Consider the following 61078-nt stretch of genomic DNA (forward strand, 5'->3'; position numbering starts at 1 on the left):
AAGGTTTTTTACCCTGACTTAAACTAAAAAAAAAGACTAAAAAAAGGCTCAAGTTGCTTTGTGTCTTAAGGAGTGTACTACATATCACACGAATTTTATTAAATGTTTGTTGAATGAGCCAGTACTATAAGTGTTTCACTCTTCCACTTTCATAGACTAAAACATAGACATATGACTTTGCTAACTGACTATCTGCAAAAGCAAAGACAGCCTTATGGGAAAAGTAATCACTGAGAGCGAGAGAAATTTTTGCGAAAGCTTTGCTTTCTCTGCGGCATAAAAGATTGTTGCACTTTTGAGATCCAATTTTGCTTGCTGGCTGTATGCGTTGTCACAAGTAGTGCCTCAGTCCTTCGACCAATAGGGTATCTCTCATGATATCTATGCCTTCGCAGCATAGTAAGAAAAGTTTAATGTCATAAGGCTATGAGGCTATATGTATATCGATATTCATGCTGCTCATAAATATACAAATCTGTCTGTGTGCAATTCAACATGATTTTATCTCAGCGTTACAAAAATCTCGCCAAACTTTTAATACCCTGCTCCAGTGTAAATCACACGTAAATCAACAACAGCCGCAGCAGCAGAAGCTCATCATAAAACTCATTTGGTTCAGCCAACCCCTTCAACTCCCTCCCTTACCGAAAAAGCACTTGGCCGAAACGGAGAGAGATTGCCAGAGCAATGCCAAAATGCTCATTTCGTTGTCCTTTTTCGTCTGTTTCCGTTCCATGACCACAAAAATGCCTTTTACACACACAACCACACACACACAGAGAGACGAATGGAACCCAAATTAAGTACAACAAATGAGTTTGTAGGCCAATGCGGGAGTACAGGACGACGTATCGAGGCATTTACGCGTATGTGTGGGGGGCTACGGGGTATATGGGCTGTCCCGGTCAATCCCAGATCCCAATGCCAGAGCAAACAAGGCAGGCAAAATAAATTTCCGTAATTGATGTTGCTAATTTGTCATTTTCCATGGCCATATCTCAGGCACATTTACAGGTGGTCCTGAGCCCCCCGTTGAGTGATATGTCTGTCCTGTCCTGTCCTGGCCCATGCTCCAAAGCTCACCAACTAGGCAAGGATCAGGGAGCTACTCTCTGGGTAGAGCAGCCAAACAAATTTGTTACGCCCGATGAAATTTTTGATTCTAAAGCCGAGACACGCGCCACAAAAGCAGAGCATGTGCAAAAGGAGAGCGTTGAAATTTAATCGCATGCGCCAAATTAAACATCAAGAAAAAAATATGAAAAAATAAAGTATTGAAAAAGGCAAGTTAATTTATTTTTTGAAGCCAAGTCGAAGCTGAGGATACCCTTGAATGTTGATTAGTTCAATAATTAAATCTGGAAATTTACAGATAAATCAATTTAAACTAGTTCTAGAAAATGAAATTGGTAAAATAATACAAAATAATGGTACAGATTTTTATATTTATATATAAATTATATACAAATATTAACTATTATGAAAATTTATGTAATCCAAAAATCAATCTGTCCAATATAGTTTATGAATAATAATGTTCAAAATTATCAACATTTTCATTATTAACTTTTCTAAAATAAAACTAAAACGCCATTGAATTAAATAAATGAACAGATATAAACGAAACTTTAATTAATAACTTTATTATTGTCTATGGAAATATATAAATTATCTATATGTAAATATTATTCAATATATATGTATGTATTTCTCGCAACGAAATAGATCATAACAGAGTCGTCGCTGACTTGCATCTGCAGAAAAGTTATCAAGGCGCAGCATGAAATTTCATGAGTAAATTTTCCTCGTAACTTTTTTCGCCCCTTCCCTTTTACTTTTCGGGACTGCTTGAGTGTTGAGCCTTGGCTGGGACAGCCCAAGGGAAGCGGAAATGTGGTGGCACAATTAAAAGCCACGCCTCTACACCAAAAAACCCCGAAAACTTATTGGGCGAAGAAGGACGAGGAAAAGGGTTCTGTTCCTCTAGTTCGCTGACGTTGGGTGTAATTAATTCGCTCTTCTCAAACATTTTACGCACTGTTTGCTTGCCTTTTGTCTTTGGTGTAAGCACTCGCAGAGATCCTCATCCACGCTGACAACTTTAAGTCGAAAGTGGCCCGAAAAGAACTTCGGGCCGAAGAGAGCTCGAGCGCAACTCAATCAGCGAAAACTTAATGCCAAAGCAGCCAGAGATTCGCCCACAAAGTTATCTTGGCCTGCTCTGAATTATTGAGGAAAGTCCCGCCCAAACAAAGCATAAATAAACTAATTTAAGTTTTCTCTTTTGGCCGCCAGAAACACCAGAAATGAGTCTCGTTCTCGTTCTCTGTCTCTCTTTATGTCAGCTTTTTAAAGCACACTCGGCAGAGCCGAGAGTCCTGAGTTCCGAGTCCAAGCCGCGACTCGGCCAATTTGGCACGCAAAACAGATTTCTATGCGCTCCCCGTGAAGCACATCTTCATCATCATACTCTGAAGAACCAGCAACGAATTCCTGATTCTAACATAAATGTAAATATGATATATATATGATATGGATATCAACATTTTGGCAAGTCCGGTTTTTGTTTTCGTGCTTCTCTGGTGTATGCTGTCGGGGTGACGGGGCAACGTCAACGTCAACGCATTAGTGCGGCCAAGTCAAGACTCGGTTCAAAGTTCAACATTCCATCCGAGCGTAGGATTCTCGATGGCCTTCCTGGTCTGTCCGGCAAAAATTTGCATATTTGCGGTTGCGGTGTCCGCAACGCATGTGAAATGTTTTTCCTTTTCCACTTTTCTCCTCGGCTTTCTCCTCCTTCGCCCTTTTTCCGGGCTCGCTCTCACGTTTCTTTCGTGCGTGTGTGTGTTAGTGTGAAATTTAACGCCACTTTTTGCCGCATTTTTGGCCTCGGCTACTCCTCCACTCTTCTTCCATAATAGACTCTGCATAGAAAATGAGACCAGTAATTTGATGGCACCACATTGTAGCCAAATATAGGCAACCTGTGGTGGGTCGTGGTTCGGGTCCGGCTGGACAGGATGGGACACTCCCTCTACCAGCTACATCTATATCAAAGTAGGGGGGAGGAGAGGGTTTGTGTGGCTAACATTCGTGTGGCCAAATTTTTAGATAACATATCAAGGATGTTTGCTGGGGTCCACATAGTTCATGACTTTGTTTGTGGCCAGATCCAAACAAAGAGACATGCAACCGTGACAGAGAATCTGATGGCTCTTGGACTGTGGAAACTTTTGACAATAAATTTCTTACCAAGTTGAGTTCAGTGTTCTCTGTTTCGGTCTTAATTTCAACACCAACTTCTCTTAAATGCGATATATTTTCAAATATATAAAAGTATTAGGTACGCCCGAACGTGGATGCTAAACATAGCAAGAACACCTTTGATATTTGATCGATAATTATCGATTAATTTTAATTCTTTATTGATAGATCTTTATTGATCGAATCGGTTGTAAATATATTTTTTCTCTGTGACTGTCAATTACGTAAGGGCGTGTTTGTCTCCGTTCCAATTGTCGTTGTTTGTTTCATTTATTTCGTGATTGTGTTACACGTAATTGCGACTTGCTCACATCCACATTTTCGTAGTATTGTTGGATTCGTTCGTCTGTTCTTTCTACTTTACTATTTCTTACGAACTAACAAATTGAACAAATTGATATTCCTACTGATGGAAATAGGAATGCAAACCGTTCACAGTCCCAGTTACAATAAAAAACTTTACAATTGTGTGCGTATTAAAATGCATACACACCGAAATTTCGTCGTTTGATTTGACACAATAATACTTTTGAACATATTTTGTAGAAATATAATCTTGCTTTTTAAATCGGCATAACCAATATTAAGGGATTTTTAGCTACGACTGGCTTAAACAGAAGATAGAAGCTTTGCACGAGCAGCATCACAAGACCAATACCATCGCCAAGTAAACTTTCACCTGCAATTTCCACCCACCTTCCAGCCTCCCCCTGCCTAGCCAGTCCACGCACTTACACAGAGTTCGCGCTCAATCAACCCTGTCTTGAGCCCACTTAACACGCCCGCACCTCTTGCACTCGCACTAGCAACACTCGCTTTGATTTATTTGCCACTCCCCCGCGTCAGAGCAAGCGAGCACGCCATCCTCCCACCCTGCTCGACAATTGGCTTTGCGGCTACTTTGGGCCTACACTACCATGTAATTCCATGAGTGGGTGTGCTCTTCGGTGTGTTTCCCTTTGTGTGTGTGTGTTTGCACGTGTCAACAGTTTGGCAAAATGTCCAACGCTGCGTATACGCAATGTGCCGGGAGTTTCTTGTATGTATTTAAGCCTAAATTATTAACCGAAAGGCAGGAGCCGCAATGCCCATGCCCCTGCCCCGTCCCTCGTTCAAGCACAAACAATATTGCTTTCCCATAAACGAGCACTTGCAACTAACACAGACACATGCACAGGAAATACAAATACAAACAGGGAACACACACCCAGTCACACTCTCATAAAAGCAAAATGGGTCGCAGCAGCAATTTCATGAGTCATTTAACCGAGTTGTGCGATGCGATGTGAGCGAGAGAGCAACTGAAAAGAAATGAGAAAATGAGAAGCGTCACAAGAAGGATCGATGAATGTTTCGGGGGCTGGTTCCTATAGTCGTATGGCACATGATTATGTTTATGAAACCCTGTCTCTGTATGTCCTCGTGTGTGTATGTGTGTTATTGGACATTCATGCTGTTGAAGTGCGCACAAAAACATAAACACAAAATCGAAACGGAAAAGCAGAGATATCTTTGAAGGGGCGAAGAATGATGTACCCTTGAATATCGCTCGGTGCCAAGAAAGCTATCTATCGATAATGGTAATTGTCAAGGAGATACTCGTATAAACGTACTTTAAAAAGTTTCCAAACCTCCATTTTGTATCAAACATCCGGTCAAGCCGTAATACCCGTCTCGAAGGGTGTACAAAAATAAAAACTTGCAACGGATGCGAATGGCCAGTGTCGGACGGACCCCCTCCATGCCTTAGCCTTTACAAAAATGAGCAAAAATGTGCGTGTGTGTGTGGCTCTCCGTGCCAGTCTGTGCTCATAAATACAAACAAGAGACCGGACCGAAGAGCATACGGGGGAAAACGGAAACACGCAACATTCACATCCGCATTTGCCTTTAATCTGAACCGCATTTTGACATGGCTGCTGAATCCAGATCGAGCCAGATACAGCGGGGATGCCAGGACTGACCCAAAAGTGCGGAAATTAAAACATATGTATTTATAGCACACACATGGGCTCTCGTATCTCGTATCTCTCCATCTAACTACAACAGGGAAGAGTACCAACAGATGAAGAACAAGAACACTTTGCCTCGAGCTTAAAACTGACCCCTATTTCGGGGGAAAAACCTTTATGCTCACAACAATTGCAACAGCCGCAGCAGCAACAACTGTGACCACAAAATGTGTATCTATAGGGGAGTGTTGGAAGTAAAATGCAAGCAATTATAAGTGTTTGCTGATATTAATTGCATGCCACCAACTGATAACGAAAGTAGGCAGCGGAAAAGAGGGAAAATACACATGAAATATTAATTAAAGCAAGAAAACATGAGCTAAGTGATACAAGAATTAATCATTCACTCTTCAAAATAGACTTCATTTGGATTTTGACAACATCTTAGACATTTTCCTTTAATGTTTGGCAAATTCTTTGGCATTATTTTATTCAAAAATATTTGTACAAATAGTCTTTCTATCTATTTGTGCAAACTATTGATCGTTTCAAAATATTTCGTAAGCATTTCATTGAGCAATTCTGGTTTTCAGATATTTAGTTGATATTTCTAATCATTTTGTTAAATTATTCCGTTTCTCTTTATTTGTAAGGAATATTCCAAATATTTAAAATGGAGTGCTCGAACTTCATTTAACATACGTATTTGTTTGGAAGTTTTTAATATTTTCTCTCCTCGCAATATTCCATATATAGCTATTTTTAAACATTTTCTTCCCCTTAAATTTTGTATTCGAGAGTAGTCGAACTTCATCAATGTTTGGCAACAAAATGTGGATTCCCTGCTCAACTACAACTTTTTACTTTAGTATGGTAGAGCTAGTCCTGCTCCTCCTACAGGACGACATCCGGCTCCACCCCTGAAGAGGCTAAAACTTTTCATTCCCAAAAAAAAAACGAACAGAAAAGAACTAACGAAACGATTGCATTTGGACTAGGCCACACAAGAGGAGCCCAGGATAAGGCCCAAGTGCTGGTCAAGTTGAGACCGCTTTATTCCTCTCTTGGCCATTTTGTTGTTGGTTGCAATAATCCGATCCGCTTTGCCCCAGGACCCAACCAAAAGGAGATGCAGCACCAGCTGGTGCTCGATGGCTAGAGCTAAGTGCTTGTAAAATTACTGTTTGTGGATTCAACTGGAAATTAATTTGCAGTAAGAGGTAGAGTTATTAAAAAAAGTATGAAAGACAGACTGAAGACTGAAAGACATTCGTAGTTGTGATTAAAAGAAGACCTGAGTGAGTCAGCAAAAGCAATCAAAAAATGAATTAAAGAAATATTTGTTGTTGAAAAACATGCAAACACTTTGAAAAGTTTATAATATGCTTCAATTCTCAAAAGCACATATTTTAAATGTTGTCAAATGTTTTATATTTTAGTTGCATATATGATCATAGTTAAAAAATGTAAATCTTTTAGGACATCTAGAAAACATGTATTTCTTTCACTCCGAAGAGGTTACCCAAGCCAAAATCTAGTTCGCTAGAAGTCATACAGGTCAATAGATTTTCCTGACCCTTCTTTTCGCCACAAACGAACCTCAACCACCCTCGCATTGCTATCCACTTAAGCCGCATTGCGGCTAATCCGAAAAAACAGCTTACCGTATTAAGTATACGACGTGAGGGCCAACGACCGCTCCGCTGCGAATACCAAAGCAAACCGAGCGTATTCCGTTCATTGTGTTGTGTGTGTGTGTGTTTTTCTTTTTCTTCCTGCTCTATAATTTCATTTTAATATGGGAAGAAATTTCTCTCTGGCTGTTGGCTACCCTTTTTTCTCTGGCCTGACTCCGAGTTCTGGTAAAAGTTTTAATTTAATTATAGTTCCATTTGTGGGTACTGCACATATGCGGGATGGCAAGAGAATCGGGGGAGGGGTTTTCGAACAGACACGCATAAGACTTTGCGGATTATGGGCGGTAATAAATGTCGGTACACACGTAAGCAACTGAGCAAGCCTTTGTATTTGTTCAACCATACATACATATGTACATATGAATACCCATACGATCCGCACACACAGAGCGGCACTTAAACCAATAGAGTTGAACGTTGCAGTTTTCATGCTGCAATAGGAGACCCAGCATAGTCCAAAGTTTCCTCCTCTTATATATACAAACCTACATATGTACATATACATATGTATATATATATGTATATGCACTCTTTTTCAATGCTGATTATCTTTGGACTGCTCAGCTGGGCGAAAAATCTAATAAAATATTTTTTGGGTGAGGGTGGATTGTGTTTTGCCGGACTTGGTAGATGGTAATCGGAGTGGGAAAAGCCACCAGCTTGGCCTTAATTAAGCAATGGCCTGGCCTGAATCAATATGCTGAGTGATGGCTTTTAAAATAAATTCTCGTATGCACATATATATTTATGGCAAATTAAAGAAACCACACGACCGACTCGTCCTTGCTCTATTTATTAACGCACGGTTTTCCCGGTCTCCTTGTCACTGATTTATCACAAGTGGCTGCTGTAACAATTCAATAACTTTTCGGCCAAAAAAAGCCGCAAAGAACTGAGTATCCTAAAGAGAAACGAACACACTCAGAGAGAAAGAGAGAGATAGAGAAAAGGGGAGAGTGGTCCCAAAATGTATTACGGCCATAAACTGCAGCAGCATCGGCAGCAGGCAACACCCATCGGCAGGGAACAACAAGAGTTTACACACATCCCCTGTGTGGCAGCTGTTTTTTTGGGGCTGGGGCTGGGACCAATTGACCGACTGACTGATGACGGGGCCTTTCAGTGAGGACCCACACTCTTGACGCTTTTTGTTGGCTGATATTTGCATATGGATTTTGTGGGTGAACTATGGAGAGCCGCTGTATATAAAATGGATATGGTTACGTCACCTTGGCATCAAATACATAAATTTCAAGCTTAGTGAGTGATTTCTATGATCTCCTTGGAATGTCCCTTTCCATTTACTTACGGTAATCAAACTACAACCGTATTTCCATGAATGTGATGTTTCATTTTGTCCCTAAATTTTCCATCTTTCTCTTTTTTTATTCAAAAATATAGACTCGTAATGGTTACATTATATGATATAACATTGATCCATCATTTTTATTATCATCGGATCCGTTCAGAACCATTAAAATACCATTCTAGCCAATATAGGTGGAGTTTCAGTAATATGATCTAGTAACCATCCTTGAATGGCATTTCTTATATTCCCACTCCATTATTAACTGATTTCTCCTCTAAAGCTGCTGCCTGCTGTCAATTGAATTGCCGCAAAACGGTTTGATTGATGCCACGATTAATTGTTTGAGCTGCTAAAGTAAATTAGCTTCAATCCGAACACACCACACCACACCACACCACATCCATCCCATTTAGAAACCACATTTAGTTGTTCCGACTAGCGTATAGGTCGCACATTGCGCAACAGCCATAAACAGCCTATTAACACCTAGAGTACCATAGAACTGGCGCATTATATGTACTCCCCCATCTACTTACCCTCCTCACATCCATCCCAAACGAACCATATAAATATGTACGCAGAGCAACCCGAAACTATCTCATTCCATTCCGCCATCCAATTGCAATTTGCTGCTGCAGCACTCTAGAGTGCCAAATTACATATGGAAATGTATAGAGAGCAGGTTGAGAGCAGGTCGAGCAGCAGGAGAGGTTTTAAGGGGGGGAAAACTCATGCATAAAGGAGAGGGAATTATATAGCCTGGACATAATATATGAAACATTATGATGCCGCTTGTACTCGACACGACAGCAGCAGCAGCAGGAAAACTTTCGCCAACATAAAACAATAAAAGTTTTTCGCTTATTGCCCACTTGTCCTTGAGTGGTTTTGCATGAAGTCCGACCGACCCACTGTCCCCGGCCCAATATCACCATGGAATATCGCACTGAATATCCGTGCAGCCCTCCTTCAGTTCTCTTCCTTGCATTCAGCGTGAAACTTTTCGTCAATAAAATATATGTACCTTCCAGTGTCCATTAGAACTGACTGGCGGCCGATTTCTGAGAGGAAGGAAGGTTTGGAGGTGGATTGGAGGCCTTATGTATTGATTTTCCATCAGCGTGCGCTCAACTATTTGACTATGTGCTAATATATATTAAAAAATGAAAACGGCAACGTAAGTGCGCCAAAAGTATCGTAATGGGACAAAACAGCATAGCAGGATAGAGTAATCGCAGAACAGAGGTCTACGTATATACAGGGAAATCTACATCATGTTAGTCAAGTAAGTGTGTGTGTAATGTGCTGCAAGGTTTGGCATTCATTATGCCTCCCAGTGGGCAGGCATACACGTCGTATGATTAATCTCATTTCATTATGTTATCGCTTATGTTACATCTTCTAGGCAGCTCTCTGGCTCTCTCCTTCTCACTCACTTACTGTGTGGTGTGTTTGGTCCTTTGTCCAGGCATGAAAAATGGTTCCTGCCTTTGTTTTCCAAGCATTTAGCTGCTGGCCAGCCAGGATTCGCTTCACTTTCAGTCTTACTTTTACTTACCCGTAATTTATTACCTTTTTGTTTGCCCCATTTTCCCACTCTAACCAGTAAAACAGCTCAATTAACAGTTGACATAATATGCTTTAGTTTTCTTTTAGTTTTATTTTTTTTCAGTTTTTTTTCCTTCCTTTCGATTCTTTGTTTTTTGCACATTTTAAATTCTTACACTTTTAAAAGATTTCTTTTTAGGTTTCTGTCGTTTTCGTTTTTCGGTTTATCGTATTTGCTCATATTTAATTGAAAGTTACTTTCAAATTTTACTTTTGTTTAGCTTTAATAACATTGTTAATTCGAGTTTTTTTTCTTTCTTCCGTGTGTTAAATAATCTATTTTCTTTAATTTATATATATATATATATTTATTTATATATATATGTATATAATTTTTTATATAATAGTTTTATAAATACACATTTACATATACAATATTACTTCAGTTTTATGCGTTCTATTAGTTTTCTGTTTTTTTCTATTTTCGTTAAATGTTTTTCCTTATTTTTTGTTTGCTTAGAATTTAAGTATCTTAAGAATTTGTCACTTTTCCAAATGCTCGAGGCATATGGGAATTTCAAAGAGAGAAAGACCAGAGTGATGGAGAAAACACCTTAGATATTCCGCATTGGGTGGGCGTGTGTTTGATGCTTGATAATCAACTGTTTGACAGAATTTTTGCAATAAATATCGAATGGCCATAAAACGCCTCATCAAACACAATGGGAATTCTAATTTGAATTCGTTTTTATGTATACAGAATTTTCTCGCTTGAAATTTCATCTGAATAGATATTGAATGTGTATTTGCAGTGTCGATATTTTACATGGTAATTGGAAAAAAGCTTATGGAAAATACATATGTCGGGCTGGGTTTTGGTTTTGGTTTTGGATTTTTCGATTGGATGCCTCTGATTACTCCTGCTGGATTTCAATAGCTTTCTGTTTTCTGTTTCTGTTTTATTTTATTTACTGCTTAGCTTGATTAATGAAACTTTTCCTTTTTTCTTTTGTTTTTCACTTTAATTTCTATCAATAGTTTTTAGTTTTTTTTATATCTGTAACTCTTTGTTAATGTGCCTTGCATTCGCTTAACACTGAAATGGATTTTATTTCGTTTACGCCTATTTGATTTTTGATTAGTTTTATGTGTGCTCGATGGCAAAGATTCATGGAATGATAGAAACTAGACTGACAAAAGCGCAGAATTTTAGAAATACACAAAAAATACAAAAAAAGAAAAGTGAAAACACTCGAACAAATTAAAGGAAATTCCCTTTAGAAGATAGCTTGAAAATACCTTTTACTCATAGCATTTTTTTGTATATATTTAAACATTGTCCCTTTCTGTTTGAGATGGTTTTATTTAACACTTGTCTAATTTTCGCATTTATTAACAACAAATAAATTTATGAAATGTGCAACAAATTTCCATCTATGCCGATTGTATCCTATACTCAAACCGTTCCTGTCTTACGTGTCTTCTCCTCTGCACTTTGGTTAATACTCGTACTTAATTATGCTTATTAAATTTTTACATTACACAAAACACAACTGAAAAAAACTTATTCGAGGGTTACTCTTTATGTATTTCATGACTTAGTCTCTAACCATTCAGATGCATTATCAGCCAAAAGAACAAACACTCTCCTTCTCTCGTTTCGCATTAACTTGTAGCTAAATTTCCCTCCCTCTAGGTTCGAATTTCCTTTTATATTTTACAGTTTTTGCCACGTGTATTGCTAGTGTTTATTTTATTTTTTTTCCTTTTGGTTTATGTTGTATTTGAAGTTGAATCTTTTCATATTTTTTCCTTTTTTGGTTGAACATTTATCTGTCTATTAGGACTTGACCAAATGCAAATGAGAGTTTTCGCCTTGCCTTCGAAGGAAACAGTCACAAAATGGCAGTCGAGAAGCGTTTACAGTGGGGAAAATCGTTTTTCTTTTTGGGGGTTTCTTTTCTTTTTCTGTTTTTTGTCTGGTTTTGTTCTATAAAAGTTTCATAGTTGTCGAAAGGAGAGTATCATCGTCAATTGAAAAAGCGACTCTAGGTATGCTATGCAGCCTATATACACAATTTCCAATCAAAGGTTTAGTTAACCGAAAACGTAGACAGCTTCATTGTATGATACAAAGTCGTACATAGAAAAAAAGGCGACAACTTGGCTTGATTTTCGTATTATCATTCATATTTTGTGCTAAATATTACGTATACGTCGCTGATTCATAGAAAAACCCAATAGCCACTAGATTTATGTATATTCATATAAGATACGTTATAGTTATTATAGTTACAGTGTGTCTAGGGTGTAGAGCTGTTGGTTTAGCGTGGAGCGGGTCGAGGGATCGCTCACCTTATGTCCGCCTCAAAGACCTGCCTTAACGTGTCCGTCTCCAGTGCCGTCTTCCTTGATTGTAGTCTCAGTTCATGTTGTGGCAGGGGCTGCTCCTCTTGCGGTTGCCACCAGCACCATGGTCTGCGGCCCTGCCAATGCCAGCAGCAACAGCAGCAGCAGCAGCAGCAGAGACTCAGAATGCACTCGAGGAGCTGTCGTATGCCACCAATCCCACAAACGGACACACTGCCGGCTGGGCCACGCTTTGGCCGACGATAGGCGGAGGCGACACGAGCTGCCGAAGCGAGGAGCGTGTGGAGCGTCCGACAAGCGCCCAGGTGCAGAAGCACACACACAGGTACACACAGAGATAGCGAGTGAGCGAGTGGCGAGGATGCGCTGGTGCCGCGTGCTGCATTGCTGCTGGGAACTCCCCTGGAAACGGAATGAGAAACACCTGTTTAATTTACATCTTTATTGCTGCTCTCATACTCAGACATTGGGCGAAACTGAAAGCGATTAAGAAACGAAAATTGTGTGCAGGTATAAGTGTGTATAGAGTACAGAGTGGGTGTCCTTGTAAACGTGGAATTTTCATTAAAACGTAAAGCGAATTAACATCGCATTCGTATGTATACCATATATGTATAATCCCCTCCAACACTAACCGGATTACCAGCTCCAACAGAGAGCGGCTTTCCTGTGGCAGGGCGACCCCAAAAAGCTGTCAAACAATCAAACTGCACAGATAAACCGAAAACAAAAAACAGAAAACAATGCCAAGATTGTCATACAATAAGTTGCACAAGCCAAAACACCAGAACACCAGAACACCAGAACGACAGCACAACAGGCCCACAAACAAAACTAACAAAAAGGATTCTCCCGTTACAGCCAACGAACAACTTCTGTCACTGAAACCATTGACTGTTTACAACTTATCAACAGCAAAAGCCAGGGAGAGACAACTGCAGCTGGGGGTCATGGTTGATGGCTGGGGAAGGGTGAGCCCTCGTACACAGGTAATGAAAGGCGACTCCGCTGCGGTGCAAAGTAACGTAAACAAGGCTTACCAGGATTCGACTTCCTTTTGCAAAAATAATGCACAACCACCTCTATCTTGCAAATACATAATCCCCTTTAGAGCTCTCCTGAAGAGCGCTCAAATTCAGAAATACTTGATTTAATTTTAGAAATATTTTTTATAACTCCAATATTTATCATTTTAGCGACTATTTTTTGAAGGCTGTGGTTTTAAATTCCAAAAGGTATGTAAGCTATCTTTGGTATAGCCATACAACACAAGTCTATACATTTCATTTATTTATTTTTTAAATTTAAATTTTCCATAAACTTCCTGACACATTTCGCATCCATTAGAGCTCGTTAAAAGTCACCAGGACCTTTTCGGGGGTACATTGCAGCTGTCTGGGATGGAAATGAAAGTCTCGGCTGGCACTTTAAGGCCACTATCCTTTGGGGTCCCAACTGAAAGTGAACCCGACAAAGCTCCTGACCCCATTGATGGTGATGTCGATGTCGATGCTGATGCGGCAAGCCAAACAAAAACACAATTCCCGGGCTTCGTATTGTCCCCATGTCTCCCTTTCGCTCTTACTTTCTCCCTCTGTTTGCGTGGGGGAGGGAGGAAAACAGGTAACAATAAACAATAAAAAGCAAAGTAATGCTAAAAGTGAAGCAGAAAGAAATGGGAAGCTCCAGTAGCACAAGGAGGAGCTCCATAGGAGAAGAGCCAGTGAAAAAGTTTTGCATTGCAACACGGTGACAAAAACAAGAACAGCACAAAGAACCGAAACTTTACATACCCTGGCGAAACCATATAAGATAGTATTATTTTTTGTCATATATGTATATATATTAATTTGTATATTGCTTAAGATAAAGCTACCATATGCAACGCTATAAAATTAACAATTAAAGCATTCATGACTTTTGAGGTCACAGATGTGTTGCAAGCATCTGTGCAAAATCATAATACCCTCCTTTTGCAAGAATATACAAATACTAACAGCCAACAACAATGCTGACGGCCTTATAATAATAATAATACTAACAAACAAAACAAACTGTAGCGACAAAGAACAATGGCGAAAGTAGCAGAGCGACAGAACAGGACTACTACCAGAACATCAGAGATCTGAACAGAACAGAACTGAACAAGAAACAAAACATAATAATAATCAGAAACAAGTGTGCCAAAGCAGTTAACGGAAACAACGCGCATTGCATGCACAATATGGCGCCAGGGATGAGTACCCCTCTCGTGCTCATACAACTTGGGGTGGAGATGTGTGTGTGTGTGTGTGTGTGTGGGTGTTTGGTAGTGTGCTTTGGCGTCTTTTCCGAGCAAAAGACAACACCGTGTGACATTATCTAGCAGACACGGTTGCTGCGACAACGACGACAACTTGACATTAGTGAAAGTCGCACAGGAAGTGGAAGTGAGCCAAACTGTGCTCTCGTCCTAGACAGTCACCAAGGGACGGGTGGGGCACCGGGGAAGAGTGTAACATAAACATAATTTTCATGTGGCACGCGTGCCAGATACTCGTACTGCATGTGGGGGCCAGGACCCCAAAAGTTTGGCCCGGGAGTTGAGTAAATTTAAATACTCTTTTTGTTTGTTTTGGCTGCAAAGAAGCAGATTTACATTTTTTTATTTTTCAAAAAGTTACACAAAGTTTTGAAGAAAGGGATAGAAAATAAGGGAGGAAGAGTGCTCTCCCCTAAGCTTGAATTTTTTTTAGTCAATTGGTGATTGCTGTAAGGATTTATTATGAAATACTTACGAGCTTACTAAAGAATAGGATATTGAATAAAGTACGAGTGTCAAAGATACAAATATGATTGAACCTATTACCCAATTGTTTCCACACTCTCCTACGCTATGTCAATACTATAAAAATAACCTTATGGATAACTTATCCCTTTTCAACACTATGACTATCTCAATCTCATATCCTTTCGAGTTACACGAAAAAGTTCGTATACTTTACAGAGAAGAGTGTAGCCTTCGCATCCCAAAACTTTAGCCCCCACGGCTACGTTTGTTCTGCAAATGATGATGGCAGGCGGAGTGGTTTCCTGTAGAGAGGGAAGATGGGTATACAAAAAAAAAATGAAGGGGTCGGGGCGCATAATCATTACACCGCTGGAGAGGGAAACGGGTGGGCGACAGCGGGAAGCTGTCTTTCCATTCCGTATAATTTCCACGTGCCACTTTTAGCAGTTTTCACTTAGCTGAGCTCATCTGGTTTTCGTTGAATATTCGTGGAAATATTGAAATAGACACCCCGGCAGCATCCCCATCCGAATACATGGCTGTGCTATCCACTAATCAATATTTGTTCATTGGTTGCCAATCGATTCCTCCTTGGGGGTGGCCAAAACACGCTCTCTTAGCTGCCTTTGTTGGTGTTTTCACTTAGTGTGTCTTTCAATTTAAACAACACTTTGTTGGATAGTTATTGTCACCTCTTTCGTGCTTACTTACTCTTCAGCTTTCCCCTATCTCTTGTCTATTTTTTCTAGTGTTTTTTTTCTGGCCTGGTTCTCCTGCTTTTGTGTCAGTTCTCGGGGTGCCCCGTGGAGCTTCAACAGCTGCAATTTCTATGGCTGCCTTTGGGCAGATTTCTACCATTGATATGCTGACTCAGGCTCGGGCGAAAGCATTAGCCTGTTCTAAGGGGATTGCGATCTATTTTCTAGGTCTTAGACACAAATCCTCTGGCATCTTTCAGTCTCTAGTTGGTAGTGTGGGAATAGCTAAGTAGTTCTTACTTTCGTATGCATTTCTTTGTTGATTATTTAACCCACTATTACAGGTGTGCATTGAGTGATGTTCTTCCTCGTATCTACATATATTTAAATGGGTTCAAAATACACGTAACTAACATTATGTCCTAAGGTAACTGTTACTCATCTGCAGCCTCACTCCATCCTTTGAAGCTCTCCTAAGTAAACTTAAATGCCTCTTCAGCACTGCTTCAGATTATCTTTCAAACACAAAAGCCTTGAAGTATTCTTTGTTACAAAATCACACTTCATAAAAGTCAGTTTATAATAGTTTTCGCCAAAGGCGATAGTGGCTTGTGGTACTTAACCTCAAAGTAAAGTAACTTAAAGTACTTAACCCCAAAAATGTATTGTAGCTACAATGAGCTACAACATAAGACTTTAAGTAAACTCAGTAAATGTTTCAATTTCTAATGGAAAGCCTGGCAGCTTTACGATATATAAAATAATTGAAAGTTGCAAAGTAATGTTACAATAAAATTGTGAGCATATCAATATTAATGGGAAAAGTTTAAGTGAAACGCTTTTAGTTGATTTATGATGAGTTTAATGATGCAACAATAAAGGAAAACACCCCAACTGTAAATCGGTTTCCGATGTTTAAGTGCTGATACAAATTAAAACGAATTTAATTGCAGTACCTGTTAGAATAAGTTGATAAATTTATTTCATAATTTTTATTATACAATTTATAATCCTAACGATCCCTGGTACTAGGATTGAATATTTGACAGTTGATTTAATGCAAAAATTATTGATTGCATATGTACATATATAATCCCTATCCACTAGACCATCACCTAATTGTTACCTACGATGATTAGAAGCAACTTTCGTTCAAAGTTATCCTTAATTCCTGCAGAAATGAACTTTGAGTACCTTTGATAAGTTTATTATACACCATTTTATTCTCTACTCTAATCCCTCTTTCACTCTTTCTTTTGCAGTTCAGTTTCGTCTCCCTACGACTATCTGTTGCCTTCCCATTACTCGTATTGTCTACCCCGGGTCAGGCCAAAAGCTATGGTGTAACCCATTACCATTCTCATTGTCTCATTCACATTTTTGTGCATTTTCAAATTCCGGGTCTATCCCTTTCGTCCACCATTGTTTTATTCGGATCCTGTGTATGGGTGGTCCTATTTCTCTTGGGTTGTGGTTGTGTTGTCGTTTATTTTACTTACCATTGAGCACATGTACCGTGACGCTGCGGGGCTTTGCGTTTGATGGATTACACTGATAATGCCCCGAGTCCGACGGACGCGCCGATTTAATCAAGAGAAATGATGTGGTCGTCTCGCCCTTATTGGTCACCACCGAAACGCCGCCGCGCGGCGAATCGTAGTTGATAATCTGCGGATGAGAATGGAAATCCAGCGACAAATTAGCAAAAGTCATAAAAGATATTCCACAAATTTGCTTGGGGAAAAAACTTGAATTCCTTTTTCTGCGCTATAAACATTTTCTAAGCCATAAAACAGAATCAAGATTACGCATACGCACTGTTGCACACTTGGCAAATTAAAATAAATAAAATAGAGTGGAGACGGGAGACAAGATAAGAAAGAGGAGCAGGAAATATGCAAAGTAAGGGAAGAATGATTGCAAATAAAACCGAAACAAAACAATAAAATTAAATCTGTTTTGGGGCACAAAGAAAGTAGAAAAAGAGAGAGAGAGAAAAATCTCCGGCACTAATGGCAATATTTTTCCCTTTCTTCGTCGTCAACTCGCTCTATAGAAAAGGCATAACAATGGCGACGACCGTCAACCCTTAGAGCACAGCCCCTATTTCACCCTCTTCCCTCTCTGGGGCCATACTGCGAATTCCCAATACAATAAGCCAAAAGCCCAGGCATGAAGTGTGAGGAAAACACACCTAAAGTGGAAAACTAAAACGTGGCTCAGAGACGGAACAAAACCAAAATCCATTTAAAACCCAAACCAAAAACCCTTTTCAAGCCCCCGTCCACCCGTCCATTTACCCGTCTGGTTCCCTTCCTAAATGGCATTACCTAATAAAAAAATAAAAAATAAGAGCGAAAGGAAAGTTTTGGCCCGGCAAAGCTAATTTAAAAGTTACTAAATTGAACACTAAAGGGTTCTCTGTCAGACTTTCCCTGGGCAGGGCTCGGTCTCGGGCCAAAGGGGAAGCGATAATGATACCCCAAAGTAATTGCATGTCCTCCCCGAAAAATGGAGGCAAAGGTAAAGGACTTCAACTCACTGCATTATTGTGATTCCAGAAGATATAAGCCGGCGGCTCCGGTGAGTTGAGTATGACACAGGTGAGATTTATAGTCGATCCACTCTCTATATACAGGTCGGGGGCGCCGATTATTTCCGTCGAGGGTTCTGAAAGAAAAATACGAGAAAATGTGAAAACCAAAGGTAGAATAAATCAGTAAAAATAATTAAACAAAGCGCATTTCCATTTCGAATCTACTAGCTGTGGAATAAAATAACAATTAGCTGGGAAGGAATTTCCTTTTGGTGGGCACTTGAACCGAGAGAGAGGTGTGAGAATTTCAAAAGATTCTCGCTTACCCTCATTGAAATATGCTTCTCTCTCTCAGCTCCCCGTTTTTCCTCATATTGTGAGGGTGAAATGATTTCCATCCTTTGAAATGAAGCAATTGAAGTGCCAGCAAAACGAAATGGAAATGGAAATATTTTGCTTTTACACTTATTTCAACTGTTATTTAACTCAACGATAATTAAATGGGAAAAGTTCCAGAGGAGAGCGGAAACCCCTCCTCTGTGGAAGGTTATAAATTAAATTCGCCTTGAGTTCCGTCTTGAGATTTCTTGAAGCTGCTTCTATGGATACTTTATCGTAATTTATACGAGTGCAAATATTAATTTATTTGATTAGTGAAATAATTGAGAGGTTTTGGCTGAGAAGAGATATAACAATGACCACTTATGCTCTCCCTTCAGATCTTTCATTTTTTTTTTTTACACTGAAAAAAACTTACCAACAACATTCAGGTGAATGTAGTGACTCATGTGCGGTGTGGTTGATACCTGGCACTCGTAGATGCCAGAATCACGATGCTGCGGATATTTGATTTGTAGCATCCAGTCTTCGGTTTGCGGCTGGTGTATGGCCCGAAAGCGCTGATCCGACGTGTACGTGTACCGGCCCACTGTCAGCAAGTGTATGTCCCGATGTCGCACCCAGGACACCTGAAGCAGCATCTACACAGAGGCGACAGAGAGAAAGGGAATAACATTTCATTTGTGGAGAGCCGAGATTCTGGGGCACAAACAGTTTAAAAAGTCAATTTCATACGCAACCACTGGAGTCCAAGGGGTTTCCAGGGGATGCGTCAGAGGCAGCAGCCTTTTGTGTCAGACACACGTGTAAAATGCAAATTTATTTCGAAATATTTTATATGATTTTTTACCCAATTTTTCTTTATGCCTCGTGTTGTTGTTTGGCAAAAGGAAAAAAAAAACTTTGACATGAGAGTGTGGAGGGAGGGGCGTCTTAGGCAGCTCACCCTCATCAGGCCGACAAATTGAAGCTGGAATACGACTCAGACATACACTCATATATGTATTTTGCATGTCTGTATGTATTTGGCAACCACCTGCTGTTTAATGCTCAACTTTCCTTGCCCCGGCCACAGCCCGAGAAGGGGGCGAAACATTTTTAAGTGACGCTGATTTAGGGGTTGCCTGAGGTCCTGGCAGGCCTTCAGGCATTGGTGCTGAAAGGACTGGTGGGAGTGCATGCGGGAGTGGTAGGAGTGCTGGAAGACACGGCCGACTGTGTTGCGTGTCATACGTCAGCTGTGAGCATTTTCAATTTCAATGACAACAGCTTAGTAACATCCTGCCTAACGATGAACGACGACGACGACGAGCACGACGACTACGACTTTGGCAAAGTTAATGGACAAGAAACACAGCGGCGTACCAGACGGCGGGCCGAAGGTTGCAGGATGAGCGATGGCTTAGGGGGGCTAAGGCGGGGGCCTAGGACCAGGTGTTAGTTAGCAGACACAAAGGTAAGCTTTGGCAGCTGCTTAAGCAAAAGTTCCATGTAATTAACACCAAAAGTCCCAAAGTATAAAGCATAAGAAGGAGGAAGCCCCAGAAAGACAGCCTCCATCTTGAAAAACCAACCGCAAACATTTTCCCTTTAGTCCCTCCGTTCATACCATTCCCCACTTTTTATGGCCATTAAGCTTGTTTACAGTATCGTAAAATTGTCTGCCATATCAATATATTTCCATATTTTTTTATTTATTTTTTTTTTTGGCTTGCGAAAACAAACATCAAAATCTGAAAAGATTTCTTTTTTACAGCTCAATTTGGCAGGCGAGAAAAGGGACATATATTATGGCAAAACACAGCCCTAAAGGCTTGGAAGTAAAAAGTAATACAATTTAGAGGGATTTCAATCTAGAGAAAACTAATGAAAATAGAAGGAAAATGAACTAACAGAAGAATGGCATCATTCGAAAGGAGTACATAACTGCAGAAGAAGTTAATTTATATACCAAATAGCTATACCAAATATTGTCACTATCCTAAAAAGTAGATTCAATTCAGAATCGTTTTTCGAGCCACGTGCTAACATTGAATAATAAAACTGATGAGAGCCCTGATGCTGTAAAGCTCCATCGACATCTCATTTTAAATCTCTCCCTTGTTTCCTTTAGAATCATAAAGAAAATTCTGAAATTTTCGAGGTGTAGCTCTACCAAACACAAACCTCTCTCCTGAGCGAAGCGCAAATGAAAAACGTCATTAATAATGTAGAGACCATCAGCATCCGTTCGCTGTTTATCATTATGGACGGTGTGAAGGAAAGCACACCCACACACACACACACACAAGCGTAATCGTAAGACAGAAGGATTTTCCTTTTTTTCTTTTCCTTCGCTCGCATTTCTCTGCTCCTCGGCTCCTCCCAGACCAGCTTAACGCTCACTCAGGTGCTGCCAAATCTCAGCAGCAATGATGTATTACTCCAGGTGGGGATGACTGTGAGGTTAGAAGGGAATGGGGAGACACGGGAAAATTACGGAAGAGGGTGGGGCAGTGGGCGGGACATTGGGGTTGTGGCTCGGTTCTGGCTCGCCGCAGCACAGAAAGCTAATTAGATTTTAAGCTGCCAACCCAAGCAAATGAATATATTTCATTTTACAGGTTACTTTATATCTTTTTTTTTGCAGTTGAGCGCTGAGGGCGGAGAATGCAATGAATATTTTGGTAAGCTGTCTGCCGGATATAATTTTCATGTTTTTACTGGGTAAAAACGTATAGAATTTAGAAAGGTATATTAGAAATAAAGGATAAAGGTAGAAGATAATGGAGAAGATTGTAAAAGCAAGCAAATCGCATAAGCTATAAAACTCCTTGATCTCTCTCCTTTGATTCTGGCTGCCTTCCTATCACTCCTTTCCACCTCATGACAGGAGGCATGAATCTGAATATGTGTAAAGTCCTGGCGAACTCTGAACAATTTAAACAATTTTCTATCAATTAACCCTTCCATTGGGTTGAATGGAGAGCGAGAGATCGATGAAGTTATCCCATTTAACACATCTAATGAAGTTATCTGCCCGCACATCCTCATGCGAAAAGTTTTACATTGTCCTACCTCAAGGTGGAAAGTCCTGTCCTCTTTCTGCCTGCCTCCAGTAGGAACCAAGGGTTTCCTTCGCCCTTTCCCCGTTTTCTACAATTTAATAATCACGCAAATTAGTTTTCGAAACCGCAAACTCAAACCGGCCGAAACCCAAAGCTAATCACTGCCTGCCAGCGCTCGGAGCACAGAGAGTAGCAGGTCCTGGCATGTCCCGGCATGTCCCGGCGGGACATGTAACATATTATTATCGGAAAAACGGGCAGAGACCTGCTCCGGCTCAGGCCGACGCCGCCGGAAGTGACGGAAGCCGAATGACTACGGCCACGGCCCAGCTCCACCCAAAACGGAGAAACCCAAAACAAAACGAAAGCATTTTCGTGGGCTTTTCCCCTCATTTGAATAGTTTTTCCTTCTGCAGCGACGGCCCAGGTGGATGAAGCCCCGTGGCCGGAAGTGCTGCGGTGTTGCGGTGGGTCCTAGAGAGATTGTGTGTTTGTGAAATGTTTGCGGCATTTCCTTCCGCACACGACGAAAGTTGAATAAAGTAAAATCTGTTTCCTGTTTGGGTATAATTAATCATTTTGTTCTTTGGCGAGCGGAACAATTAGCCACCAACCATGCACCCCCTGTCGGCCCTAGCCAGCATGTGGGCGCAGTCAACGTGCTAATTAGTCGCCTCCCCCCGAAAAACAAAAAAAAAAGAGAATACTCATAGGGAAACCCTGCTTTACAAATAGCATTTTGATGGCACTGGCAAAGGAATTACATGATAATTACAATATAAAACCGTCAGCTCATGCCCACAAATTACATCACTTGAAAAATACGGCCAGGCAACACACACCCAAGGGAAGATGGGATTACAATTTCAAGTACAGTGGTACTTAATGTAGATACTATCCCTCAGACGTGTAGATTCTTATACGGCAGGGAAGTTACAGGTATGAATGAAATAAATAACTAGCTTCAAACAGTCTTATGTGTGGATACAGATCGGTATCTCCAAATTTAACACATTTCAATGGTACAGGACTTTTACCAGCGAAGCTTGTTTTTGCCTTTACAAAAGTAATGACATTCGAATGATAAATAATAATAAAAGCAATTAAATAAAAATAATGATAAATAATGGCGGAAACCGCAGGTGAAAAAGCAGAATCTGAGAACAAAGGTTTATTCGGTAACCGGAATGAAGGTTATTCTTGACAGCATTTCATTCGCTGATTACAAACAATTCAAGCAGGAACTGATGTATCTTCCCAAATCAGTTCTCCTCTAGTAATAAATCTTTTGGGGACTGACGAATATAACCAGATTGATGCAAAAGATACTGCACGAGGGGTATACCATTTACATTATTTACCGATCCCTTACATACTATAATAGTCGTATGAATATATACTCAAAAGGGTACACATTTCCACTCTAAATTCTAGTAATAATTGATATCATGCATAGCTATAATGCCAACCATTTAGTGAGGTTCTGGAGCTTACCGTTTTGTTGCCCAGATTCTTGACGCGGCAGTTCAAATAGGCCGTCTTGCCCAGCAGGGCGGTGACATTCTTGGAGACGGCCTTGTCGAAGTAGGGTCCCGCATTGCGTGCCTCCTCCATCAGGTCGATGCTGTTGCGATGGATGCCGGATGCGGATGCGGCTCCCGATTGTGAGGCAATTGTGTTGATGCTGCTGCTGCTGGCCTTGTGCAAGCTACTGCTAGGAATGCCAGTGATGGTGGTGGAGCTTGAGCCAGATCCAGAGCTGGAGCTAGAGCTGGGCGCTTTGCTGGCATCGGTTGTCATTGAGCTGGACTCGGAGGCTGGTGAGAAGCCTGCTCCTCCTCCAGCTGCATGGCCATTTTTGTTATTTCCGTTCGCATTGTTGCTATTGCTGCTCATGCTTCCGCTTCCGGCGACACCATTGGGACCTCCTGGCGACTGGGAGGCCTCTCCCACGCCAGCTGCTCCTGCTCCACCATTCGGAATGGCATTATTACTGCTGCTCATATCCTTCGATTTGTTTGAGTCACGCTGTGCGGCAAACACTGCAATGGGAAGGAGGGACAGGAAGCAGATTTAGAAAATGTTTTTTTCAATTTCGCTTCAGAGAGCCCTTCCCCAGAAAACTGTGCCATAAAGTCCTTCAATCGACTCTATCGGCTTACGCTTAGTGCCGACAAAAAAGTTGATCCCCATACGCAAAACCCGAATTGGAAACCTTGTAACTCGTTTTGGCCAAACTTTTAATATGACTCCACCTCTGGCCACCTATTGTGGCAACCATTTAGGTAATTAGCGAATTACGCACACACAAACACTGAGGCACAACTTTTTTTATGGTTGAAACTTTTTTTGTTTTTTTTTTGTTGCTGCGCAGGTAAATCCTGAACTTTTTGTTCTGTTCTCCCTCTATTTTTTGGGGGGCTTGTTTGCAATTTTTCGTTTATCAAATTTTCATGTTTTCCCGCTAACATGTACGAGTATATGGAAGAGAATTCGCCCTCTGGTCCGGGGAGTGTTACATGTAGGTTGTTGTCGTAGTTACGAGCAATTTTTATCCGGCATTTATCCATCACTTAGCTACGACGACGCCACAGCGTCTGGCCCAAAAACTAAGCTCCCCTCTCCATGTAGTACACCCCAGAAATCCACACACAGAGATCCATACACCCATATGTCGGTCTTTAGACATTCGAGTATATATGTATGTATATTCGGATGTTTATATGTATACGTATATCTGGAGGCACTTGATACGCTTATTACGTCGCAGCTAACGTCTTTTTATGACACTCTCTCTCCCAGAGCTCTCCCTGGCTACTGGCAATTTTTATAGAGCCAAAGCCAAGTGAAGCCAAGGCTAACCAGTGACTGGCTAGCGACTTTATTAGATTAAACATGTTGTGCACGTCGTCGCATCGGGGAAGAGAAGATATCAACCAGCATCCCAGAGGAGGTGATGCCATCCAGTGACTCAGTCACTGCGATTCGGGGCAGTCACTCACAACAGCTAAAGATGTGATTTTACTTTGTCTTTATAAGTCATTAATGGAAAACAGATTTAATTTTTTCCAGTTGGGAGTAACAAATAGAAGATTATATCCTCATTTTATATTAAAATCAGTTATTTCCTGCTTGAAAATGTGATGGGACTTAGAGGTATAGAAGGTTGGACTCTTTCCAAAAAAAAAATAGTCAAGAAACGCAAGATCTAGCATTTGCATCTTGATTTTTAATGCTTTGTTTCTTATGTTTTTCTTGCCTAAGAAAATCCTGTAAGCACAAATCTCTTAGTTCACAAACTTCTGGTCACGAAATGCGAGCATTTCTCTCATCTCTAGCACACACACACACGCACATGTTATCTGTCTCCCTCCAGTGTCTATTCCCCTCACTCTGTCTCTATCTGTCTAACTCCGGAATCCCCCTCTTGGTTTACTGCCCAAACTATTAGCTGAGCATCAGCTTTGGCCCCGTTGGCCATGTTACAACCAGATAAGTCGCATATCCTTCATCATCTTCCTCTTCTTGAGCTCCCTCCGATGGTAGTAACATTCCCAACCCCTCAATTTCCTTCCTCTTTCCCCACTGGTATTTAAGCAAACTGCTATTGACAGGCCAAGCGTCTGCAGTCGGGCTGCTTGGATACTGGATGCTGGGTGCTACTTTCTGCCTTCAATTGGCAAGACCCAAACAATGTTGCTAATAACTCGACTCCACCAAAGCCCCGTATAAGGGAATAAGAAGAGGTCGTCTCTGGGAACACCCAGAATGATAATAAATAAAACGCCTCCGGCTAGAAATTAAAATAAATTGACTGCCTGGGACCAAAGACCGCAACGTCAACTGTTGGCTGTTTTGGCTGTTGGCTGTTGGCTGCCACACATAAATTAGACCACGAACGAGAAATATTTCTTATTTTTATTTTGTCTCTCTCTCTCAGTATTTTTGGCTTAAAAGCGCCCTGCAGAAATCGCAAAGTCATGTACCAAAGGTCGCAGCACCGGAGAGTCGGCGAGTCGGTGAGTCGGAGAGAGGGTCGTTTGCCGTGTCCGTGCTCATGTCTCGTGTCCGGGTCTGTTACGTCGACGTCGTCAACGTCAGCAACTTGAACACAAGTAGACCGCAGGGCATGTTCCTGTTGCTCATCTCAGCCTCGTCCTATTCCTCGTCCTCGCCTCCGTCTTTGGCTTGTTCTTGTCCTACTCAGGGTACGAGTACGGGTCCGGAGTCGAGGCTCTTACGTCCTGTGGTTTGCTGGCATTTTTACGCCCGCACAGTTATTATTAACATTCCAGGGGTGGGTTCTGGGCCTGTTGCGGTTGTTGTTGTCAGAAACATTTGAAATGTCAAAACTTTTAACTCCGATGTGTTTGTGTGTGTATGTGTGCGTGCGTGTGCGTGTCCGTATCTGTCTTCTAAGGTGAACTTCTCTTTTCGTGGAAAACAAACCATAACAACAACAAAATATATGATCGCAGTTACGTTTAAATTTTTGAATTCACTTAAAAAATTCAAACTCATCCTCTACTATCCCCAGTCATAGCCATGCCCTTCCATTACATTCCGCGTGACAGTCACAAGTCTCAAAGAACTTGATGTTTAAATATTTAAAGGTTTCCATTTGTCAGTTGGCCCTCCGGCCATGTCCGACTCTAACTTCAACTCCAACTCCGATTCTGTGTTCTCGGTATCTCCAAAGGTGTTCTCAGTATCGAATTGAGCATTCCTCGGGCCATCAGTTCCTTGTTTTTCTTTTATTTGAACGGTGCTTGTGCTCAAAATTATATTAAAAATTTCTTGGAATTCGCCAACAGTAATTTGAGTAGGAAATCAATACTGTTCGAGGAGCAGCTTAGAGGGCCTTGGAGTGTCTTGAATGACCGCGGGATAAGTTGGAATTATTCAAGGACAACAATTGATGAACTTCAAAATTAAAAATAAGATTAAATATCGTCTGGTAAACCTTCAATTTCAGCTTAACCTTCCTGGAATTCTTTATTTAATAAGAAATACCTAATCTATTAGGACCGGCAACGCAAGCCGCAATCTCTCTCAATTTTGATCATTTTCAATTTCAAAATATGTATCAAAAGTAAAAAGATTTTTATCTGAAGAAAACTATAATACTAGTACTATGAGAATATCCTCTGATTAATTAAGAATCTTGTCTATCTCTTTAGTATTAAATCTTCATTCGATGTATAATCGTTTACTGGCCTCAAGGAATACCTAATGCCCTCATTAGTTAGATAATGATATTATCGTGAACTGGAACTGGAATTGATTTCGCCTTCAGAAAATTTGGTGATTTAATTTGAATATACGAATGGGGGCCAGGACTGGCAATCGCATGTTCTTTATCTATGGATCTAGTGCACTATGCCCTCGACTGGCCGATTCATTAGGCCCTAATGATGATTTACCTCTTTCTCGCTCCTCAATACCCCGCCTGGGGCACCGATTTGGCCCAGAGGCAGGCTGGGCTCTCGTCATTAAGGCAGAGCACGGCATATGAAAAATGAAACTTAAATAAAAGCCCAACCGCACACACCGACACTCACACATATTGGCGGTTCAGGGCTCACACCCATTCAATCAGGACCTGGCACATGCCCGTCGCCTGGGAGTTTCCTCCGGGCCACACTGGGCCTGGGCCAAAACATTGATTTCCCAAGACTTTTCAGGCACACAAAATTAATTACCTAACCTAAAAACGCAGCCCAGAAGGCAGGCAAAACACCGAACAGCAACCGGGAAAACGGAAAACGGAAAAACAGGGCACACGAAAGAATGAAAATTATGTAAGCCAGGACCAGACAAGCACAAAATTGCCGAGCGATTCTCCCCCCATCTCATCTCTACCTCTCTCTCTCTCTCTCTGTTCTTTTCTCTTCTCGGCCTCTCGATGCTGATAGATTTTCCCTCTCGACTTTTTCTAGATGGTGTGTCCTGCTGCCGGTTCTGCTTCTGGTTCTGGTTCGGGGCCGGAATGGTTTGCTTTGATTTGGTTTGGTTTTTCTGCTGACTCATTTGGGCATGACAACGACAACAAAATGAATGATATCGAAAATCGAAATCAATAAATGAAATTGGTCAAATCAATTTGGCAACAATTGCTATTTCGTGAATGGGCACCAGGCACCCAGAAAGAAACTGGAGCACAAAATTTGATTAAAGTTTTCCCCGATTTTCCTCCGCGAATGGTAATGGAAAATGCGCTTCGCTTGCATGTGCAGAAAGAAAAAACTACGATTGCGAGTACCTACTTGTGAAATTAAGAATGGAAAAAAGCCCAATTTGAGTGCGAAATTGTTGTTATTCAATAAAGTTTTTATGAAGATTATTTCTGCTCGCAGTATGTATGTAGTACACTCATATTTTGGGCTAATTTAATAATAGTAAACATACGACTATAATTGTATTTTAATTCAGACAGTTAAGTAAAGTAATTACCTATTCATTTATTAAAATATTTTAAAAATAAAATAATGCTGTGAGCCGCGGCATAGGGTAGCTGTTTGCCATTCGCAAAAAGACTAATTTATTTCTTGGTTAATGCGGAGAGGGGGATTTTGGTAGAATAGGCATGGCAGACCGCGATCTCTCTCAATTTTGCATGCCCTTGTCATGAGAAATGGGAAAAACATAGATAGATAGAAAGCTCGCAACCACAACTGCAAGTTATGTATTTTCTAATGTTAAGTCTTGCACTCTGTTTATACTCTACTATGTACCTAATGGCCTATTTGATTAGAGTTTTTAAATATTTTATCTGTTTCCATACCGCTAGTCTGCACACAACTCGCCTCTGCTTTCGACAAAATATATTCTTATAAAATATTATATATGTATATTTCAAATATTTTAGTTCAAAAAGTGAGTTTCTGATAAAAAGTTTTTCTTGTAATCGAAATGCCATAAGTTCATAAGCTGACCCAATCTAAATTCAACCAAAAATGCTCTACGAATTTCGTTCAGTGTATTTTCCTCACCTCCATTTCCAGATATCAGAGCGATGATAAGAAAGAGCATGCTGAGCATTATCAGTGCCCTTTGACGGCCTCTGCAGTCCACGTAGAGTCTCTTGGTGTTGCTGCTGCTGCTTTTGTTGTTGTTGGTGGAGATGTTGCTGATGAGTGGATTGGTGTTGCCTCTGCCACTGCCACTGCCGCAACCACTGACCCTGACTGTGATGCTGCTATTGCAGGTGCCTGGCCAAAGCCTGGTGCAATCTGTGCTGATTTCTGGTGGGTCCGAGTGCTGTTGATCTCGCTCTGGTCGTTGTCTCCTGGCTGTGGATGTGGCAAGTGTATCCGCTCTTGCTGTTGCAGATGTTGCCGTTTCTCGTTGCTTTAAATTCGTTCGTTGCTCCTCCTTCTGCTGTTCCTGCTCCTGCTGCTGGCGCATTTCCATTTGAAAAGTGGCCATAATATTTCACTTCTGAGCCCTCCCCCGCTCGCTTACTCTATATCTCTGGGTTTTTCTGTGTTGGGATGGAGCTATTTGAAAATGTGTTGCCGGAATAACTGAGGGGCGTGGCTGGGAGCGGCCTGATTAGCGCCTGCCATCATCCCGCTGCGATGCGTGAAATTGCCGCAACAAAAAGGTCGCCAGCAAAAAAATTAAAAGAAAATCGTTTTGCGTAATGTATGTATTCTACCGCCTAGTCCGCTAGACTCGCTGTAGTTTTCCCTTTAGTTAGATAACTACTTTGCATTTGTTCCGCTCGACAGATGCTGACAAATCGCTGCCATTTTTCCAGCGATTTATATTCTGTTTAATTTCGGCTCGAACACAGTTCCAGCTGGCCGGGATATCACTTCATCTTCATTAGCCCTGGGGCCCGGCTCGACCAGCCTCGGAGTGGATCGCAGGACTCTGCCGCTGCCTGTAAGAATGAGACAAGAGGAGGAACACGAATACAGTTTTGGGGCGTTAAAAATGTTTGGAATTTCATTAAAAATGCAAACGTCAATGTCGAAATAAATGGAAATTTGTTTCTGTGTGTGTGTGTGTGTGTCCCGGCACGTGCTTCTGTCCCTGGCCCCCACCTCCAGGTGGCGTAGGGCACAAGGACAGATTTTTTTTCTATATATATTATCCGGCGGCGCGTGGCCCCATCGTCCCTCTTCTTGGATTGGCAGTGTTTGCTTTATGAATGTGTTTCTGTAACTGGCGAAGACAACAGTTTTCCCACCCGAACCCCAACCCCAACCCCAAAGGGAAAATCTCCGAAATTCGTGAGGATAAAACAGAAAACAAAAATTTGCGCTGCGTTGGCAATATCGTAATGTGATTTTTATTAAAGTCAACAAATAATAAATTAAATGCGCCCCAAGGCGGAATTCTGGAATTTCTAATTTGCCAAGACATCCGGCTGGCTGGACAGTTTTCCAGTCTGCTTTCCATTGCAATGGAAATTCCTAACTTGATTAGGAATTTAAGCAAGACAGGGATTTCGAAAAATGAAAATTTATATAAACATATATCTGGGAAACAATTCCTAATTTAAAAGCGAGCTTTGCTACACAGATTTAAAAAACTAAGCAATTTCTGTCGTATATTGGCCTAAGCCGGAAAATGGGAATGATTTGAAACCCCAACCTTAAACTTTAAAGCTTTGTAAAAGCCTTAGAAATAAACAATTCAATCGCCTTATCACTCTACCGTATCCGAACCTCGTGAGGATCTGGGACAAAATGAAGCTTCCAACAAACTTCTGACCGGACAATATGCTACCCATCTCTCTCTTTTAGGATGCAAGATTTAAAGGATCTGTTCTAGAAAAGTCACGATATTAAGTATCCGTAACATCGAGTATCTGGAATCAAACAAGGCCCGTTAGCCGAACACATAAATAACAGTTCAAGATCACTATTTCCAAACCTACTTAAGCGGAGAGGACTGTACTCGTATCATACAAATTGCAAACCATATTATAATATTTTATTGGAATTAATTATTTTTTTTTAAGCAAAATCTAACCAATTTTCAATATTTTTACTGTCGAAAAACTTATAAATTTCAAATTTAAGCCGATAATAAATTACTTATATGATAAAATTACTTTATTAAATACTGATCAAATATTCTTTGAAACCAAAAACCACATTAAGAACTAGATAAAGCAGTTCAAAAAAAATAATAGTTCAGAAATTTATGAAATTATCCATCATATCCAGCTCTCCAGATCATTCAAATGTAAAATTCCTAATCTATCCTCAAGCCCAGAGAGAGCTTTCAGCAAAACTCAAAATGAATTCGGCGTCCCTTGGGAGCAGTTTCATTCCATTTTCCAGAAAACTTTTCGCTAATATCTCCCTATGCTGATCGTATTATGTCTATTTACAAGTTTCATTATTCATTTTCCCAGTCACCACTGAGCCTCCTGCATCCCTCCAAAAGTGTATGAAAACAATGGGAGAAGAAGATTCATAGAATGTCCCTGACAGCATCCGAAATAATGGCACATAAAGCGTTAAACAAAAGCCAAAACAACGAGGAAAAAAGTGAACGAAAGGGAATAAAACAGAGCAGAATTCTCACTCGTCAGAGTGTAAGTTACAGCAAAAGTTTCATTTAAAACTGTCGAGCTCTGAGCCCCCACGAACTGGCAACATTTGGGGAAAGTTTTCACCCCCACCCCGTCCCCTTCGTTTGCAGCACTTTAAAAAGTTCGAGAGAGAAAAAAGAGCGCCCAACAGCGCATGGAATGGCATGGGGTACGGTACGGTACGGTACGGGAAAAGTCATCAAGTGCAATGTCGGGGCTTGACAAAATATGCAACCCCAGCCCCAGCCCCAGCCTCAGGGCCACCCCTTCCAAATGCCGTGGCGAGTGTCAATGCGTGGCAAATCCAAGAGAAATGTGCCACAAAACTTTTCCATCCAACAATGGCCGACGGTGCGGACCGGGCCCGTAAGGAAAACTGTCGAAAAGTGGCATGGGAAAAGCTTCAAGGTGATGGCTGCTGTAATATTTCTTCGGCAGGTTTTTCCATGCTTTTGTTGCTGGTTAGTTTTAATTAGTGCCAAGGTCCGTCCGTCCTGGGGCCGAGGGTTAAGCACGTCACGGATGATGGTCGGGCATTAAGTTGTGAGTGCCAGGGCGTGACCGGCTAACCAGCCCCCGAAGCCCACCCACCGACAGCCACTTCACAGCCCAGTCCAGCCCAAGTCCATGCATAATTAAAGCTCGACGTCTCATTATAATTTCCATTAAAAAGTGAGTACCCAGCCCACCCCACCCACTCGGAGCACCTTCTCTTTCTCTGAAGGATGGGTTTTATATTTAACCCCCTCAAAAAGTATTGCCCGATATCGAGCATTCACAATTGGCATTTAAAGTGACAGCTGTCAAACAGAAAGGAAACAGAAACTGCGTCCGATATTCCCGTGACGTAACTTGTCCTCCCTGATTAATGGAATATGCACGACCACTCTGTACATAATTATGTTTGATTAACACTCAACCCCAAGGCACTGACCAGATATATAAATTGTTGCCTTACTCGTAATTGTGTAGGCCCTTCCCTTTAGATGGAATCCCCATCAATTTGGTTCTTTTGTTTGCTTTTGATTTCCTGCTATTTGTTAAATATTTGCATAATATTCCATTCATTGCAAACAGAGAAAAAAATAGTATAAAAATGCAAATTAAATAAATGTGTCAATGGTAAGGCAAACACAAAGAATATTTTTCGTTTCAATCACATGAAATATTCGTATTATTGTATAAAGTTAATGACAAAAAAAAAAAGAAAACATGCTATAAGCTGATTAAAATCGAAACAAGAAAAGCAGATCAATTTGGGTCAAAAAACCACCGTGATCATCGATGTAGTCCTAAAGCATTTAGTCGCTCAATTTGATTGAATCAAACTGACCATAATACAAATTGCACATGGGAGATTTTAATAATAAAATCAATACCTCAGATGATAAATATACATAAGTAGCTACTACTTAAAAAGTTCCTTGACAATTCCATGTACGAAAACTAATTTTAAAAATGGCATATAACGAAATAATAACAAAAGTAAACTAATCCCACAAAAACATTCCGACTAAAATTGATGAATGAAAAATATAAGAAACCATACGCTAGATGATACAAAAAGAAATATGCCAAAGAACTTTCCATTTAACCAGTAAAACAATATATCCATATATGTACATATACAGATTGTATATTGGATGTGAAATAATACATAAATCCTAATAAAATATTGATGTTCAGTCCGGAACCAAGGAAAGCAACATTATATAAACAAAGCCTGAAATGTTTCCAAATTTATTTACTCTTGAGCTTGGGTTTAATTTTCATCGTGTTCCATAGTGTCAATATGGAATCAGCAAGGCCTTCCTTTGTCTGCGCCGCCCCACTTTAATGCTGCTGCTGCTCTCGTTTCATTTTTTTTGGGTGACTCTCATATACATTTTCCACCACATTCACGTGTATGCGTATATATGTATATGTTAAAGTAAGCTTATGAATTTCATTGGGGGACTTAAGCTGATTTGGGCCAGACAAGGCAGGAGTCAAGGCAATGGAAAAGGTTAAGTACAATAAAAATAATTTATGTATTTGGGTTTCGTTTTTGAGCAGAAATTTCCATTCCCAGAAATACGATTTGACCTTGCTGAAATGAAATGTGAGTGAAATTTCTAGAGAGAAAGAAAAATGTTGCATGAAAGGGAAAAGAAACAGGGACTAGATAAATATCAGAGGATACATCTGAATCCCTCCAGTCATAGCACCCCCGATGGCTATGCGGAAAGCTAATTTGTTTAATTAGAGTGCAAAGAACTAATTAGAGAGGGAACATCATTTCTCAAGTTTAAAATCCACCATAGGCAACGCAAGGTTTGTAAAATTCATTACAATATTAAGGGATTTTATTTCCTGAGTCTACTTTATAATATAAGAAGTAGCCAGTAAAGTATAATTGAATAAAAACTTAAAAGTTCTCAAACATCATTAATGGTAATTTGTAATGAAACCGCTACCTGTTTGGTAGTTTATATCTTTTCGGATACAAATTTTGTAGTTCCCCAAAAATTGTTGGATGAACCTCTTAAATTCCGCATACAAGAACTGCAATATTGAATGTCTTTCATATACCTTTAACGAATGGCCAGATGGCTAGACAAGATAAACACAGTCAGGAAAGAGCTCCTAACAATTTATACGGTAGATATGTTAGTTCCGCTTTCTCTTTGTAATCCCATTCTGTATCACTCTTTCATTCCATTTAGTGGACCCTTCCGTTCAATACATGTTTTCCTTGTAATGTTTATTTTCGTATGGTACGAGTATGCAAAGAGGCAACATCTTCAACTCTTTCGTGAATCCTTTATGTTCTGTCTGTTGTGGGCAAGGTTCGTATATGCATATGCCATTCCTAATTACCAACTCTTTTCTTGAGAGGCATCCAAATACGTATCCATTGAATAACCCTTTTCCAGCGAGCTGTCAATAATTTGATTGACCCCCACCACTCACCTGTATGCCTCAGGTGTATGTTTATCCATTAGGTAATTTCTAACAATTTCATAATTAAATTGAGTTCCACAACGTAGAACACCCGCTGACCAACCGCTTGGCTGTCGAGACCACAACAAAGATAAATAAAAACAAATCCTCACAATAAATAAATACAACAATGAGCCCATCGCTGGCCACCCGTTGCTTCCGCTACACCCCAGCCACCCCTAGACCACCAAAACCACCCAAAACATCAAGCCCCACCCCACTCAACCACTCAACCACTCACCCCACAACCACTTCCGAACAATGACACAATTGTGTGGGTTTTTTTGTCCGTACGAATACGAGTACGTATATGTGAATGAATAAATGGTGGTGCTATTTGGGGGTATTACACGATTATCGGTGTTAACTAGACAATAAAATAAGAAATTATCGGATAATTAGCTCATAAAATTAATCGGTTTTACCTTTCCTCTTCTTCGATTGTTATTCGATTGTTGGTTGATTTTGAGGTTACTGGCGCTGTCGTTGTCTCTGCTGCTTGATGATTGATTGAATTTGAATTGATTTTATTTTATTGAAAAGTTTTCAGCTGCAAGCTGACATTTTATCAATTTTAATCTGGCAAAAAATATAAGGAATTTTATGTTTAGGCATTTTCTTTTAAATCTCTAAAAAAGGCGTAAATTTTATTGCCGTATCCCTTTTATGCAGACGCGGGAGGGATTGAGTTAGGTTCGGTTTAAGACGAATAGTCCGTGGGCATGAGGATGAGGATATCTCAGCCGTGTGATTCCTGCGCTTAATAAATTTCTCGCCCTCTTCTTTTATGCAAATTTTTTCCTGGTTAAGCAGAATACGACCCTAATTTATGTGCCCCAGAGGGGGGCCTAAACCCAGCCACAACCACAACTGAAAAAAGTTCAAACGGAAAAGTTCAAATGAGTGAAAAATTGTAACATTTTCCGCGAAATTTAAAAAGGAAAACAACCAAAAAGGGCGCCTTCACAATTATTTCTTAAAGCTGAAAAAAAAAAACAAAAACTGTTAAAAGTTATTCCAGAGTCGACCTTCAGGGCTGCTGGCCACCAAACAAACTGAAAACAAAGTTGGAATAATATTTTGGTATTTTTGTTTGCTCTGTGCAGTACGCGAGTATTCCACCGTTATGCGGCCTTGACTGATGTACGGAGGATGGATCGTTATGCGGTCAGGCAGGGAGGAAAGAGCAAAAGGTGAGAACGGAACAGCTGACGGAGGAGGTGGAGCTATAGTGGGTCTTAGTGTGACCGTGTTTAATGCATCTTTTGTTTAATTTTATTTAGTTTGGGGCTTCTCGATTATTCATGGATTAGTCGTGGGGCACTTTCGCACATTTTCCTCGAACATATTTCCTCTCGTTTCTTGTTTCACTAGAGTGTTGCATATTTTATTTGCATGGCACGCCATGGCTCCGCTCCGTGTGCTTTCACATTGCGTGCTCGGCTTTATACATATTCGCTTTTTGGCTTATTTATTATTTAGCGTTATTGCACATTGAACAACTTTTACTTTCAAGCTTCTCGTCGAATGTGACTTTAACCGTTACCGTTACCGTTACCGTTGGCACTACCACTGACTGCCTGCCGCACCTATGTAGACGATGCGTGCGTGCGTGTGTGTGTGTTCGTTGGTTGGTGCTTCACTTGTATGGGTTATATTGAGGTTGTCCTTTCACCGAACGACAGAGTACCGTTGGAGCGAACCGAACGAAACGAATGCACTAAATACACTGAAAGCCATGAAGAACGAGCCGTCTGGCGACGGGCCAAACCAAGCCAAACCAAGCCAAAGCTCCTTCAAACGATGGCAAACGAGAACGAGTGCCAGAGTTGGAGCAAATGGCGCGCTTGTGCTTCTGGGAGAGAGCTTTTCGCGCCTAGCACAGTGGGTCGAAGGTTAGATAGCATGTGGCGCTGCCTTCCAGGCGGCATTCGCTCTCTTTGCCGCCAGTTTCGAACTTCCATGAAGCTCTCCCTTAAATTGCTTGATTGTTGGGCCATGGACTCTCTTTTGAGGGCAGCATTTTATGGACATTTGTTGGCATATTTACACAGCCTTACCTCCAAGATGATGTTCACACTGGCTCGCGTTAATTGCCGTCACTTTAATGTGGCCTTGCAATAAATGCAGAGCGAACAAAAAGCTGACGAAAGATAAGGGGTCCTAGTGCTAAAGTACACAAAAACTCGCACGCACGCCATGGAACTGGGTAGAGAGAGAGAGAGAGAGAGAGAGAAAGAGAGAGAGAGAGAGACAGGAGCAGACACAGTTCAAATAGGCAGCTTCAGACACTCGCCTTGCTTAAGCACTTAGTGCACCATTAAGTGCCTCGGATTTGGATTGTATTCCGCTCCCCTACATCTTTTTCTTCTCCTGCTCCTGCTCCTGCCACTCCTCCTTCTTCCACCACGCTGTCTGTAAATTTAACTGACACTTACACTTGCACTTCCCTGAAATCAAATGCATTCGTGTTCGGGTTTTTGTTGAGGCTGCACTGTTTGAAGAGGCTTGAAAGCGCCTCTTCCAAAGCTAACGGGCTATAATCGAATGGGAATGGTAGAAAGATTAAGGACTAACCATTGTCCTGTAAAAGTTTATATTTCGATAATAGTTAGACAATAGGTACATCGATTTATTTAATTCCTTTTTCGGGGATGCTCCCCACTTCGGCGCTCATGACTTGTAACTAATGAAACGGAAGAGCTTCTTGACTTGTCCATCAGAGCTAGATCAGAAGAAAATCGATGTCTTAGTGGTGCGCACTTTTACAATAGTATTTTATAGTTGCTCAAAGATAATTGCATGATTATTACTCGTCCAAATATAACGTGATATGTACATAGAGGACATATAGTTCTTTGTGCGGTTGATGGATATTCGATATAGGAAAATTCATGTGGCACCCAAACATCTAGCTCGATTCCAAGTCCAGCTTCTTGTAAATGGTTCTCTGTTATTGGGTAAATTAAGAGCTCTTGGGCCCCATTGCTTCACTTATTTGTACGAATTTATCATACTTTTTGTAAAGCCTATTTCCACAGAGACACAATCACCATCCATTTGCGGAATGGTCCATAATTCCTGGGATGGCATTCAGAAAAATGTCCGTGTGGTAGTAGCACAGGCCGCCAGAATTTAAATAATTAAATATCAAAAAATGTAGTGGACATTTAAAATTTCCTGTCTTTCATTCGTTATTAGTTACTCTTGGCATAAGTTACAACCTCACAAAATGTAGTATTCCCTTTAATTGATTCGATTTATTTATTGAAGATCAAAACGCAAAGATCTCTGCCAAAAAATTCACAGAGTGCAGGGACTCATACTATAACTATAAAGCAGTATTTTTTACCATTGCCGAAGCCCCAAATTAATAAACCTTGTTAAGTTTAGTAACGTTTGGGAACGTTCTGTGCCGCGCCTCTACTTTGTACCCGGTACTCAGACAGTATATACATACATACATATGTATGTATATATATCGCAAATTTTTATAAATTTGATTTTATCGGTTTCCATTTTTCAAAAAATTTATTTTTTACATCTATCTCTTTTTTCCCAGTCGCACATCAACACCAGCCGATTTATCTCGCTTCAGATTTTATCCAGACTCTGCAATCTGCAAGATATGGTTATTTGGCCACACATTTTTGGCAAAATGTACCCTTGTACTCTTCGAGTACCGGGTATAAAAACACCTCTTGGGACTTATGTTTGGCTACCTGTTCGACGACCAGTGTATTATGTAACTTCGATGCATTCCAGTGCTACTAGATGCCATTTATTGCGGAATACGGTGCTTCCAACCAAAGACAATTTATGTAGATATGTAGATACAATGATGAGCCACACCCATACATTATAATTATTATACGTATGATTATAATTATTATAATATGTCTAACCGTTTCATGAGTCAGCGCAGCAGAGCATTCAAATGTATGGGTGTTTAATTAAATCGATATAATGTGTTCGATAGGCGATAGCTGTTCAAATTTTTGAGCTTAAAATAATTTTGAAAAAACCGATAACTCCTGAAAATATTAAGTATACGACGAAGACAGTTCTTCAGATTCCTCTGCATGGTGCCGTTCTTTTATTCATGTCGATCTGATGGAAGCGCAACAGCAGAGGCTTCCTTTTTATTGCCTCGGCTATTGATTCTGATCAAAAATATATATACATTTTGAGGACGGAAACGCTTCGTTCTGGGTGTTACACAAATCTACACCTAATACCAATTATTCTGATTCGAAGTCATTTTGTAAATATGTATATTAAATAAAATATTAAAAACGAGGGGGAACGTTGTGAGTTGCTGCGGACACCGCAACTCTACGGTTATACCCGATACTAAGTCAGTTTGGCTCTCCTCCGGCAGACGCCTCTAATATTGAACGACACGACAAAGAGTGCGTGCGAGAGAGACAGAAAATCAGTCTGAGCGTGACGTCGGGCGCTGCGTAGCCACTGCAAATTGATTTGTTCCTTTCGGCTATAAAAATGATCTGATCTGATCCAGATTCAGCAATCTGATAGATATGGTCATTATCTATGATTCTGCGTTTTTAGTTTTCTCGAATGTGCAATATTGTGGATGCAACAGATTTTCGTCCTTTGTGTGGGCGGAAGGGGGTGGGGCGAAATTTTGAGATACACGTTTTATAGTAAGATCTAACAGGAGTGCGGATAACAAATTTGGTTACTCTAGCCTTAATAGTCTCTGAGATTTTTGAATATCCCCAGATTTTCGTCCTTTGCGGGGGCGGAAGGGGGTGTGGCGAAATTTTGAAACAAACTCGTCTCGGTCCGATATATTAGGAGTGTGGATACCAAATTTGGTTGCTCTAGCTTCTGTAGTCTCTGAGATCTAGGCGCTAATGTTTTACTCTAAGCAAAGCCGCCTATGCTACGTGTGTGTTAGAGAGAGACAGGGCGAGAAAAAATGAAATTGTTTTCTTGATGCTGGCTATAATAATAATACGATCCAATTCAGATTCTGCAGTCTAAAAGATATGGTCATTCTCTACGATTCTGCGTTTTTGGTTTTTTCATATCTTTACAATTGTGGATGCCACAGATTTTCATCCTTTGTGGGGGCGGAAGTGGGCGGGGCGAAGTTTTGAAATATTTTTGTTGCAGTGACATATCACAGAAGTCTGGATCCAAAACATCGTTGCTCTAGCTCTTATAGTCTTTGAGCACTAGGCGCTGAAGGGGACGGACAGACGGACAGACGGACGGACGGACAGACGGACAGACAGACAGACAGACAGGGCCCAATCGACTCGGCTATTGATGCTGATCCAGAATATACATACTTTATGGGGTCGGAAACGATTCCTTCTGGACGTTACACACATCCACTTTTACCACAAATCTAATATACCCCAATACTCATTTTGAGTATCGGGTATAAAAATTATCATACAAAGGAAATACAAGTTTTTTGATATTGGGAAGCAAGCGTCTTCAAAAAGTGTCATAATGCTATACAGAATACAGGCAAGAGCCTGCCTCATGTATAGAAGGAGCAATCGGCTGACTTTTTAACAAAAATATGTGTGGGCTAAATGAATCTTACTTACGTATTATATTCTCTTTTTTGTCAAACGCATAGGCTGAGAGCTAGGACTAAATCCAATCCAATCCAAACCATACCTGACCCTAACCGCACAAAAATATTTCACATTAGATAACCCAGTTTTATTACCAATCCAATTCCATAACACCATTATCGACGGTCTAACACTTGTACATTAAACGAATCTTGGTCCAATCGCCCTCGGATGGGCCCCGAACCTGGCCCAATTCGCGCTCCACCGGCTTGCCGTCAACCAAGGCCCGAATGGTGGGCTTGGTAGGATCCTTGGCAAAGGCATTCTTGGCATAATGCATAACGCTCTCGTAATCGTAGGGGACGTTGTAGGTGGTGGTCGAATTCATGGCCATGAACTGCGACCAGTACTTGCGAGGGATGTTGTCGTATTCAATCTGGACGTATTCATTGCGATCCGGGCGACTCTGCTCGTGGAAGAGACCAAGGAGGTGGAGCGTCTCGTGCTGGATCACAGCGGGCATGGTGAGGCAGCGCTCGTTAAGCTGGACATCGTGGGAGCCAAAGGGTATTGGATTATAGCCCACTCGGGTTCCGCACATGTTCGGGGACTTTTTGAAGTACACATAGCGACGACCTGCGGGCGGAGATCCATTAATCTCCTCGAACTGCACACACGTCTGCTCGTTGAAGCTGGTCATGGCCGTCCGGACATTGGCCACCTCCTGATCGCTGTAGTCCCCGGAAATGCGGTAGTAGATCTTGTTGCCAGGCCATCGCTGAAACTCCGACTTCAAGGCGTTGCGTGTTTTGGCCTCGGCCTGCTCGTCGTCCACATGGATCTCGTTGTAGTAGTTCTCGTAGGACTCTATTCCTTCTGATGCCACCAGACAGGGTCCGGCCACAGCTAACACCACAAAAAGACAACCCAATGGAAACAACATATCTTCGGTGTGTGGCCAAAGTTGAGGTCTGGCTTGGTTTTTATAGGCTTTCGTTTAAAATATATTATCAGTTTTATTTCTTCATTAAAATTGTTTTTTACTTTACACTAGGGCTTTGGATAAGAAAATACCTACAATTTACACTCGGTTCAGGCATACTTTTACTCGAACCTTTTGCACTATGCAACAAAATTAATGGTGTTCATTTGAACCCACGAAGATGATGTACATAAGTGTAATAAATATGTTCTGGTAAAGGTTAGTTTCTGGATTTTTCACCAGATATTATAGGTTTATAAAGATGATATCATTGTCTTTTCTGGCTGAAATAAAATCGGTGAAAATTTTCTGCTTTAGAGTTTTTATATTGTGTCTTTAATAGATTTCAGAAAACCTAACCTTAAGCTAAATAATATATAATTTGGAATTTTGTTATTGATTTTCATATTATATATTTTGTTAATCCAAAGAAGCAGAGGTAAAAAGAATCTTCCATTAATCTGTTGCATAGTGTAATCGGCCCAACAAAACCTACCGTCCCGCACTAAAGCCTGCTCTACATGGACGATCGCTGTTCCCTTGGTGCAATGGGGCTATGGTTGCACTTCTATCATTTTGCATAGCTTAATATACATAGATACAATAATTACACAGTATATGCAAACACCGCATATGATATCAAATTGCAGTTCATTCTATTTAGACTGGTGACTGGAAAAAGCTATATCTGCGTTAAGTAAATTTCCATTATCGAAAAGACCCTGTAATCCATGGAAAGTTTTAATTTCCTATGACCTGAATAACAAATTTATTAAAACGATTCAATTAAAGCTTGATCATTCTAATGATAATTTTTTAATGGAGAAACCATATTACATTATACTGCAACGTATGCAAATCAAAGTAATACAACAATAGAGTCCATATTTGTTACTCGAAAACTTTTCCAGGCCGCCACTGTGCAGTGCATGCAGTGTGATACTTTATTCTGGCCACTAGTGTACACATTAGTGTCCATTAGTGGGGACTCCACTTTATTTATAGTTTCAGGAATATTTGATTTCTGTCCAAAAAATGTAGAATTGTGGAAAACACTTCCTTCGGTGCTATACAGTCTCATGCCACTAGTGTTCATGTAAGATTTCAACGTGGAGTAGTATAGTTTTGAGCCCTCAGTGTAGCAACATTTAAAGCGATTGATATTGGCTCAGTTTTTTCTGACATTGACACTTTCATTAGTGCACAATTTTCCATAAGCGGATTACTGGTGGCATCAGTGTACCATTTCTCACATTTAAAACTCGTTCTGGACATCAGTGTAAATTTCGTTGACAGAATTTTGTCTCTTAGACAGAAGTGTACCATACTTCGTTTACAGCTTGACCTACTATTCCGGACTTTAGTGTCACTTCTGACACACTTTCTAGCCACCAGTGTTTGCTGGCCTTCCACTTTACAGCACCCTCATGGTATCACCTATCCACTGCTCCTTAGGCCACCCATTCCTTCGATCCAGTACATAAATATTTATAGACAGTAGAGATTCGAGGGCTCTGTTCTTAAGGTAAGTAAGTTGTGGGATACGGATACACCAATGAACGACTATGATTGTTAATTAGTTTTTATATTTCCAAAACTTAGTTCTTCTTCTCGCCTGTAAACATCACTTAAAAGTCGGTCGGTCGGTTTTCGTTTTTTTTTAAATTTTCTTGATTTCTGTTTTTTGGTCATAAACACTAAATACTCGTTACGCATATAACAATTTGGGCAGTAGCGGGGGGCGTGCTCACAGCAGCTCTGAGGAGTCGCCGGCGTGGCAGCCAGACAGGCGCTGGCCGTGGGTTAAGCTGCTCGAGCACGCCCCGACGCTGCAGCACATACACATAATATTATATTAATCATAATTCATACACAATAAAATAGCAAGAACACATAGTTAAGATAGAAGAAGGCTTCAACACATTTTTTGCAAGCAAAATTCAAAGACAGCAGCACTCTCGGTATCCATTCTCTCTGGTTCTCTGGAACTTTGATTTTTGCTTCTGTTGATTCCGCTTTCTGTCTCGTGATTCTGTGGTTCTGTCGTTGTGTCAATTCGTTATACACTGTCCTGTTCCGATGCTGCATCCTGGATACAGGCACTTTGCGTTTTGCTTGATCACAAATCAGTTCCTAGTCAATTAGTAACACTCTCCGTCAGGGCCGCAGCTCATCTTCATCATCGTAGTTCTCTCTCCATCTCTAAATATACACGTGCAGACAGTAGTCGTAGTAGTAGTATGTAGGTATTATATAGTGGATGGCGGGCGGGGTGGCGTGTGATCGATTGATCGAGCGTGTGAGCGATCGAGTGTATTGAGTGTGTGTTGACTCTCGTCCAAGCCACGGCTCTCCCTCTAGTGCAGCTCGATAAAGTCGTAAAGTGTCTCCGGGACCGTTCCCTTGTAGTGGATGTCGTGTCGCTTGATGGTCCGTGCTGCCAGGCACGCCAGCGTCGTGTATTTCATCGGATCAATGATCTTGTGCATGGGCGTGGGGCCCAGCAGGCTCTCGAATGTCTCCCCAGCAATGTTTTTCGTATCCTATTAGAGATTGGTTGAGAGATTAGCAAAGTCCTAAGGGAATTCCATCATCTATTACTCACCAGATGCGCCCCACCCTCGAGCAATATGTGCGCCAAGGGCTCCACATACGGCTGCAGTGTGGCCGCCAGATGCAGTGGCGTGTTGCCCGCATTATCGATGGCATTCGGATCGGCACCCACCTCCAGCAGGGCCTTCGCCAGCGTCGTCGATGGGAACTGGCTGGAGGGATAGCGACCCGCCAGTGTTCCCTCGCGATAGCAGGAATAGTGCAGGGCCGTCCTGTCGAAGCGCACGCGCACCTTGAGACGATTGAGCCGATATAGAGCGCCCATCACCTGGAGGCGCATCTCGGGACTGAGGCTCTCCGTGTCCAGCAGCGAGCTGAGCAGACAGCCGATGTGGATGGCACTTATCATGGTGCGACTGAGGGCGTTCGGGTCGTGATTGCAGTCGTGCTGATGCGCCGACAGCAGCGTGGTGGAGGCGGTGGCGGAGGTGGCCGAAGCGGAAGACGTGGATGAGGAAGCTGAACAGGATTTGCTGGCGGCAAGCAGCTGCTGCTGTGGCTGCTGCAGCTGCTGCTGCTGCTGTTGCTGCTGCTCGAGATTAAAGGCCTGTCCACGTTCCACCTCCTTGACGGCCTTGTAGAAAATGGTTAGCATGCCATCGGCCTCGATGGGCGGCACGACACGACCACGCGGCAGCAGGCGTCCCGCCTCGACCAGCATGAAGCTGAAGAGCTCGGCAAAGGAAAGAAGCGAGGACTGTGTCATGGGACTGAGCGGCTGCAGGATCTTCTGCTGCATTGTCAGGGCGTACGACCAGAGCTCTATGCAGCGATCGAAGCGTCCAGCGTCGGCATAGTGGGCACCCCTACGAAAGGAAACAAAAGCTGTAGCATAGTCTAATCTTCAATCAGAGATCCGTAAACCCACCTGAATCTGATGTAGTAGCTGGTATCTGGATGAGTGGGTCCTAGGATGCGCTGGCGAATGACCAAGGCCTGCATTCGCATCTCATCGGGATCGAGCACCATCTCCTCCAGCTCCTCCACGTTGGTCACCTCGCGCACCATCTCGTAGGCGGGCACTGGCTCTTGCACCTTCTTCGTCAGCGGCGGTTCCACATTGCGCTCCTCGAGCGCTCGACGCCACAGATTGAGGGCCGCGGCCATGTCTCGCTTTCTGTCCACATATGTGGCACCGAGCAGCTCCAGGGCATGTATCCGCGACTCACGGCTAACGCAGGGCAGCGTGATCAGGTGCTCCACAATGGGCATGTGGCCGGTGACACTGGCCGCCAGCAGCGGCGTCATTCCGTAGTAGTCCACATCCATGGTGGCGCCGTGCTTCAGCAGCAGCTGCAGGATCTGCAGGGAACCCGATTCGGCGCAGTCGTGGAGAGCTGTGTTTCCCTTGACGCTGCATCGGTTGACATCCGCATTGAGCGATAGGAGGTACTGGGCGATGCGGTAGTGTCCCTTGTAGCAGGCGATCATCAAGCAGGTGTGTCCATGGCGATTCGCAACCTCAAAGTCTGTCCAAAAGAATAGCAAGGGATTAGTACTTGCCAGGAATCGTTGCGCTCTATAAACTCACCCGCTCCATGATGTACCAGATACTTAACGATCTCGTAGTGTCCGTCGAAGCAGGCGGCCCTCAGCGGCGTTGAGTTCGTTCGCGTCGTACTGTTCACATTCGCCGCCCTGCGGACCAGCATCTTGACAATGCCCAGGTGTCCGGCGGCGGCGGCACACCACAGCGGTGGGGCATCCTCGATGGGCTCACCATCGAAGCTCACGGATCCCACCTGCTCCACATTGGCGCGACACTTTGTCAATAAATATTCTACAATATCGTAGTGTCCGTTGCGGCAGGAGATGACCAGCGGTGTGGCTCCGTTCACTTTCGCCGATATGAGGCTGCCCACCTCGCTGGAACTTTTGTTGTACAGGGTGGCCTGCAATCGACAGAACAGACAAAAAAACGATAGTTAGTTGCCGGATTAGGTAATCAGTTGATTTATGATTAGAACTTATTAAAAAATCCATTAAACCATTTGCGGTGTGCTTTGTGCTGGGGGAAACCCAATAAAGTGAATGTCTGTTTGCAAGTCTTTCAAGAGCAGTTCAGGGTCGGGTTCAGGGTCATATCAGAGAGTGTTCTTAAGTTTTGAAATGAAAGTGCTGTTTAAAGAACAAATAGGATGGTATTAGACACTTTTAGTGTTACAATAGCGTTTAGAATTGACGTATGGGGATGGGTGCATCGATTGATCAAGATAAGAATAATTAAGTACATTTTGAAGCTCTAAATATGAAATAAATAAATAAAATACATTTCTATTACATGTTGTTAAATCAAATATTTTCATATGAATCTCTCTCAGAATCTCTCTCAGCTAATCTATTGCGAGACATTTCATCTATATAAAATCTATAGTATTTCCATATTTTCAATAAAATTGTATAAGGGAATTTTTTCTCTGGTTGTATGATGACGAAATCTGGTTTGTAGGCTCGTACCATTCTAATCAATATTTTGATTCTAGAGAACCGACTTCGAAGCGGAATATGAATCTACACTTACCGTGTTTCAAACGGTATCTATATCTGAAGCCTGTTCCATGATCAAAAGAGATTCCGATAACGACAATAACAATCCCTGAGTATTGTCCACTTACAGTTCTGTAAACATTTGCTAATCGCATCAGCTGCTGTGTGTGCTCTCCCCACCAATACCCTTCTGCTTATCAGCTGTTGGTTCTGTTATTTGTATCTGTTTAAACATTGACATTGATACAAATCCTAATCTTCATTATGAACGATTTAATAAATGGTAGAAAAAGAGGAACAATAATTTATAATTGCTTCGAGACGATAATAAAGTCAACATGTGCTGGGGGGGATTGAACGGATCGGTAGAACCCGAGCGAAACGATAACGAATGGGTGGGTAAGACACACACGAACAGAGCCAGAAATAAGGCAAGAGTAAGAGAGAGGGAGATGGAGAGTAATCAGCTGAGAACTAGCTGTTCTATAGGGACTGTTGTCGTTGTTCTTGGGTGTCGGTCGGTCGTCTCGCATGCTAATTATTTTTTATTTTATTTTATTTTATAGGTTTCGCTGCGGTTGCGCTGTTGTTTTTTCCTATTTGCTCTCATGCCAATTTCAAATTGAAATTCATTTATGTCAAACGTGTTTCATTTTTCGCTTTATGCTAATTATGATGTTTGCCCGCGCGTGCAAAGGGGTGGAGGGATGGGAGCGGGCCGTGAATAGATTAAAGATATGTATGAATGGGTGATGAACAGCAGTTTCCATTTAATTTTTCAAATATTTATTTATTTATCTCTGCCCAAAAGTTTTTAATTGAAAAAAAAAAACAGGAAAACAAAGCATGTTCTTTGGGGAATATTTCCTTAATGTGATGGTCCCTGAAATGTCATCCTTTTTTGGAAGTATTTTCGTTTGATTTACATCAAAGTGGAAGAAAAAGTGTAGACCCCTGTTCCCCTGTTTTATTGATGCGAATGACGTGGATGTGCTGTGCCACGAACAGACACCCGATCAAGAAAGCTTTCACTTCCCCAGGGACTCCAACTTGAAGGAAACGGAAGCCCCTGACTAAAGCAAAACAAAAATCTATCAGCTCCAAGTAGAACATTTCCACAGAGACGACATGCGTTGTGCTCCAAACCAGAAGTTCAGGCACTGGCGAAAAAGGAGATAAGCGGCATGTGGAGCGGAGACGAAGGCAAAGAGCAGATAAAAGATGCCAACTACTGTTACGATGAAGAGGGGGAGAGGCAGGGGGAGCACCGGCGCAAAAGACCTTGTGAATGGCGTGCGATGCTTCTAGTTTATGTTATTTTTGTTCTTCCATTTCCTTCACGCTTTCTTTTCACAGTAAGCACTCTCTCTCTCTCTGTCTGCTTGCAGCCATCCGAAGCTCTCTCTCTAACAGTTCTTGCCAAAGGCACTGTCTACTAGTGTTGTGGTGAGGTCCCCTCTCACTTTTTTTACTTTCTCTGCAAGCGGAATATGCAACTATTATTCTACCGCTCCCTCGTACACTTCGCCTTGGCTTTACTCTCTCTCTCTCTCTCTCTTGCTCTCCGTCTCGAACAGTACTGGTCAGAGACCTCTCTGTTCTCATAACAGTTCTTTCGTCGATGCAAATACTCAGAAGAAGCTTTCGTTGACTTCCTGCTTTCTCTCCAAAGCATTTACTTTTTAACATTACGCTTTGTCCGATCTTCAAAACGACGTCACACGACGGCACAGCAGCGGCATTCTTTGTCTTAGCCCCTCTACACCCCCCCCCCTGCTTTTTTCACACCCCTCCTCGCCTACAGCAATGAAAGCCTCGTGCCGCGTGACAAGCAAAAAACGACCAAAAATATAAAGAAGGAAAATAAAACAAAAACAAATTAAAGAAACACATTTTTGGCAACAAAATAAAGCGGAAAATTTATCTTCAAAATAAACGAATATTGAAATGTCTTTTGGGCCAAGGAAAAGCGCAGCAGAGCAAACGCAAAACGTAAATTGAACAATGAAAATTACGCATTTATTTTTGCCTGCAATTAAGCGAGAAAGGAAAAATAGTGGCAGCCAGAAGATACCCTGTAAAAATAAAAAGCAATGGCAAATAAAGCCTTGTATTTGGTGTTATATCTCACAGTTGTTTTCCGATTGTATTGATTTTAGGTTACATAATAGACTTTTGCCTACAGATAAACAGATATAATTCTATTAAGAATCAATTTACTGTTATACAATGTTCAGGGAAGCAAGTAACGCTTTGGGAACATGTAAAAGATCCTTTGAAGACTACAGTGAACCCCATTGCACACTCCCAGTAGCCACCAACAGTAGTGGTGGTCCCATCCGTCGAGTCACCTTCCATTCCATTTGTGGCTACTGAACTTTTCGCTTTCATTGACAGGCGGTGTATGCCCCAAAGGGGGATCTGTTGATCATCATCATCACCATCAACAGCGGCAACACCAGCAGCTGTTCGTTTTCTTCCCCTTCCGCGTTCTGCTCAATTATGATTCAAGCTCCGACTGCGATGAATCAGCCTTAGTCACTCCCTCTCCTCTCTCCACCCGAAAGCAGGGTGAGGGGTGACCTTGTTACTTAAGCCCGGTGCCGAAAAGCTTCAAACGAAATGAAAAGTCAATCTGACAATGGCGGAGGGGCGGCCCCTGTGGCCCACAAAGCAAATGGCACGTAACCCGAAGGGACGGCCTGGCGGCGGATATGGCAACGGATAAGGCAAAGGAGAAGACATATAGCTGGAAAAAATCAATCAATTGTGTACAGGTTGCTCGGCCCTATGCTATAATAGATATGACCCCAACGATTCTGGTTCAGTGGCCCCAATTTCCATCCAAGCAATTGAGCATAGGAAATGATGGGAAATTCTTCACTTGGATATTCACTTTCATTCAATTACGATAAGTAGGCGGCTGTTTAGACGGAATAAAAACCAACGGTGGGAAAATGCCAAGCAGATAATTGCATAGAACAACTACAAAACATTTAGGGAACAAAAGAGTTCAAAGGAGTATATTATTCTATAAGAATATAAGATTGTATTACATATCTATATGTAAGTATTTTCGATCCCATAAGCATTGGAGAATACTCGAATGTTTTAATTCCAATCGGTATCAGAAGAGAATAGGACATTAGAATATAGACAAATATATGCATTAAATGTTTACTATAATGCAATGAAATATATTCTATAAATATAATTGCTTTCTCTACTGTTAAGGCAATATATTCTATAAGAATTGCACATTTCTGCAGCTACGCCACGTGTGGGGTATTATTAGATTTCCCAAAGAATAGTCTAGTCTGAATTAGCCATCTAATTAAACAAGGAAAAATCCCTTTCTATGACTAATTAACCCTGAATATTTAGAAGAACTTTCCAAGAATTCTTGTTTGCTTTCCCATTGAGACTCACCAGAAATCCCCTAAAAGTCAGTAAATTTCCCCCCTCAGATCGAAATGAATGAAAACAAAATTTTGAACGGGTAGGGGGAGAAACGCAATAAGCCAAGTAAATTTATGACTTAATTTCAGCGAAAATTGTTTCTTGCAAACGAAAACAAAAGCACAAAATTTCTCTTCCCGAAAATGGGGGGAAAAAAAATGGAAATTAATTTTCTTGTTCATATGATTGTTTGGCAAATTGTGAAAATGTGTAAACAAGCAGCGGAACACACGATTTCCGACTGAAAGGTTGTGCGATCTCTCATATGTATTTTTTCTGAATCGAAATCAAAATCCAGAGGAGAGTGGAAGCACCTTGAGCGCATTTTACCGCTATGAAACAAATGTCAGCCCGCAAAACGCGGCCTAAACACAGCAATTAACTAAAAAAAAACAGCAAAAGCAACAACAACAACAAAAACAAAGAAACAAATTTTCATTTCCGTGTAATAAACAATAAACACCACTTTCCATTGTTGTTGTGTGAATTGTTGGTTTTGGTGGTTCGTTTCTCGGTTTTTGATCAATTTTTCAGCTGTTTGCCCCCCACTGGATCTCCGAGCTCACACGCATAATTTATTATAATTTTGACATTGAACGAGTTCAATGTCGAGTCGATGATATGCACAAGCAGTAGACAAACGCTTTGCTTTGGATTCCAATTCCAATTCCGATTCCGATTCAAGTTCAGACTCCGCTCAGACGTCGCGGTCTTGGTCATCCAACTTTTGGTTCAATTTGGGATGGATGCCGTTCGACCGTTCCATCGTTCCGCCGTTCGCTGACGTCGCGTCGCGGCTCGACATTCAAATCAGTCAAGTCCCTGTCCCCCCATGCCCCCATCCCTCGTTCAATCTGTTGCTGACTCAAATTATTTGGTTTATTTGTTAGCTAAGCCATGACAGTGTCGCGGCTGCGCAGTCCGCTCAAGGGTGCAGACAGCGGGGGAGCAGCACAAACAGAGGCAAAAGCGCAGCAGCACGGCCACAAACACAAACACAAACACCAGTGCTGCCATTTTAGAGTCAAATCTAGCCAGAGATCAGAGCAAAAGCCGAAGTAACAGTTAAATCTGGCTATTTTTCACATAAAAGTCGACTCTTTTTAGCCACAGATCTGGCGGTTTTAAGCGGCGAAATGGGAGAGCTTACCATTCTAGCCTCTAGAAGAACATTTCTTTTATAAGTATAAATCAATAAATAAACTTAAATTCGAGGTATGCAATTATAGGTTTCAGCAGGTTTGGTATTCAATATACTAGCATAGAATATCGAAAGCTTGAATTGTTTGAGCATTTTTTAAAATCTACTGTTTTTGTTTAGCTATTTTGAACGATAGATTCAACTCCAATTGGCATCACTGCCGCTTTTTGAGGTCAACGGTGCTTTTAACGGAGCATCCGATGAGCAGCAGCGTCATTCGGTGGCAGAGGCGGTAGTCGATGGGCGCAGAGGTGAAAAAAAACTCGTTCAATGAAAGGGTTCACATTAGAGCCCGGCAGACAGGCAGAGCCAGAGGCAGGGTCGAGGTCAAGGTTGTTTGGTGGAGGTGGGGTTTTATGGGTGTGTGGAAAAATACAAAATCAGTTAATGATATGGAAAATTTGACTATCTTGAACTTGAATGCTATTCAGCTTCTGCCAGCCAGAGGCAACAGACATTCAGATATATCGATGGTCTCTATGGGACAACAAAAACACAGATAAAAGATTACCAAGAAGTCTACCAGACAGAGGCAACAGACATTCAGATATATCGATGCTCTCTATGGGACAACAAAAACACAGATAAAAGATTACCAAGAAGTCTACCAGACAGAGGCAACAGACATTCAGATATATCGATGCTCTCTATGGGACAACAAAAACACAGATAAAAGATACCCAAGAAGTCTACAGATAAACCACTGTAGAAACAAAACTCTGGCTCTTTAGATTTACGATTCTATAAGTATTTAATAAATACGGTTTACGGGGAGGCCTTTAATCTTTGCTGCTTTCGCCCTCCTGTGTTGTTGTTTTAGTTAATCGTGCGATGAACTTGACAAAGCGGAAAAACAAGGAAGAAAAGCAGGGAATGCAGTGCTACCTTGCAAATTTCAATGGCTATAAAGATTGTATCTGTAGATATCATGAGGGGAACATATATGTACTTTGTAAATGACAGCCATTTTACAGAAGATCTCAATAGATCTCCTTTATGATTCGAAAAGCCACAACTATAGGCTTTTCCTCATATTGCTAAAAGTTAGTAAAACAAAATTTAAGAAACTCCTATTTCAAAGGCTTCTTTATCCGCTTTATAAATAAATTATTGATCATGATCAGCATCAGCTTACAGCAGCTGCTTCTTCAGCTTTTTCGTAGAACCCTCAAATATTAAGAAAAGTGTAGATGTCTAGATATACGAGTATATCAATACTTCAATATACATAAATCAATATGGATCTGGTAGCACGCGTAAGAATTTTGACACGTTCTCCCCTCTCCATTTGTATTTGTGTCCCCGCCACTCGCCTTGTTGAGGGGCTTTTGGGATCGTAAATAGTTATGATGTGCGATAAAGTTGCACTGAGCGAAAATTCGTAGCGTAATTGTTTCTGCCTGTCAGTATTTATTTTCTAGGTTACTCGAGTCACAGTCATGGCTAATTGCGCGGGTTGTTAAACTTCAAATCCGGATGTGACCTTCAAGAAAATACGTATTATTACTTTTTGAATGATTTTTGTTGTCAGTTTCTTTGTTTTACTTTTTTTCCCTGGCGGCAAAATATAATGTGGTTGACACAGCGACTGTAGTATGGATCGTTGCCACTGCCGAAAACGTATTTCTGTGGCAAGACTTTTAATTTATACTTTAATCAATATAAATTCAGCTCTATTTAAAGTTTTGGGCGTTGCTATGATGCAATCCCCTTCTGCTAAAACTTTGAAATAGTCGAAAACACACTCGCAAGAGACTGAAAAATGGTTAGCTTAATTAAGAAGTTCTACTTTTGAAATTAGGCAACTTGTTTTAGCACTTCCCAAAGCCCAAAGTTTTCCAAAGTTTCTCATCTCTTAAGAATTTCTTTCAGTGCAATCAGTGAAACAATAGATTTTCGAATTCTTATATTTCAGGGTTTTCGCTATGTGAAAATATGCGTATCATAAACATAAAGCCAATGAATGCAATCATTATCGGAGGAGGAGACGGCGGGAAACCATAAGATCTCCATTTCTTTTCCTCTACTGGCGGTTTCAATTCTTTGTTTATCTTTTGTTGCCGTTAATTGCTGCTCCTCTCCTCTTCTTGGTGCTCGGGTTCCCTTCGTGTACTCAATAGCCACAGATGCTTGACTCTACCATATCGTATGTATTCAGTAAATATTCTCGTACTTACAGACCCCAACAAAGCGTGTGTATGACAAAGACAACATCAGCAGAGAATTGGAGTCAAAGTAAACCACCACCAGACGGGCAAGATTGGCTCTGACCTTACACACACCACACACCACACACACAGATACTCTCGTACTCGCACTCACACCACTGAAAACTAATAATCAAGAAGCAGTTAAATGGCAAACAAGTAGAAAAAGAAGCAGCGGTCTCCCCCCAGAGCCCCCACCAAGCCCCTAGCGCCAACTCAGGCACTGACTCAACGCGCGGTTCGAACTCAAACAAAAAACAAAGAAAAACAATGCCTCAAAGACTAGTTTGAAACGAGATTTAGATACCCTAACATGAATTATCCCGAAACAAATCCCATTTAAATTTTCAAGTATAGTAGAGTCTATTGGGTCCTTGCTCCCTACATGGCTCCCATGGCTCCTTTGCTCAAAGATTTATTTTTCGTAAACTGAAAAATAAAATTCCCAACATCGTTTCGAACGACAGATTTAATATATTCCCATAACAAAGGAAAAAGTGCAACCAGTTTACAAAATTGTACATAAGAATGCCATAAAATTACGCTTATAAAAATAAGCCAATCCTATAGAAAATTGATTAAAATATTGAATACAATTATTTGTCTTTTAAAAAATGTGATGAAATAACTCTTAAAACAGCAGCAAACTGAAAAGATAGTCCTGTGCCAAGACTTACTACGAATTCAGGCAGGAATATTCTAGGGAAAATACGATTGACTATTTGATTGATTGTTTTTAAAAATTCTAAGTTCATAGTGCCTACGGCTAATTCTTAAATTACTATTTGTCAAGTTCAATTTAGATCAATTTAGACAGGATGGTATTGATATTGAACTTGATAGGCAAGTAAACAGACTTCGCTAGATCTACTCTATCAAAAGAATAATAAAGTGCAGTCGGATCCCTTTTTCTATAAAAAATCACAATACCCCTCTCTGCTAGAGTACACTCATACACAACGTATTCGCATTTTGAGGTTACCCCAACAGCAAGCAACAAATTGCAAGGCACAAGAATCACAGCCTCAACCCCAAAAACAAATTTAAAAAAAAAAAACAGCTGTTGACCAACTAAAAAATCGGTTTTGCGGCGTTTTTTTGCATACAACTTTGAGAAACTTTGCAAAGTCAAGAGAAGAAGAAAAAGGAGACTGAAAGACAGAAAACAAAAATTGTACATCGAATTATCTTTAATGTTATGCCTTGGCAAATGTTTTGAAAACGCTCGAAAAACGCTCTGCCGCCTGATTGGAGTGTGTTGTGTCTTGAGAAAACGATTTTCATGAATTCAAATGAATTTGATTTTCGGACTTTTGCATGTAATTAAAAAACCAACACCAAAATTTAATGAGTCTTACTAAAGAATAATTAATCAGTTTCGGTTAATTTCTAATCATTTCAAGGCTTACAAATGATTATGAACTGAATTGTTGAGGCGCCCCCCAATGATGATAGTAAATGTCTAATTCTTTGGATAGATTTAGTCGCTTCCAGAGAAATGCGATATCTTATCTAGCAAGATATTATATGATTGATTGATGCATAACTTAAGGGCCACTAACATAAAAAAGATAACTTAAAGCCAGCTAAAAAGTATATAAAAGTAAATGATTTATTGGTCGTGTGTGAGAATGAAAGGGAATATGCCATTCAAGGGACAGACATTGTGTTACAATGTTCCTCAAGAATATATTTACTTCGTTAATGATTATAGAATTCCCTATATCTCTAGTTGATTTAGATGTAAATTATTTTCTGTTGGAGTCTGGAAATTATTCTACCTAGATCATTGAACTTTAATCGCTGGATCCTAAGCTTAAGCGTAATAAATTTAATTATAACCAGTTTCGAGTACACGTAAGCGAACCTTTAGAGTCTTGATCTTGATCAAAAAGGTTGAATTTAAATGAATTAAAATACTCTTAATGGATACAGATCGTATTCCTATACCCAACATTAATTTCCATCTTTCCATCGATCTTTTTATGGGAGGTTTTCAACCAGAGAGATCTTTGTTGAACTTCGTTGAACTACTTCTCAGATACCTTTCGTCCCCCCTCCCTGCGAAGCCTCATCAATCATTCGATCTTAGATCTTAGAGCCATATCACGTACGGCTGAGAAAACCAAACAAAATGGGGAAAAAACAACGAGGAAGAACCAAGAAATATTTTGTTGTGTGTACTCAACATAAAGTGGCACTCCAACATCGAGTACATCGTGGTTGATCTCTCCTCTCTCTCCCTCGCTACTAAAGGCGTTTCTTGTGGCAGTGAGAGAGAGAGGGTCTGGGGGCTGGAAGTTTCTTATTTTTGGAACAAACATAAACAACACCGAGAGCAAGAAAAACCAGTTCTATGAGGTGGGGGCTGGGGGCTGGCTAGAACATGCTGCACGTCGAACCAAGCAGGTTGCTTGGCTCTCCCTCTGCCCCTTCCACTCCCCTACCATATGTATATGGAACATTGAGTGCAGTAGCCACCCATACTTGAAGCTATTTTTGGGCAACTTCAATATCCCATCCACTCACGATTTATATTTATTTATTCCTTTGGAGGGGGACAACACTCCCATACCCCGTACGTCGCTCTTTCCTCTAAATAATGCTCACACCCCATAAATGACACATTTCCAGGGTCGAGAGACAGACCCGTCAGTCAGGAAGTTTAAAGAAAAACGAGAATACAGTGCACGATCGAAAGAGTGAACAAAAAGGGAACACAATTCCAAATTGTAATCACGTTTCTTAATGTGCTTTGTTTTTACTTTTTCAAAGAGGTCTTACGTTAAAATAAATCGAAACCGTTTGGTAGAGCTTGGGACCCGAACGCACGAAAATTTCGGCTACAGGCAAGTCAGATCTTGAGACTTTGGGCGACTATAAGCGGTTCTTCATTGTATTATCACTGTGGAAGTTATCCCCACCTTAATGATAAGCTGTTTTAGTGTCCTCCAGGCAGATTTTAATAGTTTTACGATAGAAATAATGTCTTATTTTGTTCAAATTTTTATGGGTTATGTATTACAGAGATCTACGATGTTTGAAAGGGTTCTTTATACATATAAACATCTATTCAAAACTATAATCTCGTTGAACTCAACCTCTAGTGAGTGTCCAATGTGGTGGGCCTGTGGATGGGATAGCCAGGCGAGCCGAGCCTTCCCTCAACTTTCGTGTGATCGAACGCTTTCAAGGATAATTGTCAACACGGCAGCGGCAGAACGAAGAACAAGAACCACAAAAGGTAAAGACAAAAACCCGAATGGAACGAACGGCTCTTTGTTCTCTTCTCTGCCGCTCCTGCTGCTGCTGATGCTTCCTCCTCCTCTGCCGATCATAATAATAAGCAAAGTGCGTTCGCCTGGTGGGCGTTGCTGAGGGGCATGACACCGGCTGAGAGAAAATCAAAGAGAGAGAATCGAAAAGCTCGTCTCTGGGCAAATGACAGACGCGACGCGGAAGTGAATTGTGATCAGACCTGCCCCGGGCTCGCTGACGACGTGATTTCCAGCTCTTAAAATTGGCCCGTCCATCAGTTATTAACGTGTTCATCCACAACGTGGCCCAAATACAAAAACAACAGCAGCGAAATAAAATTGCTAAAAATACCTGCTACGCATTTGGAGCAGTCAGCAACAACAACAACAGCCACAACCGCAGCAGAAATAAAAACCCAAAGCGAATACGAGTATTGTCTCCACTGATAAGATAAGCCCAGCCAAAGGAAATGATTCAAAGCCAGCGGGGAGGGAAAATGCAAAACAAACAGAGAGAAAACCCCAGGGTACCGTTTCTTGGTAAATTTGAAATGAGCGAAGAGCACGCTCTGTGGTGGTTCTAACTTGTGGCCCACGACTGTCAAAGCAAGCTCGACTTTTCATAGACGAATGGGGAATACAGTGGAGGCTCCCTTGAGGGGGAATCAATGTTAAAAATAGTATTTGCATAGAAAAGATATATTCCAGAGAGGCCCCGAATCGAAATGGAAGACATTTGTATTTAATTGACACTTTTTAGAAAAAATAAAATACTTAATGGACATAATTCCCCACAAACTAAGTGATTCTAAAAGGTGCCTGATGTGTTTACAATATGCTAAACACCACTGTGCTCGTAAGTGCATGGGCATAATGGAGAACAGAATAATTTACGGTCAATATTCTCCCTATTGATTTCCATTTGCAGCTCAGAATAGCTCCAGCACAGCTCATTTGCAAGTTTTCCAGCAAGTGAACTACATGATTTTCATGTCACGTATAATTTTTTGAAATGTCAGACAAGCTCAGAGAATCAAATGCTGCCCCAGCCACACTTATCATCGCAGATACACAGGCAGGCACACAGGCCACACTTATCATAAATATGCACACGGCGCAGGCACAGTCACAGTCGCAGTCACAATTATTCAACAACACCCACCCCACACAGTGGGGGCTAAAACGTAGCTGCTTCAATGCAACAGCGCCAAGTGCAGCAGGTTTTCTGCCTCTGTTTCACTTTTTCACTCAGCGTATGGTGTATGCCAATGTCAATCTGGCTCTCCAGCCATAGGCCACACATCCAAGGTAGATCCAGGCCCAGGCCCAGACGCAGACCAAAGCTTAAGAACTTTTGTTATGCAAAAAGCGTGCCTCAGCCCAAAGTATTGCAGTCGCAAGCAAAAGTTTTCAAGCTTCGGTACGCCCACAAACACGTTTCTCGGTTGCCGGGCGGGCAAACATATGAATATGTATATTTATATGTTATTTGTTATTGTTTGGCGCTAGAGCTATGCATTTGGCAGGTTTAGCGGGGAAAAAGGCCAGATATGTTGGCAAGGGAAATTGCTAAGCTGCCACTTCTAACTTTTAAAACCGTAACTGAACAACAAATCAAACTAAAATATTAATTCTGGTTTTAGATCTACAAAACGATATTTCCGGCAGCTTCTGGTTTATATATTTTAAAACTTAAGTAAAATGACTACTTTTTATATTAGTGGAACTGCCAGATTAGGCAAATTTGCAAAAAGAAAACCTGCTAAAATTAAAAACCTGTCCAGTGCACATGCTCAAAAATTAGCATATCACCAAATTTAGTTGTTCCTCAGCAACAAAACTGAATATTACATATTTATAATATTGCGAATGGAACACCCGTTCTTTTATCTGAGCGATGGGCATCAATCAACCCCAAAAAGATGGTATCAAATATGTTTTAAATGAACACCAGGAATAAATTCTGGGTTAAATTACGTGTGTTTGCATACTTTTCCTTGAAACGCTCCCATAATACACAGATTCTAATTCCAGCTAGCTGATTTTTTGCCTAAGCTATACGATTGCCTCTCAGTTCAGGGTTTAATCTTAATTTAATTTTGGACTAAGTTTTGAAAAACGGAACTGGTAAGAAATCTGCATAGAAGTTACCCATTTACATATTTTAGCTTCTTTCCAGCTAGATTTTAATGTTCGACTAGCCATCACATCACTGTGGGCAGAACATGCGCGTATACGCTTACCAGCCAGCGAGAGAGAGAGAGAGGGAGTGGGAGAGGAATTATGTGTGACTTGGTGAGAACTTTATTGATTAGTCACAAGGCTAACACTCTGCCAGCTGAGATTTCCACACAATAAAATAATTTGTTGTTAATATTACTGCTGCTGGCTGCAAGAATTGGAAGCTGTAGAGCTGCCTCGAAGCCCAGCATTTCCACCCACTTATCAAGCACTGCACACAGCGTGAGAGAGAGAGGGGCGTTTTTTTACGAACGCATATGAACTCACCTTCAATTGGGGCAGATTATTATCGCGGGCAGCATTAAAAACAATGAATTTGTAATCCATTTTGTTGAATCGCCTTCAGCATAAATCTCTCCGATTCTCTGGTGTGATGGTGGGTGGTGGGGAACAGGGGGTCCACAGCAAAGATTCTTGTTTCTCTTTTTCTGCCGCTGCTGCTTCGCAGAGAGACGAACAGAGAGGTTCTTGTGGATGCTGTTGATGTATGTATTTATTTCGAGTAATTTTATTTATTTTGCACAAAATAACTTTCAATCCGTAAACGCAAACATGTATAGAATTTTGTATATTCGACAATTGACAATGTTTTCTTGGCCTCCGTATTTTTATTTTCTTGCAATTACAATTCTCATTTCTTATTTGTTTCGCACTTTTCTTTCGTTCTTCTTGTGGCCCGCTGCCAAAAAGCAGGAAGATGAATAATCCTTCTTTCTTTTCGTGTTACTTGCTGTAGTTGCACTTCCGGGCTCACTTAATTCTCGATTTATATTTTTTTGGATCGGATTTCGGTTACTACTCTGCTGGGGCAGAGCATTTAACACACAACACACAATAACCAACAACTCTCGATTTGAACTAGAGGTGGAGAACTATCGACGGCGCTGTCAATGTTTTTCGAAAAACTATCGTCTACTATCGATATCACTATCGACAGCAGTGTGACCGCGGACTTATCGTTAAAATATACTGACGAATTCAAGTTTTTTTATACATATTCCTCAATTTTGATATTCCTTCGAATATTACTAGCTATATAGAATATTTAGCCATGCCACCATAATTTAATCCAATTAATGCATCAATTTTCTACAAGATTGGATAGTTTTTAATCCTTGCTTTTATTGTATTTTTTGTAAAAAAAAGGTTTAAACGAAAAAGTTTAACAAAAAAAGAGTCGCAATGTTGCTGGTATTTGAAGAATGATGCGTGTATATGCATTTTTATACCCTATTTCGTTAATTTTATATGAAGATGAAACGTGATTTATAAAGACCTTTTCTCAAATTGATATTCTTTAGACATATTCAAGTACATTATTAGTATCTTGTGTATATTTATCTCGATCCTGATACCTACTGAGCCTTGGAAGACAAACATTTTCACAACTCTATAACATCCATTTCCCCCAGGGTATGTGTGCATGGAATTAGCAACATGTTTGTGTATGGAACGAGACTCATTGTTGCTAAAGCGAAACTGCGGCGAACTGCGGCGAACTCAAATTCGATTCAAAAAACGACCAATTCTTTGTTCCGTTGAATAATACTATCTATATAGAACATTTAGCCATGCCCACTCAATTTTGTACGATTGATGAATCAATTCTATACATGATTGGTCTATTCGAAATACTTGCATTTATTGGATTTTTATATAACATTGAAAATGAAATTAATAAATGACAAAAATACCATTTAGCACTAAAAAACACCACATGGGAGCGCGGCGAAAACCAGTTTCTACAGTATGACCCTCATATACGGTCTCATTTGAAAAATATACCGAGTGGTGCGCGCCAAATTGAACTTTTTTGAATGTGAGCGACAAGGATTTAAATGTTGTCAACCGGGCCTTTATCTATGCCCACATAATTTCATACGATTAATGAATCAATTTTCTACTTAACTGGCCAGTTTTTAGTCCTTGCTTTTATTGTATTTTGACTAAACAAGGTTGAAGCAAAATAGTTCAACAAAAAAACAGTTGCAATGTTGCTGGTAAATTCGCAACATTTGTGTATGGAATGGGACTCATGCTGCAAAAGCGAACTGCGGCGAATAAAAATTTTGGTCAAGACCAGTGTGACCCTCAGAAATATACCGAAATATACCGTCTTATTTCAAAAATATACCGTAAAAATACTGACGAATTCCAGTTATAAATATCGATGGTATTAGCAGTTATCGGTGTCACAGCAGACAGCTAGCGACAGCATTTGCGGCTGTGGCGGGAAAAAACCTCATTGATATGAGACCGTATTTCGTACCGTTTATCAAGCTCGAATTTAAATTCAAATAAAAACTTGTCCATCGAATCTTTTGCCTTTGGTTTATTTATTGAATTTATTTTATACAATTTCATATGCATTTTTGTTTTTCTTGTTCATTTGTTTTTTTCGATTAAGTCATAAACAGTTACATTGTTTTACATTGTAAATTTGAATATGGTTTACTTAATAGTATAATATTAATATTATATTAATTTTAAGTCATATTTGTATATTTATTTAGTAATATCCCATATGGTTATGATACGCATAATATATGTGTGTGTTGTTGTGTGTTTTTCTTCCAACAAAAATTATAAACAAATAAAAACATTTTTTTATTGAGTAGTTTTGCTTACGTTTTTTGATAGTTTTGTTTTTATTGATTATTTTATTTATTAATAATTATTGTAAATATAATTAGTTAAAGCTACAACTTAGTGCGCGTTCTTGTACTCCAACAACAACAAAAACATCTACAACAAAAATTATGACACATTAACAATAACAAAAAAGATATAGTCGATCGATCGTTTATTAACAACAAAGAACAAACTATAAAAAAAAATAATAATCTGTTACGACTTTTATTGTTAAACAAAGGAAAATTACTTTTTATTTATTTATTTATTATTTTTTTTATGGATTTTATTTTTTTAATTTATTTTTTTGTTTATATCACAAGTTAAAATTTTGATTATTGTTTGGTCAATTTGTATATTTTATAATATTTATAAGG

The 61078-nt window shown here is 40.7% G+C and overlaps 3 protein-coding genes across 9 annotated transcripts; all 3 read right to left on the minus strand.

The window, feature by feature from the left end:
* Positions 1-10192: 10192 nt before the first annotated feature.
* Positions 10193-35790, minus strand: LOC108157589. 7 transcript variants are annotated; one of them, XM_033389648.1, is made up of 8 exons: positions 35624-35790; positions 34491-34644; positions 28523-29418; positions 23025-23572; positions 18902-19124; positions 18151-18278; positions 17108-17297; positions 10193-12564 (listed from the first exon to the last, which is right to left on the minus strand). In XM_033389648.1, exons 3-8 carry the CDS (start codon positions 28956-28958, stop codon positions 12122-12124), a joined length of 1968 nt encoding a protein of 655 aa, XP_033245539.1. In that variant the 5' UTR covers positions 28959-29418; positions 34491-34644; positions 35624-35790; the 3' UTR covers positions 10193-12121. The 7 variants fall into 7 exon arrangements, with proteins under 7 accessions (XP_033245539.1, XP_033245540.1, XP_033245541.1 ...); XM_033389649.1 differs by having other exon boundaries at positions 35618-35790; XM_033389650.1 differs by having other exon boundaries at positions 35612-35790.
* Positions 35791-39787: 3997 nt separating this feature from the next.
* LOC108153887 (low choriolytic enzyme) lies at positions 39788-42069 on the minus strand. Its single transcript, XM_033389100.1, has one exon. It carries the CDS (start codon positions 40564-40566, stop codon positions 39811-39813), a length of 756 nt encoding a protein of 251 aa, XP_033244991.1. The 5' UTR covers positions 40567-42069; the 3' UTR covers positions 39788-39810.
* A 100-nt stretch (positions 42070-42169) lies between these two features.
* LOC108156737 (protein fem-1 homolog CG6966) lies at positions 42170-58928 on the minus strand. Its single transcript, XM_017288396.1, has 5 exons — positions 58338-58928; positions 44750-45110; positions 44087-44687; positions 43211-44024; positions 42170-43148 (listed from the first exon to the last, which is right to left on the minus strand). The coding sequence occupies exons 1-5, from the start codon at positions 58395-58397 to the stop codon at positions 42963-42965; spliced, it is 2022 nt and encodes a 673-aa protein (XP_017143885.1). The 5' UTR covers positions 58398-58928; the 3' UTR covers positions 42170-42962.
* Positions 58929-61078: the final 2150 nt, after the last annotated feature.

This window comes from Drosophila miranda, chromosome 2 (genome assembly GCF_003369915.1).
Source record: "Drosophila miranda strain MSH22 chromosome 2, D.miranda_PacBio2.1, whole genome shotgun sequence".
NCBI classification, from domain to species: Eukaryota; Metazoa; Arthropoda; class Insecta; order Diptera; family Drosophilidae; genus Drosophila; species Drosophila miranda.

Coding starts and splice junctions, on each gene's coding strand:
- LOC108156737 (XM_017288396.1), bottom strand. CDS start 58,397: ATGGATTACAAATTCATTGTTTTTAATGCTGCCCGCGATAATAATCTG. Junction 44,688..44,749: donor TCTGGTACATCATGGAGCGG/GTGAGTTTATAG, acceptor TCTTTTGGACAG/ACTTTGAGGTTGCGAATCGC. Junction 44,025..44,086: donor AGCTACTACATCAGATTCAG/GTGGGTTTACGG, acceptor TTCCTTTCGTAG/GGGTGCCCACTATGCCGACG.
- LOC108157589 (XM_033389648.1), bottom strand. CDS start 28,958: ATGGCCACTTTTCAAATGGAAATGCGCCAGCAGCAGGAGCAGGAACAG. Junction 23,573..28,522: donor TCTGATATCTGGAAATGGAG/GTGAGGAAAATA, acceptor TTCCCATTGCAG/TGTTTGCCGCACAGCGTGAC. Junction 19,125..23,024: donor AGAATCTGGGCAACAAAACG/GTAAGCTCCAGA, acceptor GCCTCTGTGTAG/ATGCTGCTTCAGGTGTCCTG.
- LOC108153887 (XM_033389100.1), bottom strand. CDS start 40,566: ATGTTGTTTCCATTGGGTTGTCTTTTTGTGGTGTTAGCTGTGGCCGGA.